At 38.0% G+C, this 72089-nt stretch overlaps 2 long non-coding RNA genes and 1 pseudogene across 2 annotated transcripts; 2 read left to right on the top strand and 1 right to left on the bottom strand.

Annotated features, from left to right (window-relative positions):
* The first annotated feature begins 43316 nt into the window (after positions 1-43316).
* On the top strand, positions 43317-44432 carry LOC149142001 (arabinogalactan O-methyltransferase 1 pseudogene; annotated as a pseudogene).
* Positions 44433-49332: 4900 nt separating this feature from the next.
* Positions 49333-50736, top strand: LOC149142000 (uncharacterized). Its single transcript, XR_016264840.1, has 3 exons — positions 49333-49394; positions 49495-49853; positions 50237-50736. It is a non-coding gene; the product is annotated as an uncharacterized LOC149142000 (long non-coding RNA).
* A 3715-nt stretch (positions 50737-54451) lies between these two features.
* On the bottom strand, positions 54452-65398 carry LOC149141999 (uncharacterized). Its single transcript, XR_016265089.1, has 4 exons — positions 65272-65398; positions 65082-65167; positions 54692-54764; positions 54452-54586 (listed from the first exon to the last, which is right to left on the bottom strand). It is a non-coding gene; the product is annotated as an uncharacterized LOC149141999 (long non-coding RNA).
* Positions 65399-72089: the final 6691 nt, after the last annotated feature.

Below are 72089 nucleotides of genomic sequence, written 5' to 3'. Positions count from 1 at the left end.
TCTGGGGGACACAAGGGAGGGGAATACCCAAAATCTGAGGAATTTGAGGAGGATTTGGAGGATTGACGGAATGTGAACACAAAAAATTACATAAATTAGGAATCAAAGAGGGTTCAAAGATCAGAATCTCATCAGTGCTCAACGAGGCCGATGCAGGCAAGTGAGAGTCCTATTTAAGAGGAAGTTGTTTGGCCCAGGAAACATCATGACCAAAAGATTCCACATCCAAACAGACTCCTAATTCCTCTAGAGAAGAGGGTAGAAATAAAGAAGAAGAAGGAAATTTTTCCGAATTAGCAACAAGCACATCAGAGTCATTAAAAAAATTGGGTGCATGTGAAATTTTTGAGAAACAAATTTCCTTCTCAAACAACACCCACAAAAAAAATTCCAATGCAAATATCTCACCAAAAAATGGCACTTGCGAGGGAAACGATCCATGAGATGACTAGTGTGATGACAAAGGAGGCACCTAGGAATGCCCCAAAAGTCCAGACGTTGTCAAATTTTTATCATCCCACACTCCAAATTAGTATTCTTAGGAAGGCCCCCGAAAAATTAAACTCAACCAAAATCCAAACGATCTACTTATCCCTAGCACCTAGACAGTTTTTTTCCATGTAAACAAAGCATCTTATGGAATCCCAAATCTCCATGAATACCTTCCAAGTCCAGAATTCCAACAAGAGACTAGGTAGCTTGACCCAAACATCTCTATTACTCAGAGTCTTAAATAGTGGATTGAAACCAACGTACCACCTGTGTAATTGCAGAAAACTATGACCTCGAACCCAGGGAGTCTTGAGAATACACTCCACATCATTTTGGTGGATAAAGTGTACCCCAAAACATCTATTCATCAACATACCAACCTTTGGGGCATACCTAAGAATGGGAGACCATTGCTCTTTTACCTAGTCCTGCATCTCGCTTCTAGGCATATCAGCAAACGCCCAACAACCCACCAACACATGTTTTTGCAAACTAACCACTCGGTCCCATAGAAAATCATGGATAAATATAATAAAATTCGTATCAGATGTAGAATTTACTATTATTTTATTCTGCTTACATCAACCTCTGGCATGAGCCTCCGGGATTATGCTACCCAATGTTCGTCCCTAGCAAGCAAAGAGATTCCAATAACCCAGTCCTACCTGGTTTATTTCCCTTATCACTTGCAAGATCCACCAAACTGCCATCTGTAAAATATTTGGCATACGCCTCCTCAACGGCCAATGTGGCCTTAGTGAGTGTTGATAAATGGCAACAAGAAATTCTAGTTTAAATTTTTCCTTGAATTTAAACTATGAATTAACATCAAATTCTATTCTCATATAAACTTGTAAATAGTTAATTAAGTTTAATTAACTTAATTAGCTTATGAATTTTGAGTTGGAAGTCTTTCTGAAGTCATGTATATGTTCTCCCTAAGTTTTAGGGGTCCAGGATGAGTTTAATTGTGAGTTGTAATTAGATAACTGAGTTTATTGAGTTATGTTCAGTTAAATTAGTTCCAAACTGTTTGTGGAACTAATAGAGAGTTAAAAAATAGTTGGTGCACTAGTGCATCCACGAGTGTAACTCTAGTTAATTGAATATTCCCTCATCAGAAACTCATGCATGTCGATTTTAAGAAAGATCCAATTGAGACTAGAGTGCAGGGACAATGTATTATTAGTTGTATGATTTACTGAGTTGCATAGATCATGCATGCAATCAGGAAGTCAACCTAGATTGGATTGTGCAATTTTGGAAGCATTGGATTCCCATTAATATGGGTCATTCACCCATACGAATTGCACAAGGAAATAGGGGCTTGGAGAGTTGCAGAATAGGCTAAGGATTTGGCTTGAGCTAGCTTGTGAGCTGAGAGATTGAGCATACTTGTGAGGAATTGTTCTAGTGAGAACAATATTTGTATCTTCACTCATATTTATGATTAATGCAATACAGGTAGGTGATGTTTTGAGCAGTGGATTTCCCCATATAAAATTATTGTGTTATGTGCCATTGATTTATCTTATTCATGTTCATATTGTTTTCATCGATTTATTGGCTTGTGCTGGTTCAAAGTAGAAGTAGATTCTTGTCCTGTGCTTTAGTAAATTACATGAGCTTGTGAATCTAAGGGAAATTATACATGGTATCAGAGTTGAAGACAATATACTAGAGGAGATCTCAAAGTTTTTATTTTTGGGTTGCAAGTGCAATTCAAATTTGCAATACATACTTCAGGATCGGCAGATGGTTTTCTACAGTTTGCGTCTCGAGTATGCCTTGGAAGGAAGCTCGAATTTTATAGCCTAGAGGGACAGAATGGAGGTTGTGTTGGAGGATAATGGCTTGATCAAGAAATTCCTAACTAACAACATCGAATACACATAATTTGGCCGAATGGAAGAAGTGTGTGGTGGAGGCAAGGAGGATAATCCTTGAGGGAGTTCGAGACCGCATTGTCTCAAGTCTCCATTGCAAGGAAACTCCTTATGCTATGTGGAAATAATTGATGAACTTGTATCAGAACAATAGTGACCAAAGGAAATTAGCACCGAAGGAAAAACTTCAAAAAATCAAAATGGAGAAAGGAAAGACTATTCCAAAATACTTGACCAAGTTCACTCAATGTCGTGATGAACTTGGAAGTTTTGGAATCATGGTTGTCGAGGATGATATGGTGAGTCTTGCATTTCTAGGAATCCCAAAGAGTTGGCATAGTTATCAGGACTCTGTCAATGGTTGCGAGAAGCTTCCAGATTGGGAACGACTGTGATCGGATTTGATGTTGGAGGAGATCAGGAGGAACACCAGGGATGGATCTTCATCAAATACTGATGATGAAGAGAACTATGCCTTAGCGATTAAGAAGAAGAAGGGGAAAGAGAAAGCTTCCCATTCCAAATTGGATTCTTATCATGGAGGTAAGAAGAAAGGCATGATGAAATTTAATTGCTTTCATTTTCACGAGCTGGGCCATTTTGATACAAATTGTCCACTCAAGAAGTCCAAGAAGAATTCCTCAAGAGGAGCGGCAGGTGAGGCTTTGGCCTCTCAATTCGAATTGGAATTTTCCCTCATTGCATGCATGGTGTCATCAATGATGGGAAGTGAATATTACTTAGACAATGGAGCTTCATTCCACATGACTGGCGACAAGGAGTTATTTAGTGACTTGGAGGAAAAATCTCTCCAAACACACATTGAGATGGGTGACAACGGGAAGTATAGTGCTACTATATTGGGCATGGTTACTTTTTAGAGGGAGCACGGGGCTCCACTCACCTTGAAGAATGTTATGTATGTGCTCGGGCTGAAGAAGAACTTGGTATCTGTTTCCACGCTTAAGGATAGAGGCTATGATGTGATATTCTCAAAAGGAAAGGTGTTCCTTCGACACATAGCCATGGGTAAAGTAAAAAAGATAGGGATTCGGGTGAAGAATATCTATAAGCGGGAGGTAGAGGAGTGTGATGTTTTGAGCATAAAAGCAGAAAGGGTGCAAATCCGAGATGTTGGTGAGTTGTGGAACAGGCGGTTGGACCACTTGCATCATGGGGCTTTCAAGATATTACAACATATTGTTACCAGTACTCCAAAATGTACGCTTGAGAAAGTTGATACATGTAAGGGGTGTACTTTGGGAAAATACACTAACTCTTCCTTTCACGACAAAGACAGTCGAGCAAAGGCTATTCTAGAGAAATTTCATTTAAATGTGTGTCGAACATTTTCGACAACATCCACCACCAAACACAGGTGTTATATTATATTTCCTGAAGACTTTTCTCGAAAATGTTGGATATTTTTCATGCAGAAAGAGGATAAAACCTTCACAAAGTTTTGTGAGTTTAAAGAATTGGTGAAGAAAGACTCAGGAAATAAGGTTAAAGCTCTACGGAGTGATAATGGTGGTGAGTATGTCTCAAACAAGTTTAATAACTTTTGTGTAGTAGAAGGGATTAAATGGGAGTTGACGACACCCCATAAACCTCAACAGAATGGGGTGGCCGAGAGGAAAAATATAAACATAGTAAGGTCAATGAGGGCGATGTTGCATGAATAGGTCCTACCACTACACTTCTGGGCTGAAACATGAAACACAATGGTTTATGTTCAAACTGTATCCCATATTGGGTACTTGGGATGAAAACACTAAAGGAGGCTTATTCTAGTAAGAGGCCAGATGTTGGTCACTTCAAGATTTTTGTGTCATCGGTCCATTGCCATGTGACCAAAGATTCATGGAAGAAGCTTGAGATGACAACAGAGTTGGGGGATATTTTTTGGGTACATTGATACACCTCACAACTTTTGGGTGTACTTGTCAACCAACAGGATGACAATGGTTCACAGGGAAGTCAGATTCGATGAGGAGAAGGCCATGCAAATTTCCCTTGAGAGGGAGCTTGAGCTACATGCGGTTGAGGAGATTTTCGCTCCTAAGGTTGAGGAGCCTCAGATTGATGTGGAGCAGTCACATGTAGAGGATCTGGGAGTGGAGACATCCACTCAGGCAGAGTCTCCAGAGATGGGAGAAATGCACCAGAGAGGAAGATAGATTGTTGCCAGATGTTAAAGAGAATGTGGGAGCACCCACCATTAAGGGAATTTTGAGGTCTAAAGTGGGCCTCCTAAGTAAATTATAAAATAATAGTGGAAATAATAAAATATGATTAGATTACATCATCAAATTTTAGAGGGAAAAAAGGAAAAACTATTTTTTAACTCGTAGTTTCAACTTATCTCCATATGGGTTTACTTAAATTTCGAGCGGCAACACTCGTTGGATGTAGAATTTGATTCATCATCCAAGGAGTACCCATTTTTCATACTTTCAATGGACCATGCTACACGAAAAATTAGAAATGCATGAAAAATGTAATTGCAATCACGTTTCATGTATTTCTAATTTTTCATGACCATTGAAAGTATGCGACATGGCTTCTCCTTGGATGAGGAATTAAATTTGAATCCAATGAGTAATCCCACTCAAAATTTGAGTAAAACCTTAGGGAGGTAAGTTGAAAATACAATTTGAAAAGTAGTTTTATTATTTTATTATTTTTTAATATTTTCACTTTTTTACTCCAAAAATCGTGAATCATCCCCCATGGTTGACATCATCATCTTAAATCTTATTGGTTATTATAAAGTTTATTTTGGTTGTACATTTTTCTTAGGAGGCCCATTTTAGACCTCAAAATTTCTCTAATTATCATAACGTAGGCAGAGGAGGTCACCTGAGAGGTACACTAGATACATGGTTCTTATGGTCGAATGTGTTGTGATAGAGCCATCTTCCTTTAAGGAAGGAGTGTAGCAGCTGATTTGGGTTGATGTTATGGTGGAGGAGTATGACTCCATAGGTCGTAACGTGTTTGGGATGTGGTCTCGAGACCATAGGATAAGTCTGTGGTGAGCTCCTGTAGGCTTTACAAGGTAAAGAAAGATGCAAATGGTAGTGTGGAGAAGCATAAGGCTACATTTGTGGCCCGAGGCTTTTCACAGGTAAAGGGGATTGAATATGATGAGACCTTTTCTCTTGTTGCAAGGTACTCATCGATCAGATCTATAATGGCACTATCATCACAGATGGTTGGAAGATACATTAGATGGATGTGAAGATAGCCTTGCTTAATGGCACGATTGAGGAAGAGGTGTACACAGAGCAACCTGAAGGTTTTGAAACCTTCGACCCTGAGTCACATGTGTGCCGAATCAAGAGAGCGTGGTATGGAATGAAGCAAGCACCTCATGCTTGGTACACCAGGATAAACAACTACTTCACCAGGTTGGGCTCCACAAAGAGTGAAGCGGATGCGAACCTGTACCACATAGTGGTGGAAGGTAAATTGTTGATCATTGTACTTTATGTTGATGATCTCATACTGATAGGTGATGATCAGCTAATCAAGTCTTGCAAGGAGGACCTTGCAAGAGATTTTGAGATGAAGGATATGGGGCTCATGCATTACTTTCTTGGCATGGAGGTATGGCAGGGAGATGGGGAGTTGTTTGTGTCTTAGGGAAAGTATGCCAATGAGATACTCAAGAGATTCTACATGGAGAGAAGCAAACCAAAGGAGACTCCTATAGAAGGTAACTGGAGGAAGGAGGATGATGCTTCAGGGGAAGTAGTGGAAGCTATTGTTTACAGACATCTTGTGGGTTCACTCATGTAATTGGTAAACACATGACTGAATATGTGCTACGAAATTAAATAGCTTAGTCAAGTGACGGTTAGGCCTACCAAGTTGTATTGAAAGACGACAAAGCATGTGTTGAGATACCTTAGGGGGAATTCCCAATATGGATTATGGTATAGACAAATAGAGGGAGTGAAGCTTCAAGGCTTCAACAATGCATATTGGGCAGGGAGTCCATCTGACTGGAAGAGCACATCACGAGGGATCTTCAGTATTGGGTCAATGATAGTTTCTTGGTACAATAGAAAACAGAGATCGGTTTCACTCAATTCGGCAGAGGAAAAGTACATAGATGCAAGTTAGACAACATGTGAGGCCATCTTGTGGCGAAGTAAAATTATGAGTGTGGACACAAATAATTCCTCTAGCCCAATAATGGGTCTAGCCACAACTGAAACATTCTATGGATGATTTACTTAGGTTAGAACCAATTAAGATGGCCCACCTGTTAGTACGCTTATCCCATTTGGTGGTGACCTTGCTTAATCACTCTAGCTATTTCCCGTTTCCTTCTTCGAACACCTGAAACAAGTAAACAACAACAATCATGATAATAGAAAAATTGTAAATCAACCTACTTAATAAGTCAAGGAACATTAAGCCATAGACATGTGAGATGACGTATTATGTAGGAAATCAATTGATAGTTGCATATATATTGAATCAAGAAGATATTACAACCATTGTCTTGACGTTGTTGTTCTCCTCTGACAAAACCAAGTTCCCACACACTTTCGTTAGCATTCCATGATGGTCTCAACAATTATAGTTTTAAGGCTCTTCCCTTTAGGCTTCACACTAAACCAAATCCACACTTCCCCCTCACACACAACTAGAGAGCTACAACTATGAATAGCTTGATGTTAACTCCAAACTTAATTAGCACTAGCACACCAACATTAACACTTCAACACTAGCTTGTGCTTGGGAAAAATGGAGGTTTATATAGCATGAATGGATGGGATATGGTTCCTCTTCTCATGGGAGAAGGTATTATCTCTTGAGGTAGTTCCATCCTTATGGGGGACATGATCCCAAACTGACATCCTCGACTTCATTCGGCTCAACCATTTACCATAATTGCGTTATGAAACTTCTAGAGTTGGAAGCTTCAGCTCCTTATCTAAAAAAATTTCCAAAAGAGGATCGACATGACTAAAACAAAGCTCAGTCACTCTAGTTGGTGCTAGGGATAGTGTTTATCCCTACATATCGGTGTGAGGAGGACAAAGGTCATTAGCCTCGGTCTTGCAAACTGGGAAAAACAAAAGATTTGTGGGAAATGGTGCCAAAGGGAATTGTTCTGCTCATGAAGAGGGACACAATGGGAGTTTCTTCATGAAGGGAAAGCATGTATGGTTCACTGTATAGGTCCTCCAAGATCGAGGAATGGGGAGTACAGGGACAGTGACAGAATTCTGTGTAACATATGCCCCTTAAAGCGTGAAGGTCGAACTTGAGTGAGAGATGAAATGCTTTATGAATCAGTGTGGGGAATCGGAGTGTGTCGTGGGAAAACCTGCAAGCAAGTACAAATACATATACATAACTGAAAAATCTATCAAATGATACATGAATTATGGCATGGACGCAGCCATCCAGAGAATGATCATGTAAATGGATCCAGGCATGGGCGCAACCATCCAATAAAGAGGATCATAAAGAAACTAAGGTATGGTCGCAACCATCCAATAATGAGAAGGATCACATATGATAACTCATGGTATGGTCGCAACCATCCATCTGAAAGAAATATGTATGTCAACATAATCATGTCACACCACTTCACAACTTGGACTTTTGTGATCTGAGCCCAGGGTCTTGCGCTCCAACATGACCCGATCAAAGTACAAATTCTAACATGTGAATAGATGCGTTGACGTCGAACATACTAGAAAATCGCTTGATTACCAGCCAATGATATAAATTGTTAACAAGTGCAAGAGAAACCACCAATAATGACAATGGTCCTCAAGGCACTATTAGCACAATTCACAGAATGTGAATAGAGGGGCTGTAGTTGAACACCCGTGAAATAATTCAATCGAAAGCCAATGATGTGAACTTTTCATTGAGTGCAAAGAACTTGCCATTAGGGCATGCAAGCTTTAAGGTAATAGAAGGGAATCTCTTGGTTAACTTCTCGGATAATGAGTTGAAGTCGCTAGGAAGCGACCATGTTGAAGGAGGGTCATAATGTATCCCACATCATCGACATGAGACAAAGGGATGAAAAATGATTTTGAATGATACAAAGAATCAAAGGTAAGTGTAACTGCACAAGGACAACCCTTGAACATATCAGAGACACTACTAGAAGTTTGGCAGCTTTTGGATCCATAAAATCGGTGGTCATGATGATGTGGAAGAGATCAAATGGAAGGAAAAAATGAGTGGCCCAACCTAGAAAGGTCAACGATACAAAGGAGGATATACCAACCCAACACGAAGCAGAAAGTGTCATGTTCAAGAGTGAGTTTCTAACACAAGTGATTAGATTTCCAAATTTCCCCCACCATTTCTAGCAAGTACCGCAATTATTTTTTAATCACAAGCTTGAAGGGGATATCATATGCTTTCACTGTAAGTTCATCCTTCGACGAATCCGACCTAGTAAGTTTAACGAGCCCTAGGAAGGAGAAGCTCATGTTCGTCATGGTGACGAATCCGATGTCGTTTAATATTTTAACGAGTCTGACAAAGGTGTAACTCGGTATCTTTTTCATGTTTAGAGAGTTTGAAAAAGACACGGAAAAGAAAACTCCACATGGTCCCTTTTTGTACATTTGTGTCTCTCGAGCTCGAAAAGGTAGAAAATGATACTTGAGAGAATCGCTTGACCATTTCAGTCAAGGAGTACCTTTTTCGTAAATAGTGCATCCCAACCCCAAAAATGGGTAAACTTATACTAGATGCATGATGTTTCGCATCCGTTAACAAGTTCGAAACAATAAGGGCTCGGCTATATTTTTACGTTTAAAGGGTCAGAAAAGAGCTTGAAGGAAGACCCCCCATTTTATTCTCTTTTATGAGTCAAAAGGGAAAAAATACTTGGAAATCTTTTCATATGAGTTTTACGAGTGGAGAAAAGAGCTGAAACATGACTCGGCATCATCGTTGAACATCCATCACCTGTAGCTGCGCAAAAAAAGCAAGAAGCATTATCTAATTCTTGAGGTAAATAGGTCAAAACATTTACAAAACCTAATATTTCATGAAAAACTGAATAAAGGGGAGGAAAAGTAAATATTTTTTACCATTTACTATTTTACCTTGCTATGAAAACTTTTCACCCACTTTTTCCCTAATTGTTCCAGAGTAGATTGCAGGAGATCCGGGAGGTTATTCCTCGAGCCGTCTGCTGCAGGTAAGAGCCAAAGACCTAAGCTCCATTTCCATACCATTTATTCCTGTTTTCATCCATTTTTTGGATTTTTGAGGGAGGTTTTGTCAAAAACATTTTTCCCTTAGTCAGTGCGAGTTCTAGGCACGGAATCACGCCGAACGAGGGTGATTAAAACGTCCTATTACGTCGTCGGCGCAACTGTTTTTAAAATAGGTTCACTGGCATTATGAACAAGGAAAAAAATCATTTTCCTCTCAAAACCATTGTTGGAATCCAAATTTTATTGGCCAAAAATGATTATTGACTTGAATATATGGTTTCTGCGGGAAATAATTGTCCAAAATGGTAGACTCGAAAGAACATGAGCACGAAGACATGGACACCCAGGCACTGAATGATCCAAATTTCCTAAACGCTTTGAGGAACTGTGGGCTCCTCAAGTTCTTTTTCACACAAGGTATGCATGCCCAAGCTGAGATGCTTTGGTACTTGATTAGTCTCTGGGACATAATTCAGGAAATATTCATCATTGGTGATCGGTAACTAGAGTTAGAAACTTCAGACATATATTTCATCATAGGACTATCCCAGAGAGGGGAACCAGTCAACGTATATGGGTCACGACCGATTGGGACAATCATATCGATATTGCTTGCTGAACATTGCCCTGAAACCCTCAAATCCAAGGGTGGCAAGATTGAGATTGCCACCATGTGAGATCTGAGATTGAGAGTGCTACTATTGACTATCAACAGAGTGGCAGGGTCCCAATCAGTGCACGAGACTAACAAGTTGAAATTTCTATATGCCATTGACTGTACAACACTGAAAATATTCAATTGGGTGGAAGCCATGAAGATCAACATAAAATGCCAGCTGACAAAAGCTAAGGCAGGGAATATGAAGTAATTTTGCTTCGGATCCATACTAGTGACCTTTTTCTTGGAATGGGTGTTGTTGTTCCAGTACCAGTTGGCTGATGTAGATCCTTCGATGCCATGAGATCCACAGATGGCTCGTTGGAGTCGTTTGATTCCTAGGATCACTAGGGGCCAACATATGTCTTACAGGCCTGCCTTCTTTTCATGTCTATGATGACAGCTGATTGTTGTGGAGGATTGGCCATACAGTGGAACCGACTTCCATGGAGATCCAGACATGCTGCTACCAGATGGAGAGGATTTCGACGGCGAAGGTAAAAAATCAAATTTTTAGTTTGTGATTTTTTTTTATATATATGTGTTTATAACATTTCGTTTTGTCCATGCAGATGTTGGACCAAAGCATCTGGCTAAGATGTCCCTGATAGCCAGGCACATCGCCTACCAGTTCGATATCACTCCTTATCAGGAGGGGAGTGACAACGAGGAGGAGATTGCGAGGAACATTGAGGGGTTGACTCGTGGTATCCTAGAGTATGCCCAGGTGGGAGACATTCCTCGCCAGTGCCAGAGACACATGGTGGGAGTATGGGACTAGATTCGCCGATTGCTGACTCATGTTGCACGAGCTGTTTCATGCTACCACGATGACCATGCTAATTAGTTCCTAGGTCCAACATTTTACATTTTTTAGGCCTATGTTCCATGAGTATATGAGGCCTACGAGCCGCTGATGTTATTTGAACACAAATATTATTTTTTGGGGTATTGATGTATCAACCATTATCGCCATATCTATATATATATATATATATATATATATATATATATATATATATATATATATGTATGTATGTATGTATATGTATGTATATATATATGCTATATTTTCTTGCTTACTATGGTACAAATAATTTGTTTTGTCTTTTCACATGTTTTGTAAATGTCTATCCAACACATAATTAGCTAATGCATCTGTCAATGTATTCATGCATCTAGGAATATGATGGTATGTAATTTAATCAAAATGCCTTTCCAGAAGACGAATATAGAGATTCATTCTCAATATATGAAGGTTTCTGACGGAATATTGCCCGTTGAGTTGAAACACAACAATTTGTGAATCCAGGTTGACAACCAACTCCCGAATGTCAAGAGAAATGGCTTCTGACAATAGTTCGATGACCGTGTTGTATTCATCAATGTTATTAGTTGTGCAACCTAAACAAATAAATTGAAGATCAGTCAACTCACCGTGAGGGTTGTAAAAAGCCCATGTTGCGGAGGATAGATTTTGTGTACTACGACAAGCACCATCAGGAAAACCAATGTGAGGAGTCACGAACATCTACAAAATAAGGAAAAACATAGTAAATAGGAAAGTTGTTTGAAAACTAACACACCAAACCACACTGCACAAGAAAGAATGACACACTAATGTACACAAGTAACCATGCAAGATGACCTAAGCATAGTACTTCTTGAGAGAGTCCATGCTCGGACTTGGGTAATCAATCAACACAGATGAACCCCGTAGTTTTACCATTGACATAACGAGTAAGAATCAACTTGGCCAAATAATAGAGTAGAACTCAGATAAGGAATTTCCCCCATGCCCCCTAGGCGAGGGAGGGTTACGAGTCAGATGGCAACCCCATTGTAGTAATGGTCAATTGGTAAAAACTCGGGGAGGGAGAAAAATCATAAATCCATGAAGGGATAAAGGTGCCCTTAGTTGAAAGAGTTTGAAAATGGTAGGCAAAACTGACATGTCAATAGGCAACACTAAAGAGAACTTCCCAAGACACATAGTCATGAGACTGGAATGAGGAATGATGATGAGTATCATTCCAAGGTGATTCCTCAAGAGACATTACTGCCATGATACTTTCGTCAGCAAGAAAAGTCTCAACTAAGGGATCAGGAGATTCTGAAGCACCAAGCCATGGGGTTACGAATACGTATTAAGAGAAGTCCTCGAAACAGGAGAATCAGAGGATACAAAACTTGAGGCCGAAACAATCTCCACATAACTGATTTCGGCATGGCTAAGTGGCATAACCTCACCCTAGGTATCAACAAGATCTAGTGGAGGTATGACCCAAGGATCAGATTTGACCGAGATCATGTTGACAGAGGTAACAGGAGGAGGTGGGAGCAGAAAAATTCCCATCAAGGCAGAATATTTGAAAATACCTACCCCCACACTCTCATAAGGAGCACCAGTTTGATTGACATACAGAACATTGCCATCCAAGGAGGAAGAGGAAAAGAAGGACAGCTAGTCGATAGTGACGATCTTCCCTTGATGTGGAAAATGAATCACGCAGAAGTTGGAGGAGGATACAACATGCATGGCATGGGTCCAACTCCATCTGAGTAGAAGATTATAATTGAGATTATCATCAACAATCTCTACCTCGACTTGTATTGTCTTGCCTTCCAAAGTAATGGCAAGGTTATGTAAGACACCGAAGGGTCGTGAATCGCGCTTATTGAAAGCTTCCAAAGTGTTCAGGGATTGGTTCAAAGTAGGGGAACCAATGGCCTTCTAGCAGGAGATTAACATGATGCAAGTAGAAGCATCTTCATCAATGACAGTCCTGTGAATAGTTTTCTCATTGATGATTACCTGAATGAGAAAGGCGATCTGATGAGGCAGGCGTGGAACATGGTTCTCTAGATCAAAACATATCAAACTAGAATCGGTTAGATTAATACCCCCAATATCTGATAACAAATATTTCTGCTGAGACAGATAGCTTTGGAGCACCTGAGCCAAATATTCAACAATATTATAGTGCCGAGCAGCTTGAGCATTAGGATTGTACGAGGATTTCCTGAGCACACCTTGAGAGGGTGACCAAATAGTGGAATCGCGTTCAGGTGCTCAATATAAAGAGGGCCAGAAATCAAGGCAGAAGAAGAAGGGGTGGCCTCTTTCTCTTTCCTGACTACCGGAGTAGGAGTTTGGTAATATTTTGATCTAGTAGCCACATTAATAGGCATACTCATCATGAACACTTGAGATCCTGAGGAAGCAAATGATTGAGGTTGGTCTACCATTTGAGTCTGCTGAGATGGAAACAACTCTTTCAGGACAGTTTGGGTCCCTTTGAGCAAATGACTAACCTCGGACGTCGGGGATAATCCTTGGTGTAATGCTCCTCCTCACAAATGAGGCACGGATACTTAGGCTTTCATTGTGAAGAATCACCAGTAGACGACCTAGGAGGACCTTGTTTTGGGACATCAGCTTTACCCTTGCCTTTGCCTTTCTTCTTACCTTTCGAGGATTTGTTCCCTGTGGTAGACTAGAAAGCGTGGACCTCTAAGGTTTTACCAGGGCCAGGTGGATTTAGGGAGGAACTATTGGAAGCACTGTTTGAGACCAAATTCTGTTTGGAAGAAGATTTAGCAGGGGTTTGGGACACTGAAAAGATTACTCCATCAACAAGAGGTGTAGCTTGTGACTTTGATGTTGTGGGATCGGATGATGGCCACGAAGCATCACGTAATAACTCATACAAAGTGCTAGAATGATAATAAAAAAGATCTAAGTATTGGGCACGAGCGATGGCTTGTTCTTTGGTAACACCTCCACCCATAGCTATATCACAAGAAATTGGAGCTACAAATGATATAGTAAACCATTCGGTGAGGAACTGATCAGAAATCTTGAATTTGATCAGGTGACATCTAAGTCTCCATTCATGGATGTGATCGGAGATGTGTGTCGCAGTATCTTGCTTAGGCGATGTGAGAAAATAGGTGCCAATTTCATAGCGAATCGACAACTGGAAATGCATGAGGAAAGCCGTGGCTAAAGATTTGAAGTCATGGTAAGTACTTTGTGGAAGCTCGATGTACCACTTCGCTGCAGCACTTGTGAGGGTTCATTGGAAAATATGGAGATGAATAGAATCATCAACATAAGAATTCGAAGAGCACCAGAGGTGATATGTCATCACATGGGCTTGAGGATATTCTTTTGCTTTCCCATTTAACTTAGGGAAATCGCTCAGGATCTTGGATGGAACTTGAGGCCAGTATGGCGAATGAAGAATTGGATCATTCGTAAGGTGAGACACATCTGGCAACTCTAGTGTGGCCAAGAATGACAATTGAGTATTAAAATGCATTGGAGGTCGATAAGCGGGCCCAACCTGAGGAGCCCATCCATGTTGGTAAGGATTTTGTCCATATGGCATTTGATTCTGCCGCCATTATCGGTTACCTTGGCCATAGGGAGGATTTTGACCTTGAACACCTTGGCACTGTCCGATCATAGGTTGATGATAAGAAACATAAGGGTTGAGAGGCTGTTGGGCCTATTGACCTTGGACATATGGATATTGTACCTATTATCCCTAAACATACAGGTTTCGAACATGCTACCCCTAAACAAGAGGATTTTGGACCTGTTGTCCTTGGACATAAGGATTGTACACTTGTTGCCCTTGGACATAGGGATTATGTACTTGCTGCCCTTGGGAAAAAGGATTTTGTACCTGTTGACCTAGGACATTAGGATTTTGAACCTGTTGCTGCAAGACTTGACCTTGGCCTTATCCTTGTAGGGGTTAACCCTGTTGATATGTATATATGGGTTTCTGCTGCCTGGGTTTGCTTGGCTGCTGCAAGGGTTGACCTTGCGGCTGCAAACGCTGCACTTGCGACTGTAAAGGTTGGCCTTGTGAAGACATAGACTGGGAGGTTTCCGAAGCATACTGCATGTGTTGTTGCATGGTTATCTGCAATGGTTGTGAGGGTTTCCCTTGCGGTCGTTGTAGTTGACCTTGCTGCGGTATCGTCTTTCCTTGTTGTTGCAAGGGTACTTGAACAGTGCCTGGAAAATTTCCAAACTGAATCTGGCCATAACCACCTTGGAAAGTGGATGATCCACGCTAAACGTACTACCCAGATTGAAGGACATAAGGCGGATTGTCCATTCCTTGGGAACCATATGGAACGTAAGGAGTTTGGTACTGAACCTGAGCCTCATAAGGCTCTTGATACTGGAAATTGCTTGACCCAAATGGACCAACAGGATTTTGAACCTGTTGGTACTAGACATTGCTTGATCTAGCAAGACCAACATGGTTTTGGATAACGCCAGAAGAAGGCTATTTCATGCCAACCATGTGAGCCTATGAGCTACTCACATTGGTGGTGCCTGACACCATAGAAACACTCAGATTTTTCCCCCTAGGCGGTGTCACAACTTGGCCACTTATTGGAGGGATCGAATAACTCACAGTAACATTCTTCGAGACCGCCAGTTGAACCGAACGGGTCACTAGGATAGACAATACAATAGGGTTCAGAATGATGGATTGCACCGGTACTGAGTTAACGACCTGTTGGGAGGTTAATTTCATAATGAACAGACCTATAGTAGGTGTTATCACTCTGATAATTCCTTTGAAGTAATAATAAGGAAAAACCAAAGGTAACCACAATCCACTTTTGGAGATTAGGACCTAGCCTTCCTGATGCTTAGAGAGGGCTCTCTCTTTAAAATTTAACTTTGTTTTAGTTAAGATTTTTTTAATCTAGCTATGATTGTTCAAGGGGTGTTTGATTTTTTTTGAGATTGGGTGGTGGGATCTCTTAGACGGATGGATAAATTGATGTCTTTTAGACTATTGGGCTATGGATTCAACTAATAAGGAAGCAAAACTAGATTAACTCAATAAAGGGCATGTTCCAAGGGCAAGATAGCAAAGTGTATTTCAGATATTTGAGATAGAGGGATGAAAGGATTTCACTCGAAGTGAGAGAGAAATTAAGGGTTCTCAGAACCGGATAATGAATGAGGAAGGAAGGGGTAATCAAAATCAAAGGGCAGTTAAGAATCCTTTAACCTGGATTATTCATGAAATGAATCTAAACCAAAGAGAAATTAAGAATTCTTTAATTTAAATATCAGAAGAAAACATTCAAATGCTTAACTGTTAAGGCAGAGTGTGATTAAACAAGTTCTGAAATATTGTTCCAGTTATAACATTTAGATTGAGAATACATTTAAGATTATGAATAACTTTGAGAAAAATGACAACAACACATGAAAATACTTGTTTGAAATTCGCTCAACTCATGAATCCCTGGAAAAGTCTGATCTTTATTTATCAATCCAGCTTGCTAGCTCATCAACTGATACAATAAACTTTTGGGTTTTCTTGATAAAAATGTCAATAGAAATGTCTAATAGAATCCACCCTACATACTTTGAATTTTGAAGTATTTATACAAAAGTTTATTACAAAATATTTCAAACTAATTTGAGATTTAATCTAGGAAAGAATAATATCTTCTTGCAAGAAGATAGAGACAGCTATTGAATCATTTCATGCTGTCACTTTTATTTTGGTACTGTTGGCTTTTATGCTTTGATTTTTAGCCATTTATGATGCTTTGTTGTTTGATCTTTCATGCTGGAAGCTTCATTTACTTTAGGATTTCATCTGATACACTTTTGACTCTGATACACTTTGATCCTGCTGATCTATCTTCATCCTTTTACCATGTTGTTTTACTTTTACTGTACATTAACATTTTTACTGCATATTTCTATAGCAAATCAGTTAATTTCTCCCATGTTTCAACATCAGGTAATTGGATTTTTAGCATGCTCTGATATATTTCATCTACCTCGGTGTATTTGGAAAAAGTAGGCTTATTGATAAACAAGTGTTTTACCTCATGCTAGAGTTAAAACAAGTTTTCAAATGTTTGGTAGAGTACTTTTCCTGTTGGCAATGCTTTAATTGATGATGTATTCACTTGATCCTTTGCTACCTCCTTGATTTTCCTATTGTAATCCTCCTGAGTCATGAGCTTGTCATTTATTACTAAGGGATTGGGTAATCCCTTCTCTCTCAAAATTTGGAACTTAGCCATAAATCTGTCGATGGCCATCTGCATATTCTCACACTTGTCCTCCAAGATTTGCATTAATTTCCTCTTTGAGAGGACCTTTTTGACCTCCAAAATTGTCTCTGTTCTGTCCTCTATTTCCAATTCCCGAAGCTCATACTTATTCTTGCTGTTAAGGATGTAGATAATTCTGGCAGCCTCTTCTAGCATTTCTCCCAATTCTTCTTTTACTCTTTGGATGGCCTCTGTAGCCATTTTATTCAAATATATCTGCTCAAAAGTCACTTGAATAGATGGCCAAATATGATTGACAGAGTCAATGATATTGGCCCATAGTAGTTCCTTAGCCTGCCCAAGGGGTTCCTTTAGTGTTAGGTCCGTTTCCATGGCTTTCAATCTCTCACTCATCTTGGCAGCTTTTTGCACTTCTACTTTGTGCATGATTTTGGAAATCTTGTAATAAGTTTCCAAGCTTGACACTTTCTCTTTGAGCTTATTCATCTATGTTGTCTGTATGGACATTTCTTCCATAGCTTTAACCAACTTTGCTGCTTCTTCACCTGTTGTACCTATTGCTGATGTAGATTTTCTAGAAACTATTTGTGTTGTGGCCATTGGAGCTATGGGAGCCAATGAAGTTGCCAATGTGGAAGGAACGACCATGGTAATTACTAGGATGACATTCACCGAGCTAGTTCCAATATCATTTTTCTTTAATTGGATTAGGCTATCCAATTCCTTTTCTGTCTCCCTCAACTGATCATTTAGTTTAAGGACTAAGTCTATTAACTCTTCATGTCTTGTTTGGATTTCCAAAACTTCTTGTGTCTATGGATGTTGTAGTTGAGGTATCTTCAACTGCTTCTTGAGTGCTGCAATGTCATCATTCTTCTTTTTGATCAGTTGTTCAGTAGCCTTTATGTCTTCGGGATCATGTCCCAATTCAATTATCAAGTCTTCCAAAGACTTGATTCTGGTGTCTTTGGCTTGTGAGGAGGCATTTTCCAACTGATACTGGGCTGAGATGTTGGTCAATGAATTCTGCAACTAATGGGCAAGTATGGATTTTCCTGTAAGGGTGGAGTAAATCATTTCTCCAGCCTATTTGTGAAATTCAATTTGGTCAATGGGATGAATATCCCTTGCCAATACCTCAAAATCAATCTTCTTGAAATCTGTTGATGTTCTTGGTTGTTGTACAGTTGGCTTTATGAAGGACATTTGCATCTTTCCTTCCTTGATGTCAAAAGCTGACATCAACCTAGTTTGATTGGTGGGTGTAAGTTTGAGATATTGTGCATAAGATTGTGCCTTCAATTTCTCATTTCTCATTTTGATTTCTTTGAACCTGTCCTTAATGTCCCTATCTCTATCAGCAGGTTTGTTAAATGAGGAGACTTCTACACTGAGCTACCTTTCTAAAATTTGAGTCTGTGATGTAGATGGCTCCTGTGTTTCTCCAGATGGAGTTGTGCCCTTGCTCATGTATAACTTAGTATTAGTTATTTCTACTGAGCCTTTTGTGTCTTCCTATTATGAAATAGGATTGACCCTTGGCCTTTTTCTCTGGCTAGCTTCATATTGTACATTGGATGTGTCTACTCCTGAACTGGAGGCTCCCTCTCTGTTCCTTTTGGGATTATTTTCCTCATTCTGAGAAGTCTACAAAATAGCAGGGGTACTCATGGTTCCTTCTTGCTCTGGTGCCTATAGGAATGAGCTTTCATCAAGTTGTCTTTCTAGATCAAACAAGGTATTTTCAACATCTACCTTTGTACTATCCCTGTCTATGAGAGTGTTTTCCAACCACTCAGATTGATTGGCATATTTATCTATTTCAGGTATGAGGTGATGAATGTAAGGTCCCAATTTGACCTTTTGTCTTAGATTGGTTATAAACCCTTGAGGGTCATACCTCCACATGAAACTATTTTAGAACTTCATTTGTTGCAGAATTTGATTTGCTTCCTGCCCTGCTTCTCTAGAATTGCAAATGAAAGGGCTTAACTGATTTTTGACCTTGAACTGAGTTATTTTCTTGGCTGAGAAAAATTTGACATCATCAGAGTTCATTATTTGCCTAAAATACTCTAGATAAAATAACCTCATGGGGAGGTATTTTTGCAGTTTGTATGGGGCAAGCTGGAAACAGTAGATTCTTATTTTAGTGTGATTTTGGTAAAGGTACCAATCTCCCACCTTACTTTTCTTTGACAATTGGAGCACTCTTTTGATTTCTTCGCTTATCCAGGGTGGAGGAGTTCCTGTCAGCATGGTCATGAATGGATTGACAAAAGAGTCAATGAAGTTTGTGTAGGTGTATGGTGATGAATATATGTGGAACAACAGTGTCCAAAATATAACAGACCTAGGTTGGCCTTTAGTATCCAACTTCTAAATGGTGAAGGGAAATCTCTTTCACTGATAATACAAAAGCATGTGGTATAGTACAAATGAGTACTCGAATACTCTTTCATTGTGCATTCCGATAAACTGTTCATGTATCCTTTTAGCTATGAATTGGGCAATAATTGTACAAAGTAGTAGGAGGCTTTCCTGGGGTGAAAATGGACATAAAGGCCAGGATGAGCTCATCAACAAATTAATCAGTGGTACAAGACAGAATACATGATATCATGGTTATAATTTGTTTGCCCCTTTCAGAGAAAATGGCAGAAACATATGGAAGGGCATATTTAGGAATGTGCTGCTCTTCTAGAATGAAAGTTTGGAATATTTGGGCCAGTTTTGATGGACTCAATTTTACTGTACAGGTCTAACAAATCCCCAATGGAGAGTGGGGTTAGGTTTGGACCTGGTTGGACTTGCAACATCTCATTGATTGACTCAGTTGTAATGGTAAACAAGACTTTTTGGTCAGCAGACATTATAGCTCTCTGGTTAGGAATGTAACAGGCATGGCACATATGGACAATCTCAGGAAAAATATGTACTTGTGGAAACTGGTATTTGGGAAAATTGGAGTCCCAAAGGCCAATGTCATCAGAATGGTTTAGATATATGTCCTTACTCAAACAATGAATTTTGAGCAAGAGTTGATAGGCACTTGTGTCTCTGATTTGAAAATCCTTGTCCGCCAGGGGGAGGTGGTCAAGGTCCAAATTGGGAGTTGTGACAGGTCTGACATCCATGGTGATAGGGGCAGCCATAAATGAGTTCTTGTGCATTTCAATTTGGCAATACAGGTTTATTCAAAGGTTTTGAAGGAAATTCGGAAGCTTTCAGAAGGGTTTGGGTATGCGCCTTAAATTTAAATTAATTTCAATTAATTTTACTTAATTAAAACACTTTAAAGACTGAACTTTTTCAAATTGATAGGGTGTCTAGTAATTTATTTTCAAATACCTGGAATTTGGGTGAATTAACTTCAAATTCGGTTTTCTCGGCAACTACAGAAGTTTGAATGGCTCTGGTATGGACTGAGGGGTTGATTGGGGTCTCTGCAACTAATTCAGGAGTGGAATTTGAATTCAATTAGCGATTTTAGCATTTGCAGGTGTTGTAAATTTTTGCAGAGGTTTACAAAGAAAATGAGTGAAAAAGGCGAAATAGGGCTTCTTGGCCTTTTTATTGAGCAATAGTCACTTTTTGGCAAGTAAATTACAAATGAATAGTGGGCGGTTTTTCGGGTTGGGCGGAGGTGGTTTCCTAAGTCATCGCACCGCTTTTATGGAGGAGGTGATATTTTGGCAAGGTCACCTGATCTATGTTAGCGCTTGACATGTAGCAGATGGGGGCCAGGGAAAAACCACTTTATCAGGTGGGTAAAGGTCGGTAATCGGGTGAACCCAATATGGTTGTGGACCATTGGATGTGGGCACTGATGATTGGATGACAGTTAGGTGGAAGATGTGCACGGATGAAATAGGAAGAGGTGTCCGGGGGGCTGAGACTTTAATCCATGGTGGTTTTGGATTATTTATGAATTAAATATGTGATTAAATGATCAGACGGGGTTTAATGATGGGATTACCTTAACTTTGTAGAAATTTTGAATAATCTAACACATATTCACAGAGATTATCTTGATCATACAATTATAAGCGGAACATGTATAATACATAATCTCCTCTACGTTGATCATCAATTAACAGAAGCAGAAACATTCACAGGCATACATAGAAGCATCAATCACACATATCGACACAGTATTTTCCCGGGGAAAGCATCTCGCTAAAAACCCCAATTATCTGTATATTATAGTGATTGAATCATGTAATAATACATAGTACAATACTCATCCCAAGTACTCAGTACTATCTCCTCATGCTACACACAATACAGCTCAGATCTGATCTCCAAATCTCCCCCGCTGCTTGCCTGCCTCTCCAGCTCAATACCTGCTCAAGAACTGATGAGAATGACTTCCCAAACTTGTATTTCACCTGCAAAATAGTCACTCACACTTTGTTGGACGTGAGCACAAGCTATAATGTGGGCAAATACGTGAGAAAACTCATTGGCATACTCAACCCCTTTATTATGCAAGATCTGGTGCACAACTATAGTCACAACTGATAGCAATCTGATCCTCTAACACCTGTCCCTGCTGAACTGAACATGCACTGACATGCAACTGAGTTAATTGATGTATTCTATAGTTGCATTATGAGTTAATAACTTGTGAATTAATTAATAACTAATTCACCCAACTCATCTCTAGTCTATTGATCAGTTAGACTAAATACAACCAGTTTAACAAAGCTAAACTGAACACAACTCCATCAACTGCACCTCCAGTCCACTAAACTCAACTCACTTGAGTTCTAACTGAAGTCCTGCATGCAAATATTATTCATCCCATAGGTAACCACGTATTTCCCTCTAGGATCTGCATGTACCACATCCATAGCTCATCCTGAAGTGCTCCAAGAGAATAAGATCAAGTTTATAGTCCAAATATTATTATGAGACAATAATATTTGACTTTACTATTTTTGACTTTGATCACTCACACTGTGATCACTCACACTTTCATCAAAAATAGAAGTCCATCTATTTTTTTCCCAACTTGATCAATCATCCATAAATAGCAACCTGCAATCCATAGACATGATCCATATGTCTAAAAATAGACATAGTCTAAAAATAGACTTGCGCCAAAAATAGCCTGCGGGCCCACTTAGTGAAGGCGACTCTTTTCACTAAGCTCCATCATCTTGTTGCACTCTCAACAAGCATTTCTTGTTGCACACTTTTCAACACTCCCTCTCAACAAGAAAGGCTTCCTCTCAAACCCGATCATGTAACTCTGGAATGTTCTCCATGCAACACATCTGGCCGGTCCACTTGCTCTGTCATCAAAGTCTCTGACTGCTATTGCCTCTGTCGACTGAAACTCTGCACCTCTGTGCTCTTCAGTATCTGACTGCTCTAGCCTCTATCACTTTGATCTCTGACTGCATCCGTGCTGCTGCTGGTTCTATCTCCCAGCATTGCATCCGCACTGCACCTCCCAACTGACCTCCCTGTTGGGATAGAAACACCCTCTGATGCTGAAGCTCTACCTGCTGCTGACAAGTGCTCCCTCTCTGACATCTGCGCTACTGCAACATCTCCATGCATCTCGCACCATTGCACACCTCTCTGTGCCACCTAGCACTGTGCAAAACACTTGTGCCTCTCGCATTGCTACAACCTGCTAGCTACGCACTGTCCTGGGATTCCCTGCACTGTCGCTCTCTATGCCGCTCCATCCGCATCTGTCTCTACCCAATCAGTCAGTTCCTGCTACTACACATCGGGGCTCCCGTAGCAAGGTCTCATCCAAGAGGTTGGGTACCTCAAGGATCCTACCCCTCCTCCTTGGGACGATCAATCCACATCACCCCACCTCCTACCTGGAGGTATGCCTGCATGCGATCCTTCAGCCCATCTGGCTCGAAGTTTCCCCCTACTAGAGGTCTCTGGATGAGTAGATGTCTCTACTCTATCTCCTCTCAGCTTCCCCTGTTGTGGCTCCTCCAAAACCTCCTGAAGCTGCTGCACCAATCGTGGCTCCTCCACAATTGTCTGAGACTTCTTCTGGCTCTACATGTTGAGAGGTAATATACGCTCCCTCTCAACCACCAAGTCTCCATCAGTTGCCTCGCTGCTCAAGGCTTTGCATGCATCTTGAACCTCAAGAGCATACAGGTTCTTGACCCGTGAACCAATCTGCTTCACCTGTCTAGTGATGATGTGTCTAAGGAAAACCTTTCCTTTACTAAAGACCACATCATAGCCTCTGTCTTCCAACATCACAATCGACACCAAGTTTCTCTTCAGTCCTGGTACATACTTGACATCGGTCAAGGTAAGGCAAGCTCCATGCTCCCTCTGAAAAATAACCGTGCCTACACCTGAGACACTATACTTCTCATCATTACCCATCCCTATGAGTATCTGGAGATCTTTCTCCTCAAAAGTACTGAAGAAACTCTTGTCACCGATCATGTGGAAAGAAGCTCCACTTTCAAGAAACCAACCACTTCCCACCATGGATGAAACCATGCATGCGAAGAGTGTGAAATCCAACTCAAACTGTGAAGCAAGTGCCTCACCTTCATATCCTTCCCCGGATCCCTTCTTGGACTTCTTCTTTGGGCAATTAGTAGCATAATGACCCAACTCATGACAACGAAAGCATCTCACCTTCGCCTTGTCAAACTTTTTGACATCACTGGAAGAACAAGATTCGAAAAGAGAAACCTTCTCCTTCCCCTTCTTCGCCTTACTCGCTAAGGCACAGTTCTCCTCATCCTGCATGGATGAAGAACTGTCTCTGGTGCTCCGTCTAATCTCCTCCTGCATCAAATCCGACCATGGTCATTCCCAATTTAGCAGTTTCTCCCTTCCATTCACCGAGTCCTGGTAGCTATGCCAACTCTTAGGAAGGTCAAGGAGTGCTAGACTCACCATCCTCATCCGACAGTCACCCCCACACTTCCCAGCTCATCCCGACATTGGGTGAACTTCGTGAGATGCTGGGGCATACTGTCTCCATTCTCACGCTGAATGTTTCTGAGTTTTATCTCTTGCTTTGGAATTAAATTTGAATTCCACCAGCACAAAACTCAACCGCTTCCGATCTAGAATTCGTGAGAACAAAGTATTTCTTGTACAGAGATTGACTGTCTGGGCATTCACCGGATATCTCACCTTCCAAAAGAAGGATGAATCCAGAGGCTACCTGGCCCAATTACAGACTCTGCCTGAAGAAATAAAATGTAAACACTTCCTGAATAATAGATCTGATGATCAATCCTTGCTTGATATCCTGTAAAAATCTCTTCTACAAATCAAGCAGCTCTGATACCATGTAGAAATTTTGAATAATCTAACACATATTCACAGAGATTATCTTGATCATACAATTATAAGCGGAACATGTATAATACATAATATCCTCTACGTTGATCATCAATTAACAGAAGTAGAAACATTCACAGGCATACATAGAAGCATCAATCACACATATCAACACAGTATTTTCCCGGGGAAAGCATCTCGCTAAAAACCCCAATTATATGTATATTATAGTGATTGAATCATGTAATCATACATAGTACAATACTCATCCCAAGTACTCAGTACTATCTCCTCATGCTACACACAATACAGCTCAGATCTGATCTCCAAATCTCTCCCGCTGCTTGCCTGCCTCTCCAGCTCAATACCTGCTCAAGAACTGATGAGAATGACTTCCCAAACTCGTATTTCACTTGCAAAATAGTCACTCACACTTTGTTGGACGTGAGCACAAGCTATAATGTGGGCAAATACGTGAGAAAACTCATTGGCATACTCAATCCCTTTATTGTGCAAGATCTGGTGCACAACTATAGTCACAACTGATAGCAATCTGATCCTCTAACACCTGTCCCTACTGAACTGAACATGCACTGACATGCAACTGAGTTAACTGATGTATTCTATAGTTGCATTATGAGTTAATAACTTGTGAATTATTTAATAACTAATTCACCCAACTCATCTCTAGTCTATTGATCAGTTAGACTAAATACAACCAGTTTAACAAAGCTAAACTGAACACAACTCCATCAACTGCACCTCCAGTCCACTAAACTCAACTCACTTGAGTTCTAACTGAAGTCCTGCATGCAAATATTAGTCATCCCATAGGTAACCACGTATTTCCCTCTGGGATCTGCATGTACCACATCCGTAGCTCATCCTGAAGTGCTCCAAGAGAATAAGATCAAGTTTATAGTCCAAATATTATTATGAGACAATAATATTTGACTTTTCTATTTTTGACTTTGATCACTCACACTGTGATCACTCACACTTTCATCAAAAATAGAAGTCCATCTATTTTTTTCCCAACTTGATCAATCATCCATAAATAGCAACCTGCAATCCATAGACATGATCCATATGTCTAAAAATAGACATAGTCTAAAAATAGACTTGCGCCAAAAATAGCCTGCGGGCCCACTTAGTGAAGGTGACTCTTTTCACTAAGCTCCATCATCTTGTTGCACTCTCAACAAGCATTTCTTGTTGCACACTTTTCAACAAACTTTACCAGAAAGGGGTGAAATAAGTGGGTTTTATCGGGGGTATGGGATAAAAGTATAGTTTATAGCTAAACTAAGGGTTGCGGTATTATTTACGGGATTTATTTATATACGAGAAAAAAGTATATCGGGAACTATAGTATTATGTTAAAAAATAATATGAAATGAAATGAGCGGAGTGAACATACCCCTAAGCATAATGTAACATTTTCACATTTTCTTCACATACACTTTATACTTAGGATAAAATATTTTTGTGGGTATTTTGAATGAAATGGAATTTAACATGGGGTTGTCTACTTGTCATAGGAAAATGAAGTTTAACCTTAGGAAAAGGGGTTTTATTAGGGTAATGAAGGGAAATTAATTTTATGAAGGGAATTCTAACACGTGATGTCCATAAGTCATTAAGTCTTGGGTCCGATCCCACCAAAAGTCAGTGAAATGCTCTGACTCTTTAAGACTTGAAAGATTTTTAGTACTAGAACATACTTGTAGATGGGGGAAATTAGTAAGTATAGGGATGAAAATGAATGAGGGGAAGTTAATTAAATCAACTTGTAAACCATTTTTTTTGCTTTCTTAACTGCTTATGCACATTTAAAGACATGATTAATTATGGTAAATGTGATTTTATCCAATCAACTTTATACTGCAGCAACCTTTCTTCTACTTACCCATTACTTACCCTAACAATTTTTTCTTCATTTATTTGGGTGCATTTAGGCTAGCAAACCCTTATCATTAATTTTTCTTTTGAAAATTAAACTATCTAATTCTAACTTTATATCTTCCAAGGGCTCAGATTAAACTGATGAGCTCTTTTTATTTTCTCTACCTATCTAATGATCTGCCAAGATTACACTGTTTGGTCAAATTTTATTCTCTAACTATAAACATAAAATTCAAAGCATGAAATAGTAAAGATTAAGCAGTTTGACTACCATGGGTTGTGGCATGTATGACAAGATGCACACAACCATTATTTAAGACACTAAAGTAGTAAAATAGTAGTGGCATTTAGACTTCCACACTTTCATGATCTGTTTTTGCTTTTGGGGTTCATATATTTTCATTTTTTGATCTTTTCTTATTCTTTTTGTCCTTTGATATTTCTCTTAGGACATACCCTCTTTACATTTTTAAATTTTTAATATGGAAACCATTTGCAGAAAGCAAAGGTATGTACAATATTACAAGGCTTAACCTTAACCAATTCAAAATTATGAATCCTATCACTATAGGACTCTAACAATGGCTCCACATGGGGATCACACTTCTTAATGAAATGTCAAGAACTCTAAAGATTGGTAGCCTTTGAATTGTGGTTGAAGTTACCTTGAAAAGTGTCCTTCTGTGAATTTGCATTATTGATACTTATGCCAGTAAATCTTTCAAAGCTTAGGGCCTTCTCTCCGGGCTTCAACTTCAAAGGATTACCATCCAATCCAATCTACACTCTGCAGTGTTATGTACAATAATGTAAAGTAAAGTGAACTATTGTAAGTCAGTGGAAAAGTAATGCTTCAACATCCTACCATTAACAGGTCCTCCTGGTAGATCTGATCCATCTATGTTTTTCAAGAAAAAGGCATTGTTGCCTCTGTAGCCAAAAATGACATAAGGCCCCTACCACAGAAAATCAAATTTTCCATGCTTTCTTTTATCTTCTCTCCTTGAATCCCACTTAAGGACTTTGTCTCCTATGTCAAAATCATCTGCTTTAGTCTTTTTATCAAATAATTTATTGATTTTTTCCCGGATTACTTGTGATTTCATATATACTTCTTCCCTGGTCTATTGTAGGTGTATAATTTGGTTTATTCTTCTCTGAATATCATTTGGTTCCACCTATAATTACTGGAGGATATTCATGATTGGCACTCCCAAGGATGATGGGAAAACTACATCAATCCCATAAACCTTCTTAGTAGTTAGTCTATCTGCCCATAAGGCATTGACTAACTTCTTATTCCATGTCTTTTTATTATCCTCCAGTAACTTTTTGATAATATTGACCAGACTTTTGTTGGATGACTCTACCAGTCCATTACCTTAAGGGTAATAAGTTGTGGAATGGGCAAGGATGATATGGTATTTATTACAGAAATATATCATTTTTTTGGACTTAAAGGCCGTTGCATTATCAGTAATGAGCTTTTGGGGACATCCAAATCTTGAAAGGATATTACTTTCTAGGAAGGTGATTATGACAGTGTCTATGGCTTGCCTAGAAGGTATGGCCTCTATCCATTTGGTAAAATAGTCTGTGGCTGTCAGTATCCACTTGTGTTGAGCTAAGGATGGGTGGTGTATTTCTCTAGTGAAGTCTAACCCCCATTGTTGAAATGGAATCTCAGTGGAAATTGGTTTAAGAGGCAAGGGTAACAATTTCTTCTTTCCCTCAAAAATATGGCATTTATGACAGGAGGTCACATTTTTTTTGACATCTGCAAACAAAGTAAGCCAGTAGAAAGCAGCCCTCAGAATCTTGTCAGCAATACTCTTCTAGTACAAGTGTCCTCCACAGTCCCCTGCATGACACTCTTGCAAAATCCTGTTAGCTTCATCTTTTAATAAACATCTTAATAGAATACCACTACTATCCTTCCAAAATAGTGCATTATCTACAACACAATATCTCAATGACTTCATTTTTAAGAATCTAGCTTTAGTTCTTGTCAATCTAGGAGGTTCTTGTAAGTTTAATAATACAAATGTAATATCTGCATACCATGGTGAATCAGTAAAAGGTTCACTGATATGTGGAGTTGCCATCTCCTCATGATCATCAAGGGAACTAATCAAGTTGAGATCAAGGACCTGACAGTTGGATTCAGCCATGAGTTTGGCTAAACCTTCGCCTTTGATGAGCTTGGGGGGTTTTATCTCTATGTCATATTCCAATATTGTGGAAATCCATTTGCCTCTTTTTCCTTCAGGCCCATTTTGAGTCAAAATGTCCTTAACTACAGAGTTAGGGACATAAGCAATAATGTGAGAGTATAAAATGTATACTCTAAAATCTTTGATAGATTTAACCAAAGCTAATGCTTGTTTTTCCATGATATTGTATTTGAGTGTGGCATCTCTTAAGGATTTACTAAAAAATGCTATTGGCTGTTCATATCCTTGATTGTTCTTTTGTAGCAAGACAACTACAATGGTGTGTTCTGAAGCAAAAGAAAAAATAATAAAATCGTTGTTAAAGTCAGGACTAATCAGGACTGGAGTCTTGGTTAATGCTTCCTTAATAGCTTCAAAGGATTGTTTGGCCTCCAATGTCCATTTGATTAATGAGTCCTTTCTTAGCATGTTATTTAATTCCCTAATTAATTCTGCTAGATTTGAGATGAGTCTCCTAAGAAAATTAATCTTACCTAGAAATGATTGTAGCTCTTTTACATTCTAGGGATCAGAAATGGTCAAAATGGCTTCTATTCTAGCAGGTTCTATCCTAATCTCATCTTTAGATATGATGTGTCCTAACAGCTTTCCCTCTTCTAGACCGAAAAGTGTCTTTTTAGGATTTAAAGAAATCCAAAATTTCGTGCATTTGATAAATATTATTCTAAGGTGGTCTAAGTGTTCATTGTCTGATTTAGAGAAAACTTTGATGTCATCCTAGTATACTACTAAGAAATCATGGATTTCCTTGGCAAAATCTATATCCATAGCTCTTTGAAATGTGGCACCTGCATTCATTAATCCAAAGGGCATCTTCAAATACATGAAGGTACCCTAAGGAGTAGTAAATGCAGTTTTGGCTTGGTCGTCAGGTTGGACTAATATCTTGTTATACCCAGAGAATCCACATAATAGTGAAATCCTACAGAAGAGTACTTGAATACTCTTTCATTGTGCATTTTGGTAAACTGTTCTTACATCCTTTCAGCTATGAATTGGGCATAATTGTACAAAGTAGTAAGAGCTTTTCCTGGGGTGAAAATGGACATGAAGTCCAAGATGAACTCATCAACAAATTCATCAGTGGTACATGTCAGAATACATGATATCATGGTTATAATTTGCTTGCCCCTTTCAGAGAAAATGGGAAAAACATATGGAGGGGCATCTTTAGGAATGTGTTGCTCATTTATAATGAAAGTTTGAAATATTTGGGCCAGTTTTGATGGACTTAATTTGGTGTACAGGTCTAAAAAATCGCCAATGGAGAGTGGGGTCAGGTTTGGACCTAGTTGGACTTGCAACATCTCATTGATTGACTTAGCTATAATGGTAAACAAGACTTTTTGGTCAGGGTACATTATAGCTCTCTGGCTGGGAATGTAATAGGCATGGCACATATGGACAATCTCAGGAAAAATATTTACTTGTGGAAACTAGTATTTGGGCAAATTGGAGTCCCAAAGGCCAATGCCATCATAATGGTTTAGATATCTATCCTTACTCAAACAATGAATTTTGAGCAGGAGTTGATAAGCACTTGTGTCTCTTATTTGAAAATCCCTATTTGGTAGGGGGAGGTGGTCAAGGTCCAAATGGGGAGTTGTGACAAGGCTGAAATCCATGGTGACAGGGGTAGCCATAATTCAGTTCTTGTGGATTTGAATTTGGTAATACAGGTTTATTCAGAGGTTTTGAAGGAAATTCAGAAGCTTTTAGAAGGGTTTGGGTATGCACCTTAAATTTAAAGTAATTTCAATTAATTTTACTTAATTAAAACACTTTAAAGACTAAACATTTTCAAATTGAAAGGGTGTCTGGTAATTTATTTTGAAATACCTGGAATTTGGGTGAATTAACTTCAAATTCGGTTTTCTCGACAACTGTAGAAGTTTGAATGGCTCTGGTACTGACTAAGGGGTTGATTGGGGTCTCTACAACTTCTTCAAGAGTGGAATTTGAGGTCAATTGGTGATTTTAGCATTTGCAGGTGTCGCAGTGGTTTGCAGAGGTTTATAAAGAAAATGAGCGAAAAAGGAAAAATAGGGCTTCTCGGTCTTTTTATTGAGCAACGGTCACTCTTTGGTGGGTAAATTACAAATGAACATTGGGTGGCTTTTCGGGTTAGGCAGGGAGGTGGTTTCCCAAGTCATCGCATCGCTTTTATGGAGGAGGCGGTATTTTGGCGAGGTCACCCGATCTATGTTAGCACTTGAAACGTAGCAGATGGGGGCTTGGGAAAAACCACTTTATTGGGCGGGTAAAGGTCGGTCATTGGGTGAATCGGATATGGATGTGGACCATTGGATCTGGGCGCTGATGATCAGACAACAGTCGGGTGGCAGATGTGCATGGATGATATAGGCAGAGGTGTCAGGGGGGCCTGAGACTTTAACCCATGGTAGTTTTGGATTATTTATGAATTAAATATGGGATTAAATGATCGGACGAGGTTTAATGACGGGATTATCTTAACTTTACCGAAAAGTGGTGAATTAAGTCGGTTTTTTCGGGGGTATGGGATAAAAGTATAGTTTATAGCTAAAGTCACGGTTAGGGTATTATTTATGGGATTTATTTATATGTGGGAAAGGTATATCGGGAACTAAAGTATTATGTTAAAAGTTAATATGAAATGAAGTGAGCGACGTGAACATACCCCTGAGCATAATGTAACATTTCCGCATTTTCTTCACATACACTTTATACTTAGGATAAAATATTTTTGTGGGTAGTTTGAATGAAATGGAATTTAACATGGGGTTGTTTACTTTTCATATGCAAATGAAGTTTAGCCTTATGAAAAGAGGTTTTTCTTAGGGTAATGAAGGGAAATGAATTTTATGAAGGGAATTCTAACACTTGATGTCCATAAGTCATTAAGCCGAGGGTCCTGTCCCACCAAAAGTCAGAGAAATGCTCTAAGCCTTTATGACTTGAAGGATTTTTAGTACTAGAACATACTTGTAGATGGGGGGAATTAGTAAGTATAGGGATGAAAATGAATGAGGGGGAGTTAATTAAATCAACTTGTAAACCATTGTTTTTTCTTTCTTAACTACTTATGCACATTGAAAGATATGATTAAGCATGATAAATGTGCATTTATCCAATCAACTTTATACTTCAACAACCTTTCTTCTACTTACCCATTACTTATCCTAACATTTTTTCTTCATTTATTTGGGTGCATTTAGGCTAGCAGACCCTTATCATTCATTTTTCTTTTGAAAATTAAACTATCTAATTATAACTTTATATCTTCGAAGGGCTCAGATTAAACTGATGAGCTCCTTTCATTTTCTCTACCTATCTAATGATCTGCCAAGATTACACTGTTTGGTCAGATTTTATTCTCTAACTATAAACATAAAATTCAAAGAATGAAATAGTCAAGATTAAGTAGTTTGACTACCATGGGTTGTGGCATGTATGACAAGATGCACACAACCATTATTTAAGACACTAAAGTAGTAAAATAGTAGTGGCATTTAGACTTGCACACTTTCATGATCTTTTTTGTTTTTGGGGATTATATGTTTTCATTTTTTGATCTTTTCTTATTCTTTTTATCCTTTGATATTTCTTTTAGGACATACCCTCTTTACATTTTTTACTTTTTTTATGGAAAACATTTGCCGAAAGCAAAGGTATGTACAATATTACAAGGCTTAACCTTAGCCAATTTAAAATTATGAATCCTATCACTATAGGACTCTAACAGTGGGCATGGCGCCAGATGCCCAAACAGGGTTATGGTAAAGTAATGAGGCACCAGGTGTACCTGAAACCAATTGTGCCAAAGTCACACAATTAGGCGGAAATTCCCGATACACACTAATGGGAATGCTCCCTGTATAAGGAAAACTTTCAGGAGGAAATTGATATTATTCCTCATTGACAGTGTGTGGAGTAGAAACTTTTGACTCATCTGGAGAGGTAACTGGAGCATCGCCTTCAGGTTCCATAGCTAGAATCAAACGACGACGAATGACTGAAGAGGTACGAGGGGATAATTCCAAAGGAACACTTGCTTGATCGTACGGACTGTATGGACGCTGCGATGATATCACTACAGGGTCAAACAAAGGATTTAGAGGATATATAACCAATCCAAGCTGACTGTCAGTAGTCGACGAACTCTCAGTAGTTTGGACGGGATTGTTTGGAGATTCCGGGCCAATATCAGCAGGTGACCCACTACCTGAAGTAGGCGGAAGATGAGATGACAAAGGTTGAATGATCAGAATGATAATGAGTTCAACACCTTGGTCCTCGAGTGAATCTTGTAATTCAGGAAAAGGCTCCGCAGATAATATTTCAGACAGAGGAGAGGAAAAGGAACTAGGTGAACCAGATGGTTCAACCATGATGACCTTGTCTTAGTTAACAGGAAAAAAGAGAGATAAACTTCAAGGCTTTAAAATGTTCTTTAGGGAAAACTCATGATTTGGTCTAGAAAAGACTAACATGATGTTATAAGATCATGGGCAATCAATTTTTTAAGATGCATAAATAGACTGATGCTCTTTCATATTTTAAGAGTCGAGAATGAAACAAAGATGACTCTATCACTTTCGATTGGAAATGAGATCGAAAGGAAAAGTGCTCAAATGATCTTTTAAGTTTAATGAATCAAAAAGATCAAATCACTGCTCTGGACGATCTAGGTAAAGAGGATTATCAGGCAACTGTGAACTACAGAATACCTCCTGGCAAACTGAGAAGTACGAGCAGGCGATCTCCCCGAATGATGTGTTTGGTTTATCACGTTTGCAAGGCAACCGACTCGGCTTCCTATGGATAAAGGATTGCAACCTAGAGGGGTCTCTCGTTATATATTCAATGGTACGAGGAGCACAAATCCGTACTAGCGTTGTCTAGTGTCGAAGCTAATGACTACTGCTAGGTTTAAAGCCAGCATAACCCGTCTCTAGCCTAGACCTTCTAGATGTGATCGTTAGGTTTCAAATGTGCCTTAGGTTAATTGAGTTCATTTTAAAGTTTATCTTGAGTTATGTCTCAGTTTTCAAGCCTTAGCGATGTGAATTGAAAAACCCTAAATGCAGTTAAATGAGACAATACCCTTTCAATTCGATGAATTGTCTACACTAGAGAGGTTAGGAAACACACAATCAAATGCAAATAGCCAAGCAACTAAAAGAAAAATGATTTTTCACTACTTCACTTTTTGAGAAAATAAGCTAATGAAAAATACATTCCAATTCATAATTTTCTAACAAGTACATTCTAACAGTCCTTTCAAAATCAAAGATAATTCTTTTTCTTTTTAAATGCCAATGCAATCGTAGCCTTTAATGATGCTAATTGTTGTAACATTTTTATACTTTTCATGGAATGACGAAATGAATCTCTCATAAAACACTTCAATGAAAAATTTTCGAGACGATTAATTCTCAAGAAAATGAAAAACATGAAAAGATAATCTCTTTCAAACTAATGAAACAAAGACTTTACCAAAAACAAGACAAGCAATGTGATCAATGCCGGAAAAGAAACGTTTAGAGATGCAAATGAAAACTTTTCAAACTTGTGTAATGGAGGTCAAATCCATAGAAGGACCATAAACAAAATGCAAGGAGTAAATGCACCAACAACTTGACTCACTGAGTTCACAATCAACTAAATGGATGACAATCTAGATGCCCTAGAGCCACTAACCATCCAATGACCCAAGAAATCAAGCAAAAACATGACAAATCAACAAGCAAACAAACCGAATGAAAAGCAACTTTCTAGTCAGGGAGAAGACTATCTAAAAAGCTTACAGGGTAGAAATCATGAGAGCAAAACACACTGGCCAAGATTTGGCGCAAACCCTAATCTTCACTTACAGGCATCGGCATGACTGACTAACTAACAACAAGTGCCAGAAGGGGGTCTGCGTGATTGTTTCTCAACATATCGCATTGATCAGCGCAACTGTTAGCAAATTAAGTGCATTGAGCAAGGATGCTAAGGAAAAAAAAAAGTTGGGACTAGACTTGCTACTATGAATTTCAAACCCAGAGAAGTAAGCAGAGTAAAACAAAAATAACTAAAGGGAAATGGAAAAACTAGAAAAGTTCACACAAAATCATGAAATTCAAAGAAAACAAATAGAAGAATTGGATCTCCAGCAGAGTCGCCAATTTGTGGTGAAGTAAAATTATGAGTGCGGACACAAACAATTCCTCTGGCCTGATAATGGGTCTAGCCACAACTGATACATTCTATGGAATATTTACTTAGGTTATAACCTGTTAGCCCTACTATGTAGCACTGACTTTCTAATGTAAGAGAGAAGCATGGTCTGTTGGGTTGTGTCCAAAAGAGGGCTCACTTTTTGTCATTCTTCCTTTCTTCCTACCCCGCTTACTCTCCTCCACCTCTGTTCCCCTATTTGTATCCTAAACCCAATAGAGTAACCCTCTTTGGCCTCAACCCCAAGTGAAAAACCCCAAACCAACCATAAAACCCTACCATATGTCTTCGCGCGTTCATAACTCGTCGCGCCGCATCCCCACCGTTGATCACCCCACCTATCCAACGGCTCTCATCGCACTCGATAAATGCGACCCACTCTACCACTCTCCGCTGTCAGATCATCTCCGCCAAGATCTGACAGTCTTCGCTTTCATCGCGTCGGCAACTTAATCGAGCGATAGCGCATGATGAGAGCGATTTTTCTCTCTCATCCGCTGCTACGTGTCAATCATTGAATGGAATCGCTTGACCCCGGGATTTTACCATTTTACACCTGAAAGCAGTGCGATGAAAACCATTACCGCCCGACCAATCCACCCCGCCCATTAAACGTCCGTGTATCTCCATAGCCCGATGACCACCCGATCTATCCGCTGAAGATCTAATGGCCCTAACACACCTCGCTCCCACCTCGGCCGATAGCCTTAGCCGTCCATTTCCCTGATCCGACGGTCATTCTTCTCGCTCACACAAATCGTCCACCTGCCCACGCACTCCATGTCTTCTCACCATTCCATTGCCCAAAGAAGGATATGACCAGCTCGTCCATCATCAGTTACAGTCAGATCCCCAACAACCATATTTAATAGAAAGCATGGCCAAGGGAGAAAAGGACATAGCATGACTCTATAACTGAATTTATCAGTCATGGACTCCACTGGTACGAGCACTCCAACTGCCTAAAGGACAACACAGCACCTGAACAGATCAAATTCACCCACTGAATCAAGTAACCTTGTCCAGAGACTCCATTAGGCGGTTAAATGCAGTTGGTGGTCAATTATGACCCCTCCATACCTGAAAGGCCAAGTGCCGTAGTATTGTAAATTTATAAATATCCAGAAGCAAGATGTAATCAAGGTTGGCATTTGATGTAAGGTTCAACTTCTGGAGACTGTAGACATTTTGTCACTTGTAGCATCTCATCTTCATTTTCAGCAAATACAAGCTTATTTTTCTATTAACTGCTCACTGTCCATTTCCTTTGTTCTAAGCTTGTACCTAATATTTTTTATTCTTAATCTTTTGATGTTTAGCACTGGATAACTATCATCTTATCTCTATGTTAAAATATTGGATGCAACACTAAATAGGTTACCCAGGTTTCTTTCTATCTAATGCAAGAGAGTTGTCATCTTTTCTTTGCATTAATAGATTAGATTTACAGGTTTCTATACTAGTTTCAACTAGCCATCATATGGTCTTGTGTATCTGCTGGTGTGGTTAGTACTCTCCATATTCACCTAATATCTAAAACTGTGAGCATTGGTGGTCTAAAGCCTTGTAGTCTGAGGTTGTTCATGCATGTCTGGAGTGAAACAAAGTAGAAGTGGTTATCTAGCTTGAACCAAACCATCATTCCTTCCATTAAACCTTACAACAATAGTTGAATTTATATGTTGCAGGCATCTCCGAGCTACAACCTAGGAGAGTTTCTTGGAATCCTAACATAACCAGTTAAGAGGGCCTACCTCTTAGTACGCTTATCCTGTTTGGTGGTGACCTTGCTTGCTCACTCCATTTATTTCTCGTTTCCTTCTTCGAAAACCTGAACCAAGTAAACAATAGCAAACAACAATTGTGCTAATAGACAAATTGTAATTCAACCTGCTTAATAAGTCAAGAAACATTAAGCCATGAACATGTGAGATGACACATTATGTAGGAAATCAATCGATAGTTGCATATATATTGAATCAAGAAGAGATTACAACCATTGCCTTAACGTTGTTGTTCTCCTCTGACAAAACCAGGTTCCCACACACTTCTGTTAGCATTCCATGATGGCCTAAACAATGATAGTTTTAAGGTTCTTCCATTTAGGCTTCACACTAAACCAAATCCACACTTCTCCCTCACACACAATTAGAGAGCTACAACTATGAATAGCTTGTTGTTTACTCCAAACTTAATTAGCACTAGCACACCAACATTAACATTAGCTTATGCTTGGAAAAAATGGAGGTTTATATAATATGAATGGATGGGAGATGGTTCATATTCTCATGGGAGAAAGTCTTATATTTTGAGGTAGTTCCATCCTTATAGGGGAAAGGAGCCCAAACTAACATCCTTGACTCCATCCAGCTCAACCATTTACCAGACTTCCGTTACGAAGCTTCTAGAGATTGAAACTTTGGCTCCTTATTTAAAAAAATTTCCAAAAGAGGATCAATGCGACTGAAACAAATCTCAGTCACTTTAGTCGGCACTAGGAGGACAAAGGTAATTAGCGCCAGTCTTGTAAATTGGGAAAAGCAAAAGATTTGTGGGAAATGGTGCATAAGGGAATTGTTTTGCTCATGAAGAGGGACACAATGGGAGTTTCTTCGTGAAGGGAAAGCATGTAGGGTTCACTGTAGAGGTCCTCCAGGATCGAGGAACGGGGAGTACAGGGACAACGACAAAATGTTGTGTAACACATATGAATGAGGAAGATCCTGGTTGGTCTGTTCGGTAAACATATGGATCTGATAGTGTTTATTGCGATAATCAGAGTTGTATCAAACTCTCTGAAAATCGAGTTTTTCATGATAGATACAAGCACATTGATATCCGATATCATCAACTCAGAGATTGTGTATAGAAACGGATTATGTTGTTAGAGTACATTCCCATGGAGGAGAAAGATGTTGACATTTTGACAAAGGCATTGTCAAGATGTAGATTCGAGTTTCATAGAGGCAGGATCAGGGTAGCTGATGATCCCTTTCTTATTGAGAGGGAGTGTTGAGAAATGGCAACGAGAAATTCCATTTTAAATTTGTCCTTGAATTTAAACTGTGAATTAAAATCGAATTCTATTCTCATATCAACTTGTAAATAGCTAATTAAGTTTAATTAACTTAATTAGCTTAGGCATTTCAATCTGGAAGTCTTTCTGAAATCATGTATATGTTCTCCCTAAGTTTAATTGTGATTTGTAATTAGATAACTCATTTTACTGAGTTATGTTCAGTTAAATTAGTTCCAAATTATTTGTGGAACTAATAGACAGTTAACAGTTAGTTGGTGCACTAGTGCATCCAAAAGTGTCACTCTAGTTAACTGAAGATTCCCTTATCAAAAACTCATGCATGTCGATTATGAGAAAGAATGACCCAATTGAGACTAGAGTGTGGGGATAGTGTACTATCAGTGGTATGATTTACTGAGTTGTATAGATCACGCATGCAATCAAGAAGAATTGTGCAGTTTTGGAAGCATTGGATTCCCATTAATATGGGTTATTTAGCCATAGGAATTGGACAAGGAAATAGGGGCTTGGAGAGCTACAGAATAGGCTAAGGATTTGGCTTGAGCTAGCTTGTGAGTTGAGAGATTGAGCATACTTGTGCAGAATTGTTCTAGTGAGAACAAGCTTTGTATCTTCAGTCATATTCTGATTAATGCAATACAGATCGCGAATTTTTGAGCAATGGATTTCCCCAGATAAACTCATTGTATTATGTGCCATTGATTTATCTTCTTCTTGTTCATATTGTTTTCATCGATTTATTGGCTTCCACTGGTTGAAAGTAGAAGTAGATTCTTGTCTTGTGCTTTAAGAAATTGCATGAGCTTGTGAATCTACAAGAAATTCTATAGTGAGATCTTATGGCTCAATTGAGTCAGCACATGACCATGACATATTTACCAAAGATGTGGGCCACCAAAGAAGGCAGTCAAATGCACAAGAATCAAGAAGAAAATATTAATCAATTCTGACACTGATCTGAAATAAATGACCAATGTTCATGGCCAACCTACCTATGGCAAGGTAGAATGGATGATACCAAAGCACCACCGCATAAGGAATGCTAGTACAAAGGAGTAAATACCATGCTACATCGAACCTCGAGAGATAAGTTTCTAAGAGCAAAAAACATTCAAATTGTATCTCTCCACAGAAATTCAATAACCCGAGAATGATTACAATCGCTAAGAACCTCCTAGGGAACATAGAGCATTACATCCAAATCCAGAATGTAATCAAAGGTACACTACAAGTCGATCAGTGATACATATTTTCATAAATGCAATCACCAAAATGAGGAGGGAAAAATACGATTGAAACAGAGCCTCAACCACCCAAACATGGAATACCGCGAAGATTCCAAGTGAAAATTGAAATCAAAGAAACCAAAAACCTAGATTACTCCCTATTGCTGGAAAATCAAACTGCAACATCCCACTAGACCAAAGAAAATCCAAAGTCTTAGAATTACCAAAGGACGAACCAATAAATTCAAAAACCCTGAGGCCAAAAGGATGAGATGAGAGGACTAACAACACCAATAGCACCAACAACAAGGGAAACTCCACCAATATTGACCATAACGCCAATGAAGCACCTTAAAGAGTTTAGTGAACACGAGATATTTAAAGCGAAACTTCTTTCTTTTAGCCACCTCCAGACATTCTATATCCACATCCATGTTGACACTCACATGAATAGGAGAAGACATATAAAACACCAGAAAGAAGCCAAAACTATGTAACCCCCACACCACCAAATCTCAAGAACCCCCTTAAAAGATAACCTTATTTAATTCATGAGCTCAAGCGTCTTTTGCCAACTTTTTGAGCATCAATGATTGTGAGAACAATGAGGAGCACCGCAGACATAACCAAAACAGATAACTGGAAAAAAATCGAACACGACATCAACATCTTCAAACTGTCCTCCTCCAATACCTTAAGCAAGCAGTACCCATAACTACCCCCATGGTGCAACTTTAGATCCAATTACTTATACTTAAATCCACATAATATTTAATGTCATGTAAAACAAATTCTTGTGCAAACAAAATTTTCGATATAATTTTCGTATAATGTCGTTTTTCTCATTGAATTAAATTTTAATAACTCAAAACTCAACGTATGATCAAAGTTTCACAACTTTATTATAATTTAATGGACAAGTTTAAATGTCAACATGATTAATGATTAAAACACCATTATATATATATATATATATATATATATATATATATATATATATAACATCTTTTTAATAAGAGAGTGTATATTTCCACAATTATTCATATTGAGAGAAATTTTGTAGGTGAAATTGTGTGAATGATTTTTAATCTTGTCCAATGTTTCGAGTGGACACTCCACCCATTGTCAAGGACCTGAGAATTGAATGATCACAAACAAGTGCTGTGAATTATTTTATATAAGAAAGTTTCGAATTAGTTGTTAACGATTAATATTAAAATAATAGAATAGTTGTTAGAGTAACAACAACATATTAATATATTTGTTAAAGAATAAGTTATTGAAATTAAATTCGAATGAAAAAATTTAGTTGTTAAATGAAAGTGTCAAGTAAACTTATTTACATAAATAAGTAAATAGTTAATGGTGTAGTCTAACTTATAGACGAAAATTAAAAATACATAATTAAAAAGAAATGAGGACTATGTTGGGACAATATAATTACGAAGGGCATAGTTAAATAGATGTTTACTTAATTAAAGGGGAAGATGAGATTCAGAAGAAAATTTAGAATTCCCCGATCGGGGTGCGTGCCAGTACACTGTCCCACTTAGGACTCTAATTAACAGTGACTAGATGAGTATATTGCAATACAGTGGAGGTTGACTGAAATTGTTAGGCCATCCCTGGGCATAGACTCATCAAGCACTGGGAATTGAGGGAGAAGCCGAAAGAATGGGTCCTAGGGTGGACGAGGAGCCTCCTCATTGCAACCACCAAGGAGGAGCGGATGAAAATTGGATGTTCAACATATTAGCACTTTGACTTATGCATATACAATAGGCACTCTTGAGCAGGTGAGGCAGATGATTGCGGGTTGGGAGACCGACCTTAATGAACGGGCTGAGAAGGAGATACAAATGGAGGAATGGCATTTGTTGGTCCCCGATCCAGGCCACACTCGTGGCAGGCTCACTCAGTACAAGCAAACAATCCATCTCTATTGGATGATGAAGAGCACAGTAGTCATAGCTAATATGAACGCCACTGGTTCCATTAAATATGATCCTAGGTTTCATGAAATTCAGAGGGAATTCCAACTTGTTCAATTTCAAATTCAGTAGTTGAATGTCCATCTAGGGCGTATTGAGAAGCACATTCCGTTCCTCCTTCAATCAGAATTATCAGGTTCCAGTGCAGAGTACCCAACCTCGGTGGAGTCCTCAGATGAATAGTATTTAATAGTTTATTTTTTATTAAATTTTGATGATGTATATGTCGAGTACTTATGTTAGCATGTTAAGGGTGAATTGGTTTCTAGACATTCAGGCCTATAAGGATGAGTATGAAAGACTTAAGAACCTTAGATTTTGGATGGCTTATAATGTGTTCCGATGGCCAACATACATGATTTCCCAATGGGTAGGTTGAGGCCACAAAATGTCTTTTATGGATGTAACCTACTTTGAAAATGAATGAATGAAAGGTCCTACTAAGCTTACAAAAATATAAAATAGAATAATAATAATGATTAGGAAAATGAGAGAGAATGAAATAAAAAATGAAAAGAAATAAGCGAAAAAGGAAAAAAATATGAAATTGATAAAAAAAAAGGTTGTTTTTTATGAATTATAAGCAACAAAGAAAATTAAATATATTATAACTTTAACTAAAGAAAATTGAACTAATGAGTGAGAAAATATATGATAACTTTAACTAAAGAAAATTGAACTAATGAGGGAGATAGTGGATAACTGATTGCCAAGCATTGCTTAATTTATAGCCATCTTCTCAATTAAAGTTTTCCGAGTGCTTCTGAATTTCAAGTGTGACTCTAATGGTTATGGAGTTGTAAAATGGAACAGAGGTGAGAATTTTGGTTTGATTGAAGTAGACCAGATGTTTTGAATTGAAAAGAGTGCTAAGCTATGACAGATTTGGAGAGTCGAAGATGATTGGTGTCGAGAATATGTTCATTAATTCAAGCTTTGAAGGGTCGCCTTGTCTGGCCAATGTATAATTTTCCACATGAACAGGGAATCTGATAACCCCCAAATTCAACATGGGGTCAAACTTATCTTTGGCTGATTGGAACATATGCTTCAAGGTTTTATGAGGTTTAAAAATGGTTTTAATGTTTTTTTCACAGGTTTAATGCTATAATGTCAATATTGCCTTTTATGTAAGGGAGAGAGATTTGACCTTGAGGAGGAGAAGAATGAGGGTTAATGGATTTGGCATTAGAGACTCTCTTGAAAGCTTGATTGATTTGAGAAGAGGAATAACCCTTACCTTTGAAGACTTTAACACCTTTAAAAATCCTTAAATTATGTAACTCCAACCACTAAAATTTACAATTCCATATTTTCATGAGAGTTATTTATAAGTGAGACTTTTTGGAGTTTCTGGTGGATTTGTGGCCAAAATAGGGCAAAAAATATTGTGCTCAAATTTGTGTTGTTTAAATAGGGTTTTTCACTGCATATGTGGATTCAACACCTTAAAAAATCCCTAGGGTACTTCGATTGTGAAGAGTTCACCGGTCAAACTTGTGATTTCAATGAATCTTTACTAGATTCTAGACAAAATAAATTAGAAATTCAGCACCCTAAAAAATCCCTAGGGTACTTCAATTGTGAAGAGTTCACCAGTGAAACTTGTAATTTCAATGGATCTCTGCCACATTCTAGAGAAAATAGATTAAAAAATAACGCTGAAAACTTTTCAAAAAGTGTCACTTATAGACAATTGGATTTCATCTGCATTTTGGACAGAACTAGTAAAAGAAAAATATAATTTGCCTTGGATAACAAAATTCTGGCTAGTGAATTTTTTTATTTTTTTTTAAATCCAATTTTGGAAATGTTTGAATATTTTTTTATGGTAAAAATGTATTCAGCACAGTGAGAACTTCCCAAATACCCAAAATCTTGAAACTTGATAACTATAATCAAAATTTCAAAAAAAAAAAAAAATATTAAGAGATTTTCTCAAATTCCCGAAATTGTAACTTCGTTATACTCCGTCACGTCTAAACACCATGCAGATTGGTAATTAGCTGCAACGTTGACCGTGTACAATAACAGAAACCATCCTCACTGGCACGTCACTCTCGCCTTAAACTCACCATTAAATAAGCGCATTTCGAAGTATCTTTTCTGGTCAACCAAAAGTTTCTTAAAAACACTCTCACAACGCACAACCCAGGTTGATATTAAAACAGATTTCGTTGGCTTTCCGAGAGTGAGCCAGCCCAGCCCATTGGAACCGATCCAATCCAATGAAGAATAACAAGAGGCTTCCATTGTCCAAAATTCCGTGGCTTGTAAGGAGTTTGGTGGCACTAATATTAGTAACAGCTGTATTCACCTCGTTGCCGCAGATCAGGCAGGACGGGAAGGATGCCTCCGGCGTCAAGGATTACCTGTTACCTGCCTGCAACTCGTCTTTTTCGCCTTCAGCGGGTGGAATTGAGCACGATCAGCGGGGCATTCCGGGCGAGGTTGCGAGGGCGCTTGTTCATTACAGAGGTGAAATCGAGCTGACCCTGAAAGTTCTCTCCATGAGAAGCCCCTGCAATTTCCTAGTTTTTGGCCTCGGCCACGACAGCGCCCTCTGGAATGCCCTCAATGCCCACGGCAACACCGTTTTCCTGGAGGAGGACTCCAATTGGCTACGACAAATTCGGAAAAGCCAACCGGGAATGAATGCCCATCACGTCCAATACCAAACGAGGATGTCCAACGCTGACGCTCTGCTGCGCAACTACAGAAGAAGTCGATCCTCCTGCAGCCCCATCCGGCCCTTGAGATCCTCCAAGTGCGAGCTCGCTCTCACCAATTTGCCTTCGCTCGTGTACGATACCGAGTGGGACGTCATCATGATTGACGGTCCTCGCGGTTTCTTCGACGCAGCACCGGGGAGAATGTCCGCCATTTTCACGGCAGCAGTGATGGCCAGGAACAGGAAGAAGGAAGGATCCACAGATATTTTCCTTCATGATGTTGACAGGAGAGTGGAGCAAATGTATGGCCGGGAGTTCCTGTGCAGCAGCAATCTGGTGGGATCTTCGGGGAGGCTTTGGCATTTCAGGGTTCCCCGATCATCCAGAGTGAATCCCACCGCCGGTGGAGCTAGCAATGGCAGTGCCGGCTTATTCTGTATGTGATCCGTACTTTTACCCTGCCTCATGACCAACAATGATGGTTTCCATGTTTAAGCACCAGTGTATTTCGCACAGATTATGGAAATAATAAGCTTTCAGCTCGTTTTTCGAACAGTATGCATCGACATCTGTTTTTTTGGCTCAATTCTGTCCTTTCTAGACAGCATGCATCCACACTTGTTTTTTGTTTTTATCTACAGCATGCATCCCACTTGTTTTTGTTTTTATCTGCTTAGGTTGTTTTTTTTCACATTTATTTAATTTAAAACGATTTTTACGATTATTCTTTTTTATTTTCCTTACAGTTTGCATTTTAATTCATGTTGTTTTATCTTAATATGTAATGCAATTCAATGTCACAATAACATACTAATATCAATAAAACTTGTTCATTTTGAAATGTGTTATCACAAAACAATAAAATATCAATAAAACTTGTTATTTTGAAATGTGTTATCACAAAACAATAAAATCACTAAAATATTTTGCTGATCAGGGTATATATGTGAACTTTGAATGGAAGAGAGTTTGGGAGTTTGTTGAACTTTGTTCTTTTGTTTGAGTGTTTAATTTACAGTTGTAAAAAGGGGAAAACTAAGGAGGAGACATCTAACAAGATTGACTTGAAAGTGTTCTACAATAAAATCACTGTATATATGTGAACTTTGAATGGAAGGGAGTTTGGGAGTTTGTTGAACTTTGTTTTTTTGTTTGAGTGTTTAATTTACGGTTGTAAAAAGGGAAAACAAAGGAGCAGACACCTAACAAGATTGACTTGAAAGTGTTGTTTGCAGTGTTAATGTGTCTTAAAAGTTAATTGATGAATTTTATTTATTATTATAGGTTATGGTGTTAACATGTTGTAAAAGGTAATTGATGAATTTTCTTTATTATTATATGTGATGTTGAAACGAATGATTTAATAATTAAGGGTGATGCATTTAATAAAATATGATAGATTAATGAATCTTCATTTAATTTGACTTAGAAATGAAACACGAACATGAAACATGATAGATTGATCATCAAAGTTATTAAAACTTAAAAAAATTGTCTTATAGTTACAAAGTTTTTGAAAGTTGAAAAAATTGTCTTATAGTCACAAAGTAAAATAATATCATATAGTTACAAAGTAAAATAATATCATAGATGAATTTTTATTTAGTGAGGAAGCATGATGCATTTAATAAATTAATTTAATAAGTTAGAAAAAATAATAACATACATCACAATTTCCCATATTACAATAGTCCATAAATTTTATTAGAATTTACCATAATCCCAATAACACATAAATTTCACTCTTATAAATTATAACCATCCGAGAATTGAAAATTAAATGTTAATTTAGAATAAATATGATTATGAACAAAAAACTTCTTTTTAGATATTTTGATTTGTTTAGAGATGAGTCATTAGTAACTAATTAGGCCGATAGGCCTTCCTTTGAGTGAGACTTTCGTCGTCCTTTTCTTTCTAAGGTTGACACCTGGCGTCCACATTCGGCGGGCATACAACGGGCAAATTGTTCATATGTGTCGGGCAATTTCTGTTTATTCTCAGCGATTTCCAAGAACTTCCTGCTTTCTTCCACCATATCCGTCCGTTTGGTAGCATTATTGCTGGGTGGCATTATTGCTCAACTCTCTCCAAAACCCAGTTATGCGGTGCACGATCAACAAATTCATGCTTTGAAAACCCTGTTTTGCGGTGCACACACATTCGTGGCTTGAAACCCCTGTTCTGTGATGCACGATCAACAAATTTGTGCTTTGGAAACCCTGTTCTGCGGTTGACGACCAATTAAGATGTGCTTATTCCGTGCTTCCATGACCTTACCGACAGCCTTCTTGGATCAAACTTCATCAACAAACAGACAACCCTGTTTGACAATCTCACAAAGTATAGCAGTGTTCAAACAGACAGAGGAGCTTGGTTTGACAATCTCACAAAGTATAGCAGTGTTCAAACTGACAGAGGAGCTTGGTTTGACAATCTCATGAACGGAGCTGGAAATCGTGAGTCGGAACTGTGTTTAGAATACATCTGCACAACATCATTTCTTCCAGGTCAGCTCCTTCTTCAACTACTTTGTTTCCCTTTCCTTGCCATATCATCTCTCTCAATCCTGTTTTGCTTCCTAGGGATTTGCTGGACTTCATTAATGATAGGCTTATGAATTTTTATTACATGGTTGTCCTCTACTTTCTCCTTTTCCTTCATTCGGCATGATTATCCTTCAAAAAAAATCAATTTTGATAAGAGGACATCTCTAAATTATACTGCCAAATATGGCTTCTTCGTGATAGATGCCTCACAAAACCAAGTTATGAAATAGTTTGCGGGAAGCAGGTTGTTCCATTGCTGGCACACAATTCGATATACACAAATTGCATAGGAAGCCAATAGAATATATCCATATGAAGATCCTGCGGCAATTCGTTCCACCCTGTGAAAATACAAGAGTCGTTGATTCAATTTCCATATTTCTTAACTCAACCGGTTCAACAAGGAGACAATAACAATTCGTGACAGTATAATCTGAATCCCGTGACAGTATAATCTGAATCCTTCCTGCTGTCATTTTCCATAGATCCCCTTTTAGTGTTCGTCACTGAACTGTATTCTCCTTCTCCAATTCCTATGTGGAAGTCCATTTTCTCTTTTTCTAACTCATATAATATTCTCTTGCTGGCATCATTTCCACCCTTTATTTTAACTTCCTTTGATTTCCGGTTGGATCCTTTCTCAACCAAAGAATTTGGTTTGGATATTTTAATAAGACTCTAGGTGAACGCTTTCGGTACTGAGCATGGATAGTGTAATTTTGAAAAGGATGCATCCCCTCAAACAACTGCAATGTTTCTCTGAATTCTTTGATATGGCTATGTATATCTTCAGGATTGTTGGCATTTTTACATGTCTGAAAATTTAGGGACAATGCTGAAATTTTAGGCACAGGTTTGATCTAAGTCACAGGTCTGAGAATCTTTGCACAGATATGAACTATGTCTTCTAAAAAATAAGTAGGTCTAAACTGTTGTCCGCATATTGTTTTAAACTTGTCTTTTCACAGGCCCAAGATTGTTGTACCTCCTTTGCCAGAGGTCAAAAATCTATGAAAAAGTACTTAATGTCACAAAGATATGTGACAATTCAAAAACTCTTGCTTCAGTTACAAGTCTTCATTGTACATAGGTCTGAGATACTGTCATAACTTCGAGCTACTAGGCATTTTTGCACACAAGACATATGCCTCATGTCCAAGAGTTTACAAGTCACAAATTCTCTTCCACAAGTCGGAGCACAACAAATGTTACATGTCTGAAAATTTAGGCACAATTATGAAATTTTAGGCACAGGTTTGATTTAAGTCACAGGTCTGAGAATCTCTGCAGAGATATGAACTATGTCTTCTAAAAAATAAGTAGGTCTAAACTGCTGTCCACATACTGTTTTAAACTTGTCTTCTCACAGGCCCGAGATTGTTGTAGATCCTTTGCCATAGGTCAAAAATCTATGCAAAAGTACTTAATGTCACAAAGATATGTGACAGTTCAAAAACTCTTGCTTCAGTTACAAGTCTTCATTGTACATAGGTCTGAGATACTGTCAGAAGTTTGAGCTACTAGGCATTTTTGCACACAAGACATATGCCTCATGTCCAAGAGTTTACAGGTCACAAATCCTCTTCCACAAGTTCAAGCACAACAAATGTTACATGTCTGAAAATTTAGGCACAATTATGAAATTTTAGGCACAGGTTTGATCTAAGTTTAGTATTGTATACCTTCAGTTTTTCCATATTCTTGCAAATCCATCCCATAACAAAGGAAAGATGAACTATTGCATCTACTACATCAGTTGAATTATCCATGACAATAACAATAGTTGATCCAAGACCTTCTGTGGTCTTGTGTCAACCACTTGACTACCCCTCCTCTACAGAATGCAAAAAGCTGATAAAGAGGACAATGACCCAGCTCTCTCAAAAATGTTTATACCCCTCGACAACTCTTAAGATCCAAAGCATTAGTAGCAGTATGCCACTCCAACAAATATTTAAAACAATATTTGTCATAGTAATGTTTTCATAAAATGATTTGAGAATTCCATGACCTCAAGCCGAGTCGATTAACAATGCATACATGGAGTTGCTAAAATGCAATCGAAGCAGATGCTTGCTTAAATTTTCATGAGAGATGTGCTCCATGGAACTCTTGATTTTATCTTTAAGATGGAATGTGTACAGACTAGAGAGGTGCTTGTTATGATTAGTCTCTTAATTTCTTGATTAGAAAAGGCCTGGTTTTCTGTCAACCACTTGGCTACCCTTCTTTTACAGTGTGCACTAAGCTGAGTAAAAGGACAATAACTTAGCTTCCTCAAAATGTTTATACCCCTAAATGACCCTTTAAATCCAAAACATTAATGGGATTAGGTCACTCCAACATGACTTCAACTTTTCCTACGTCAATTTGCACCCCTCAAAATCAAAGCATATCCAAAATAGAAAATAAATTATTGCCTAAAACATCATTTGAGTTTGGATTTTTTATCACTTGAAATTGCCCTTTATCGCCTGGTTTGACCTTTCTGATTAGTGGGATCCTTGACAGGTTTTTTTTTTCTCAAGTTATGACTATCAATTCACTGTTCTATTGTTTTTAAATCCTCATTTTCAAATTCCCAAAGTTTAGAAAGATTTTTAATATCTGTCTTGAGATTATGAATTTTCATGTTAATGCACAGCTTAGAGATGGAGGAGGCAGAAGATCTGATTAAGAGTCACGGAGGGCACGTCACTGGATCTATCAGCAAGAAAACGGTTGCTATAGATTTCCTAAAATTGCACTTTTTTTTCATTTTTGTATTTTCCCTGATTTATGTCATAAGTGATTAACAATTAATTTCTTTATAGTTCCCTATCTAATTGGATATTTTTTTTAGCAGCAACGTTTTGAAACTTTTCTGTTTTCATATATGCCCTATCCATAGCTATTTGTTGGTTGATGAAGATTTTGGGGGTCGCAAATCTCAGAAAGCAAAAGAACTGGGGTTTGTAATCAATTAGATTTTTTACTATTCTTCTATGGATACCACTTGTGATGCATTTCCATTTAGGTATTTGGTTTCTCATTGGTCTGATCTGTTGCAGGATAACTTTTCTTTCTGAAAATGCTTTGTTTGACACGATCCGTAAGTCAAGGATTGCTTGGCACTCTTGTTGAAGGATGTGCCTGAAGTAGGAAGCTCAACTGAGCCAGCTGTTGTTATTATTAAAGAGTTGGAATGCCCTGAATGTAGAAGGTCGTTTTGTGCTCAATGTGGTGTCCCATGGCATGTGGGTTTGGATTGCTCTGACCTGGAGAAACTGTCCTTTTCTGAGAGGGACAAAGAGGATTTGTTGCTCTTAAAGCTCACCAAAAAAAAAACTTGGCGACTGTGTGGAAAATGTGGACAAATTGTTGAAGAAACGTCTGAATGCTGTAACATGATTTGCAGGATAGTGAACTGGTAAAATACATTTTTGTTGACTATTTTTTTTTAATACCCTATTTGTCTTTGATAAAGATAATTGGTTCCAATCTGAAAATTAGATTTTCTAATCCTAGCTGTAGGTTATGATATCTTTACTGTGTGCACATGGATGCCCAAGTATTTCCAATTGAAAAGCAAAGCTACATACTAATTGTCAATGGCTTAACAAAGATGTTTCTTCAAATGTATCTAGCTTAGGCAAACCTGGTATTTGAAAACTACTTATCTAATATCTTTCACTCGCCTTTGGTGAATCTGTCATTGAAATTTGCTGTTCAATATTGGAAAACTAAGAGCCATTGCTTGGTTATTTAAACCACAAGGTGAACTGAAACATATGGTGGTTGGTGTTGTTTCAGATGTGGTTGTGAGTTTTTTTATAAATGCGGATCAAAGTGGAAGAATGATACAGTGCCTTGCAAATGCTCTGGGTGGGAAGAATGATAAAAGGAGCTGAGATTTTCTTGGATTTGGGACCTGGGAGACAACAAAGTTGTGAAAAATACATATGGCTATAAATATTGTTTACCAAATTCCATTGTGGTTTCTCTTTAAGTTGATCTTTGCAATGTAGTCCTCATTCTCTTACACAGGGGAATTATATCAGTTCTTCTTCATCATGAATAACTTGATTTGTTTCAAAGCGCATGCCATGAAGATTTCATTCAAGAGATACATGCTTGACCAAAAACAAACTTAAAATTTAGTAAGTTCAACCCCATACCTGTTGTGGATCTTTGATAGTCCGGGTTCTTGCGAAGTTTCATGAGTCAAGAGAAAGCCTCAAAGGACCTTGTGAAGTCTCTTTATTGAAATATTTTTGAAGACTTACCTTCACAGGTTTTGGATAATGTGTTCAGGGGTGTTCTGAAGCACATATCATATTTCATTGTAGCCACATTTCTCAGTGATAACGTTAAGCGGTTCAATACAAATGTTGTTATGGGAATTGAGGTTGATTTGAAACTACTAGAATCTTTTGCAGATACTCAATTTCATGACAGTGGCTTGGATGAGCTTCAAGGTGCAACAGATCCAAAAAAGTCTTTGTTAGAGGCAAGGCAATTGGTTAGTCTTTTATTAAACAACGATCCAGAGCAATGGAATCTTAGTTAATGGACATTTATAACAGATTCTTGTGAGGCTAGTCTTTTATTAAACAACCATCCAGAGCAATGGAATCTTAGTTAATGGACATTTATATCAAATTCTTGTGAAGTGTTGAGGATAGAGAACATTGTAAATCAAGATGGGGCTCCATTCATGTATTATCACACTTGCAATGTAAGCCTTCCAGGCCAATGTATTCATGATTTTTCCTTTTTATTGTAGAAAATATATCTAAAAAAGCTAGGACAGCATTTGAAATTCACAAGTTCTCTTCCTTTTTTGGTTCAAGCATGTCAGCATTTTTAAATACATGTGAATGAATCTGGACCCCAAGAAATACATGTTGAATCAGAAATTCTTGTGGTTTTCTTTATGTTCTTCTACATTTACATGCTGCTCTTTTCTTTTTTTTTCTTCCAGTATAAAGGACTCACATTCCCAATCTGTTTTGTCTCCTATATCTTTTACTCTATTTCAGATTTAATAAGCTGTACAATATCAATAGCAGCTCAGAAGGTGGGCCAGCAGAGGTTCTATCAACCTATATTGTGAGCTATCTAGTGCATTATACCTGTCTACTATCAGAAAACAGTAGTTGGATTCCTATTATGTAACATGGAGCTGGCATTATGTATATGTGATAGTTCTCGTTTCAGAAACTTTGTATGCCTATTGTACCACCCATTTCATGAGAGCGTTACATTCAGTGATATCTATTGTGTTATTCTTTTATTCAATTTGATTCACATCAAGTATATTCTCTTTTTACTCATCCAGAGGTGATGATTTTGATTGAAGGCTAAAGATCTAAAAATCATTGTCTATAATTATAGTTTTAATTATGATAATTTTAAGATTTTGTCTCAACCTTTTTTAAATTGTTTTTTCAGTAGTTGTACATTTGAAAGAAAACAACATGTTTTCCAGTTTTATTTTGCATTGCCCAAATTGAATTTGAAGTTTGCTTGGAAGTGGTTTATCAATGTAAGGAAAAATGTTGTGGCTGTGATCAACTATTCAGTACTTGTGGCCTGTGACTTCGCTGAACAGAAAGACAAACAATTATATGGAATGTGAAGAGATAGAAAGCACAATAGCAATTTGGTGAGATACATGAAACCCATGACATTGGCTACATTAGTTATTTAATTACTACATGTTCGAGATAGCTATATATACAATATACAATTATTTTCACAAATAAAAATTTGTGTTGGTTTACATTTCTGGTAAGTCGATAAAAAGCTGTGAACATGGTTGTCCATAACTTGCAGGGGGTTGTTTGGTTTGTGAAGAAGGTGAACAGGGTCATAATCAATAAATTTTCAGTGCAAGAATGTTTGTGAATTTATAGATATATAATTTTAGATCTAAGTATCAAGCAAAATACACACTTTTAAGGCATACATGGTAGGTTTTGCAAAATGTGTAGATATCTTCTTCCCAATATAAATATATAAAAGGGGAAAACTTTTGTCCATCAAATGTGGATTGTAGCCTATTTTTGCGCTATGGTTGCTGGAAGTGTTATTCCTAGTGTTTTCCTATTGCTCTTGATTTGCTTTGCTTTTATTATTTTCACCAACTAATCATGCAACTACTCTTCAAGTAATCCTGCAGCTGGTTGCAACTTCATTATACTTGCTACTTGCATTTGACTGTCTCTTGCTATTGTCTTTGTCACTAACAAGCTTCGTAGATGCTTGGCCATCTATAGAGGTTTCTTGATTTTGGGTATTTAACTTACTCTAAAATCAAAGAAGACATTCAATGTGTTTCGTGTAATATAGATATAAACAAAACATCTAAAGAAAAGTAATTGTGCAATGACCCAGTCCAAGAAAACAAGGTTTTCCACAAGGCTTGAACCAACATCTCTTCTAGAGAAATTCAACAATTCCAATTTATTAATCCTATCGGGCTCTCTTTGTACCTTTTGGGACAATTGCTAGTTGTATGGAAAAACTAATTATAAATTCACCACTAATGCATCATAATTAGATAATAATCCACTCATCCACGTTCCTTGACTGAGATAACTACTTGTAGAAGTCATTAGTGATTACTGTTTCTAGAATGCCGGCACTCGCACGTGTTAATAGTGGTGGATGCAAAAACGAGTGGTGTGGGGGTGGATTTTAAAACGGGTGCCATGGTGGTGGATGCTAAGACGGCTTGCATGCTTGTGGAATTTCATATTTATGAAAGCTTGACATGTCATATTGTTGTTTCTTGGATTTTGGTGCTGCAATAAAATTGCGTGGGTGGGGTGTGGTTCATAACCTTAGCGTTGTAGAGGAATAATAGGGTGGTCATCTCTCGTGAAACGAGTAAGACAACTTGACGACATTTTGCATTGAAAGTTTGAATTGCGATGTAAAGTTTTAATTAGTATGCAAAGTTTTAATTAAACCTGTAACACGAGCTGGTGAACTATAGACGCTTAGATCCATAAACAGTTGAATAATTAAATTTTATGGAAGTATTTATAATTTAAAGTGTAAGCAAATGCTTAGAAAATTTCTTGTTTTTTCTTCTAAAAATATAGAATATGTGAACTACGGTATTCTGTCATTAAGAAGTAGGGAACATTTTGGATGGAGACGGTCAGTCTCGGGTTAGGGTCGGGGTGGGCTGGTCTACATGCGTACAGAAAGTAGAGAGAGAATACTTACGTGCTGGGATGGGAGTAAGTTATGTGGAAGATAGTCAGCCTCTAGCTAGGTCCGGGCTAGGCCAAACTGCATGCATGTGCTTAAAGTAAAGAGAGAATTGTTATGTGGTGGGATGGACAGTAAGTTAGTGAGGAAGAGAAAGACTTCATAATGAAACTGTAGGCGAACTGTGAGAATTGTTATGTGGTGGGATGGACAGTAAGTTAGTGAGGAAGAGAAAGACTTCATAATGAAACTGTAGGCGAAGAACTGTGTTATAATTTCATGAGGGAAAATTCAAAAAATTGTCCAAAAATAGTTTGAGTTCAATTATGAAGAGGTAGCTAGCGCCACATTGGCAGAGAGAAACCCCAGAGACATAAAGTCGCTACCCTGTTGGGCAGTTGAACAAATTTTAATATTTAAAACAAGATGTAGAGAGAGTGACATGTATAATATATGCATTTATCAAAAGAACACTCTTTTAAATCAAATTTGAGGAGAAAAATTACATTACAAAAACCCAAATGCGCCACCCACTAACGACAAAAGCCGAATTTCATAAAATAATCAAATTTGAGGAGAAAAATTACATTACAAAAACCCAAATGCGCCACCCACTAACGACAAAAGCCGAATTTCATAAAATAACCATTGTAGGAAGCCCACAAAATTAGGAAGAAAATATGAGACTTGGAAGGAGTTGAGCAAACTCCCACATCCATTAATAATGTTATGAAAACTACGACATATATTGTAACGCTCACAGAGCGTATGAAGAAATCATGTTCTTTTTTAAAGGAAGAGTCTCTATGCTGAACGCTTAAGAGCTCTCACATATTCAGTCGTTGGTGGAAGAATGAGAGATTTAAAAACCCGGTATGCCTGAGATTGAGCCGGTTCACCAAGCTTGTCAAGTCGACCAGAGGGACTAAAAGCCCCTACCTGTAACCCACAACTTTCAGAGTAGTTATCTTCGAAATAATCGTTAAGAAAAAAAATAAGAAAAGTTATACAGTGTAAATACTAAGAGGGAACCCCAAGCCTTACCTCTAAAGTCCATGCAAGCCCGTCAACCAAAGGCTTAAGTCGCTCTATTTGCACTTTGCGAGAATTTGAAACTCTGTCAAAATAAAGTAAGGTGGTTCAGCGATCAACTCAGGTAAATGTATTAATATCGTAATAAGATTTCGCCCAATTTAATCGTAAATATTATGTATTCATTTCATAATTATATCTTATGCTTAATCGAATATTTATAAACCGTTTTGAAAGGGAAAAATCCCTACTTCTAATGGTTAGATATCTAAAATTTGAAAAGGAAAATTTCATGAACGAGTGAATAATGCCTTAAGAAATTATGAACCAGTTTTTGAACCCCAATTTCGGCAATTTGATGAATAAAATAGAAAACTTTACAAAAGTAAACCGTTCAAGTAGTAGGTCAACCTGTAAATGAACCAAGTAAACCCATTAAAGCAATGTAAGAAACCATTTATTGTTATCACATATTTATTATTTAAGTTGTCTTTAGTGAGATTTTTTGGAAGTTTTTTTGGTGGTTTTTTCCGATTTAATTTCTCTAAAACATGGCAGGTATCGATTGAAATCACAATCCAAGTGCCCTATGATTTTTCAGGGTGTGAATCCATATATATAATAAAAAGACTAGTTTAAATAATACAAATCAAGATGTCACCTCTACCAGATTCCAACACTAGAAAATCCAAAAAACCGCACTAAAAACAATTCTTTTATTATTTACCAATTTAGTAAACCTATTAAACCAATGTATGAAATCATTTATTGTTATCACATATTTATTATTTTTAAAAATAATTTAAACATCGAAAACCAACTATCATTATCACATTTATTAAAGTTGTTTGAACCATCTATTATTATGACATAAGTAGCCTAAAGAATATGGCATATTTATTATTACTAAATATTCATGATATTTAATAATCTAGTAATTTACTGATTTATTAATTTAAAATAGTTTTCAAAACGAGTCAAAAGAAGCCATCTAAAAATCGGTTGAAGCAAAAACATTTGAGGGAGATGATAAATCACTTAAAGCAGTTTACAAAACCAGTTAAAACAAGCGTTTGTAAAACTGCTTAAACCAGTTTTTAGACCCCCAATTTCGACAATCCGGTGAAAAAAAAGGGAAGCTTTACCCCAAAAAAAAAAATGGACACCAAAAATAAAAAATAGTTTAAAATAGGCATTTGAGGTAGCAGTTATACCGATAAATGAACTAGTTTAGTAAACCCATTAAACCAGTGCAACAAACCAGTAAATATGTCATTTAATAAAGCGGTTAATAAAGCACTTAATAAGTGAATTGACAACCACAAAATCGATGAAGCTTTCCTACCTGTGCCAGATTTTTGTGTGTCTTCTTCTCCTTCTCGAGAATGACAACGAAATTTTCCATAAATATACAGGTTAAGAGAGATGCAAAAGCTTAAAACAGTTCCAGAAAGAGGTTCATGCCAAGCAAAGTCTTGGAGAAGAAAGGGCAACCAGGAAATGGCGTCATAGATTGGTTTCCTGTTGCCGAGGGTTTTGTGCGACCTCTCCGTGCGGGTGGCAGGGAGCGGCTAGTAAAGAACAGAAAAATCACAGACATGAAGTTTAACACAGAGCAAATGGGTGGGATAAGCTACCTGCTGGTGGGGGGTGATGTGTGAAAATCCCTACACTCAAGGAACCTCTATTGCAACAAAACTGAATTTACTTTTCCTACTTGATTTTAATACATTATCAAGTCATTTTCTAAATAACACTGAAGTAAATTACTTCTGCAACCTACACCAATTTAATTTGATTACAAGAAACAAGAAACTTAGCAAAGAACAAAATACATAGGACACAGTTATTTTTGGAAAAAATAGTCCCCGAAAAACCCAATGCGAGAAAACCGGTGCAACATCTCTGAGGGTTTTATATTATTAAGTAGTTATGAATACAATGTTGGTTGCCCTCCCGACAATCCAGTGACAGAGAAAAAATATAATGGTAGAAAACTGAGTGAGATTACCTCACTTCACCATGTAGATTCTGGTTGATCCAGCAGTGGAACTGGCTAACCCTGATTATCTCTGTGCAAGCCCTACGTAGGCCTTGTGTCAGCCTTATCGGCTCTGAGTCAGCTCTGCGCTGTCTCTTCTGCCTCTTGGAGCTTCTACGTCAACCTCTTTTGGTTGTTCTGACAACTCCTCGACTGTTTCAAATTTCTGCGTGAGGGCAACTTCTCCTCTACGTTAGGCCTTCTGGCTTTGCATCAGGCCTGCGTGGGCCTAGACTGGCCCAGTGTCAGTCTCCATAGATGATGTGCTTCCTCCACTAGTGACTCTCCGCTTTTCTCCCAGTATTTGCAAACTATCCTTTCTCCTCTGTTGCAGAATGATCACTTAGTTCGAATTTCTCAGCTTCTTAGCTCCATAAATCGAACTCCAGATCAATTCATTCTCTCCATGTGTGTTCTAAATGAACCCCAAGCCTCCTTCTTATACTTTTCTCAATGAGACTTCAACGACTGAGATTAAGTCTTTAATCAATGACTAAGATTAAAAATTGACTTGATCCACTTTCTAGAACATTCTCACCCATATTTTCATTAATATCTATTAATAATTTAATTTTCCTAAGTTTAGACTTAAAACCCTATTAAAAATATTAATTATTTTAATAAAATACAATCCGGGTGGAATTCCAGCAAATGATTTCTGGGTTCTTTCATGGTTAGAGCAGATCTGATGCTACCAAAAACTAACGCTCCCTCTTAGCTAGAAATGTGCTTTAGCAACAATGTCCAACTGCATCCTGCTTTGTTTATGAAGCATATCCTTTCTGCATTGTGCTACCAGCAACATTGTGCTGCTACCGCTATTGTACTGCTGCCCATGACAATGCCACTATGATTGTTGCATCTGTACTACTACTCCCTCCCAAATGCTGCATCTATTATGCTGCTAGCACTGCCATTGCTAACATTGCATTCGTACTGTAGAAATTTTGAATAATATGACACTTATTCACAAAGATTATCCCGATTATACACTAATGTAAAATACATGCATAATACATAACCTCCTCTACGTTGATTATCAATTTTGCGGAATTAAAAACAATGAAACATCAATCGCATGCGCACATTAACACAGTATGTAACCCGGGGAAAGCATACAGCTGAAAAACCCACACTATCTGTATATTATAATGATTGAGAACATGTAGCAATACATAGTACAATACTCCTCACAAGCACTCAGTACTATCTCCACCTATTACACACAAACTAGCTCAGATCTGATGCCTCAAATCTCCTCCACTGTTTGCCTGCCTCCACTGCGCAATCCTGCAAGAGAATAATGATGAATGGTTGAAGCAAACTCGTATTTCCTTGGCTGAACCACGCAATCCTCATTGGCATTATTCAATCCCATTGATTGTGCAAGATCTCATGCACAACTATAGTCACAACTGATAGCAATCTCAACCTCTAACCCCTGTCTCCACTGAACTGTCCATGCACTGAGTTAACTGATGTATTCTTTAGTTGCTTTATGAATTAATAATTAGTGAATTAATTAACAATTAATTCACATCACCCATCACTAGTGTATTCTGCAGTTAGACTAAATACAACTAGTTTAACCAAGTCAAACTGAACACAACTCCATCAACTTCACAATCAACTCCACCAAACTCAACCACATGAGTTCTAACTGAAGTCCATCATGCAATAGCTCAAATGACCCATAAGAAAAGCGTATTTCCTTCTGACAGCTGCATGTGCCACATCCGTAGCTCGAACTGAAGTGCTCCAAGAGGATAAGATCATGTTTATAGTCCAAATATTATTATGAGCTAATAATATTCGACTATTCTATTTTTAGCCTCACAGTCTAAAAATAGAAACTGCCCATATGTCTAAAAACAGAAGTCCATCTATTTTTACCAACATGATCAATCATCCACAAATAGCATTCTGTAACTCATAGACCATGATCCATATGTCTAAAAATAGACATAATCTAAAAATAGACTTTGCGCCAAAAATAGCCTGCGGGCCCACTTAGTGAAGGCGACTCCTTTCCACTAAGCTCCATCATCTTGTTGCATTTTCGACACTCCCTCTCAACAAGATATGGATTATCTGCAACCCCTATCCTGCAACTCTGGAATGCTCTGCAAGCAACACATTTGCTCGGTCCACTTGCTCCAACAACACTTGGAACAAAAACACTCCCAACTGATCACTCTATTGGGATAGGAACATACTCTGATGCTGAAGCTCTACCTGTTGCTGACAAGTGCTCCCTCTCTGACATCTGTGATACTACAACATCTCCATGCATCTCGCACCATTGCACACTTCTCTGTGCCACCTAGCACTGTGCAAAACACTTGTGCCTCTCGCATTGCTGCAGCCTGCTAGCTATGCGCTGTCTTGGGATTCCCTACACTGTCGCTCTCTCTGCCGCTCCATCCGCATCTATCTCTACCCAATTAGTCAATCCCTGCTACTCCACATCGGGGCTCCCGTAGCAAGGTCTCATCCAAGAGGTTGGGTACCTCAAAGATCCTGCCCCTCCTCCTTGGGACAATCAATCCACATCATCCCACCTCCTACCTGGAGGTATGGTTGCATGTGATCCCTCAGCCCACCTGGCTCGAAGTTTCCCCCTACTAGAAGTCTCTGCATGAGTAGATGTCTCTACTCGATCTCCTCTCAGCTTCCCTTGTTGTGGCTACTCCACAACCTCCTGAAGCTGCTGCACCAATCTTCGCTCCTCCAGAATCGTCTGAGACTTCTTCTGGCTCTACATGTTGAGAGGTAATATATGCTCCCTCTCAACCACCAAGTCTCCATCAGTTGCCTCGCTGCTCAAGGCTTTGCATGCATCTTGAACCTTAAGAGCATATAGGTTTTTGACCCGTGAACCAATCTGCTTCACCTGTCTAGTGATGATGTGTCTAAGGAAAACCTTTCCCTTACTGAAGACTACATCATAGCCTTCGTCTTCCAGCATCGCGATTGACACCAAGTTTCTCTTCAGTCCTGGTACATACGTGACATCGGTCAAGGTAAGGCGAGCTCCATGCTCCCTCTAAAAATTAACAGTGCCTACACCTGAGACACTATACTTCTCATCATTACCCATTGCTATGAGTATCTGGAGATCTTTCTCCTCCAAAGTACTGAACAACCTCTTGTCACGGTCATGTGGAAAGAAGCTCCACTTTCAAGAAACCAACCACTTCCCACCATGGATAAAACCATGTATGCGAAGAGTGTGAAATCCAACTCAAACTGTGAAGCAAGTGCCTCACCTTCAGATCCTTCCCCGGATCCCTTCTTGGTTTCTTCTTTGGGCAATTAGTAGCATAATGGCCCAACTCATGATAACGAAAGCATCTCACCTTCGACTTGTCAACCTTTTTCCCATCATTGGAAGAACTGTATTCGGAAAGAGAACCCTTCTCCTTTCCCTTATTCACCTTACTCGCTAAGGCACAGTTCTCCTCATCATGCAAGGATGAAGAACTTTCTCTGGTGCTTCGTCTGATCTCCTCTTGCACTAGATCCGACCAAAGTCTCTCCCATCCTGGCAATTTCTCTCGACCATTGACAGAGTCCTGATAGGAATGCCAACTCTTCGGAAGACCAAAGAGAGCCAAGCTCACCAAGTCCTCATCATCAACAGTCACCCCCACACTTCCCAGCTCATCCCGGCACTGGGTGAACTTCGTGAGATACCTGGGCATACTGTCTCCATTTTCACACTTGATGTTTCTGAGTTTATCTTTGAGTGCCAACTTCCTCTGGTCGCTCTTGCTTTGGAATAAGTATGTCAACGCTTTCCACATCAAATATGGAGAAGCCTTTCCATGCAGGTTGGATACAATGTGATCCTTCACGCCCTCCAACAAAATCCTTCGACACTTTGCTGTCTTCTTTTGCCAAGCCACAGCTTCAGCAGCATCAGTAGGCTTTGGGATCTCAGCCTTTATGAACTCCTTCAGCCCATTATCATCTAACACCGCCTCCATCCTGTCTTTCCATGCAATATAGTTCGAGTTGCCTTCAAGAGCATACTCCAATCACAATCCGTTGAAAGACATTTCAATTTTGACACCAAGAAAACACTGTTGCAAATTCGAATTCCACCAGCTCAAAACTCAACCGCTTCTGATCTAAAATTCGTGAGAACAAAGTATTTCTCGTACAGAGATTGACTGTATGGGCTTTTACCAGATATCTCACCTTCCAAAGGAAGGATGAATCCAGAGGCTACCTGGCCCGATTACAGACTCTGCCTGAAGAAATAAAATGTAAACACTTTCTGAATAATAGATCTGATGATCAACTCTGCTCTGATACCATGTAGAAATTTTGAATAATATGACATTTATTCACAGAGATTATCCCGATTATACACTAATGTGGAATACGTGCATAATACATAACCTCCTCTACGTTGATCATCAATTTTGTGGAATTAAAAACAATGAAACATCAATCGCATGCGCACATTAACACAGTATGTAACCCGGGGAAAGCATACAACGGGAAACCCCACACTATCTGTATATTATAATGATTGAGAACATGTAGCAATACATAGTACAATACTCCTCACAAGTACTCAGTACTATCTCCACCTGTTACACACAAACTAGCTCAGATCTGATGCCTCAAATCTCCTCCACTGTTTGCCTGTCTCCACTGCGCAATCCTGCAAGAGAATAATGATGAATGGCTGAAGAAAACTCGTATTTCCTTGGTTGAACCACAAAATCCTCATTGGCATTACTCAATCCCATTGATTGTGCAAGATCTCATGCACAACTATAGTCACAATTGATATCAATCTCAACCTCTAACACCTGTCTCCACTGAACTGTCTATGCACTAAGTTAACTGATGTATTCTTTAGTTGCTTTATGAGTTAATAATTAGTGAATTAATTAACAATTAATTCACATCACTCATCACTAGTGTATTCTGCAGTTAGACTAAATACAACTAGTTTAACCAAGTCAAACTGAACACAACTCCATCAACTCCACAATCAACTCCACCAAACTCAACCACATGAGTTCTAACTGAAGTCCATCATGCAATAGCTCAACTGACCCATAAGAAAAGCTTCTGACAGCTGCATGTGCCACATCCGTAGCTCGAATTGAAGTGCTCCAAGAGGATAAGATAATTTTTATAGTCCAAATATTATTATGAGCTAATAATATTCGACTGTTCTATTTTTACCCTGACAGTCTAAAAATAGAAACCGCCCATATGTCTAAAAATAGAAGTCCATCTATTTTTACCAACATGACCAATCATCCACAAATAGCATCCTGCAACTCATAGACCATGATCCATATGTCTAAAAATAGACATAGTCTAGAGATAGACTTTGCGCCAAAAATAGCCTGCGGGCCCACTTAGTGAAGGCGACTCCTTTCCACTAAGCTCCATCATTTTGTTGCATTTTCAACACGTACTGCAACTCAGTTTCTGGGAAAAGCAACGGAAAAAAATCCAAAATTACTGAACTAAATGTGTTCAACATAATACCATGTGAATGTTAGAATTTGACTGCTACTAGTGTCTGACCCTCTGAATCTTCCATGCTGTTGCTGACTAATGCATTGTGCCATCTGCAATGCTGCCAACTTTGCTATGTGCTAATCTGTCTCTGGTCTCAGGATACTGTATCTGTTTCTCCAATCAACCCACTGTATCATTTGACACTAAGTCCATCTCGTTACTGTTGAATCTTGGGCTCCCATAGCAAGGAATTGATCCAAGAGGTGGGTTCCTCAAAGATCTTGCCCACATGTAGTCCTCCTGACTACAGAATATCACCCCATTTCCCTCTTGGAGATGTGTGGGCACTCATGGAAAACTCATCTTCTTCTATTTTTGCTGGAGCAGCCTTAGAATCATGTTTCTCATCATTATCCTTTTGCTTTAAAGGACATTGGGATGCAAAGTGGCCCATCTCCACATCTGAAACATTTCACCTTTGAAATGTCCTTCTTCCGCTTCTAATTTTGTTGTCCCTTTCATGCTAGAGCTGCGTTCTCCTCCTCCTCCTTGGTCTTTGTGCCACTCCCACTGTTGTCATTGAGGTTGAACTTAACTAGATCCCTCCTTAATTCTTCATGTTGAAGGGTTTCCCACATCTCCTCCCATGAAGATAGTCTTTCCCTGCCTAATATACTTTGCACGAAGACTTGCCATTCATGCGAGACTCCATTCAGGGTCGTTCTTACCATTGCAGTAGACTGAGGAGTAGACCCCATTGCAGCAAACTGGTCTCTGGTGTCCTGAAGACATTGAAGATAGGAGTTAACTCCTTCTCCCTTCTGCATCAATGTCCGTTGCAACTTTTGTTCTAATTACATCTTCTATTGTTTGGAAGAACCTTCATATAGTGAAGACAAAGCTTCCCACATTTCTTGGGATGTATCTTAGCCCTGAAAGTCTGAGACCACATGATCTCGAACTCCATCGAGTATGAACCTTTTCACCTTTCCCTAGTCGGCTTTTTACTTCTTCTTTTGATCATTGTCCACGGGAACAACCACACCACTCTTGAGGTAAGCTTCAAGATCATACTTCTCCAGAACAACTAAGATTCTGATCTTCCATATGACATAGTTGGAAGCTCCTTCCAACCTATCTTGATCTCTGAGCCCATGTGATGCCATCTCAGCGAAACTATTGAATTGAATCCTTTAGTCACTTCACAACACTGGTCTACTGCTCGGTAAGTGAAAATTTCAAACTTTTCGCTAGAAAAGTCATATGAGGAGAAAATTCCCCTTCTATTTGTCTTAGCTCTTTTCCGATTGATTTCTACGCCGATAGAAACTCCGCCCTTCAAGCACTGCGCTGAGGCTTTGTGTCACTCCCTCTACCTCTGCAAACTCTCGAATCGGAAATCGTACCTCTCTGTTGACTCTCTTAGAGGGAGATTTCCTTGGAATCTCTCCTTTCCCAACAAACATTGCGCAATCCCTTCAAGGGGATTCGAATTGCTATCAAATGCAATTATTGTCCTCTTTGGTCAGCACTGGATCTGCGTTTCCTGTTTAAAAATCAATGCTCTGATACCATGTGAAAATTCCTACACTCAAGGAGCCCCTACTGCAACAAAACTGAATTTACTTTTCCTACTTGATTTTAATATACATTATCAAGTTATTTTCTAAATAATATTGAAGTGAATTACTTCTGCATCCTACACCAATTTAATTTGATTACATGAAACAAGACACTGAACAAATAACAAGATACATAGGACAAAGTTATTTTTGGACAAAATAGTCCCCAGAAAAACCTAATGGAGGAAAATTGGTGCAGCAACTTTGAGGGTTTTATAACCTAATGGAGGAAAATTGGTGCAACAGCTTTGAGGGTTTTATATTATTAAGCAACAATTCTGAATACAATGTTGGTTGCCCTACCAACAATCCAGTGACAGAGAAAAATATAATGGCGGAAAACTGAGTGAGATTACCTCACTTCACATGGTAGATTTCGACTGATCCGACGGCAGAACTGACTAACCCCGACTATCTCTGTGCTGGCCATACGTAGTCCCTCTGTCAACCTTATAGGTTATGCATCAGCTATGCACTATCTCTTCTGCCTCTTGGAGTTTCCATGTCAACCTCTCCCGATTGTTCTGGAAGCTCGCCGACAATTTCAGATTTCTGTGTGAGGGCATCTTCTCCTATGCGTTGGCCCTTCTGGCTATGTGTCAGGTCTGCATGGGCCCAGACTAGGCTAAGACCATCTCTCTAGATGTTGTGATACCTCCACTAGTGGATCTCCGCCTCTCTCGCTAGTATTCCCGAACTATCCCTACCCTTCTGTCACAGAATGATCGCTTAGTTCAAATTTCTCAGCGTCCTAGCCCCATAAATCAAACTCTAGATCAATTCGTTCTCTCTGTGTGCGTTCTAAATGAACCCCAAGCCTCCTTCTTATACTTTTCTCGTTGACCTCTTGGTGTGGGTGGTAGGGAGCGACCACTAAGGGAAAAAAACCACTAGCACGGACCACGAAAAATCACGGACATGAAGTTTAACACAGAGCACCTGGGTGGAATAACCTACGTACTAACGGGGTGATGGTGGATTGGGGTTTCAAATGGTTGCAGACCCCATTTGCTGGAAACCAGAGAAAGAGAAATGACAAAACAGGAAAATGACAATAGCCAAATGGTGAAATGGTAACCCTAATTAAAGAACTTATAGCATCATGAAGAGGGTTTTGATCCTTTTCTGCAAAGAGGGGACAACTTGTACAAGAAAAAAACAGAGAAGAGCATAAAGAAGTAGGAAACAACCAAACTATTGCTGCATGAAGGTAAGAAAAATAGGCAAAACAAAAAAATTCAGTTACCTGTTGATTGACGGAAGGGTGGGCCTCGTAGAAGACGAACTTCGTAGGAGTGCCATGTGATAATCAAGGAGAAAACCACCTGAAACCTGTAGTAAATGATAAACCTTGAATTCAGGGAAAAAAAAAGCGCAAAGAAAACATTAGGAAGGGTAAAATAGAAACATATAACTAGCCTCCTCATTGTTATTACCATGGGAACATCTGCTGAAACGCCCTCGGAGAAGCCCAAAGTAGACAAAGAAGTTGAACCAATTAGATTTGTGTGCAGTATGAAACCCTAGGCATGCTAAAGCGGAGCTCCCAAAACAACATCGAATACCGAAGGAGATGACTCCCTCTCAAGTGACCCTTACATTGGAAAGGTCTGGAAATTCTCCGACCGTCAGATCGTAAATGCTACAGATGTAGCATGGAGATGAGGGGATCCATAACATCGATATGAATGTGATAGCTAACACCCTCGATCACAGTGAGCACAGGTAGGGCATCTAGAGATTTCCGAGGAAAATAATTTGTATAAAAAACCATAGGGTGTATGATATGTCATACGTTAAGCACTTCAACATTATGGTTAGATGAACATTTTCGATGGAAGAAAGACCACGTAGGTTTATGAGGCGAATGTTATTCCACTTAAAGCTTTGGAGCAAAACAAAACGTATGAGATATATGCCAAGAATATCTTCTGTAGGAAGATAACAAAATGCAACATTTCGTAGCAAGAAAAACGAATAGGTATAATCTATGGTATAGTGAGCTGGAAAGAATTGTAACATGTGGAGTGAAGTATAACCATAGTGAACTCATCCAAAATAGTGTGTGTAACATTATGGAGTTGTCTATAATGCGACTTTTTGGAGATTTCGGTGACGGAATCCGGCGGAAGAAATTGAGGTTAAATCTTGATTTGTTGCAGTTAAAATGGTTTTTTAACAATATATTTGAATTTAGCACCCTGAAAAACCCCTTGGAGGCTTTGATTGTGCAGAAACTAGCTATCAAACTTGTGATTCCAATAAATTGCTGCCGGATTTTGACAGGAAAATCCCACCGGAAAAGCTTCCTAAAAGTCTCATTATAGACAACTGCTAACATTATAATAGCATTGCCTATGACCTTGACAAGAAGTATATTTTAGAACTTCATCCTATATTAGAGATCCGAAGTAAAATGTAGAGGAAGTAAAGAAATGATGTTCCAAAGGGTACAAGAAGTACAAGATGCTTATAACTTAGAAACCCGACCCTTTCTACTCCAACGGTATTTAAGATCTCAAGGCTATTAAAAAATTAATTATAATATTATTTTTTCACAATTATATTATTAAAAAAATATGGAGTCAATGTTGGAAACATAGTATTTTAACCTTATACAAATTATTTAAAAAAGGTTAATACACTAAGGGAAAAACCCTTGCCAGAGATAATAAGAGCAAGTAAGCAACATGTCAAGTTGCTTTTCAAGAATCTAAAAGATACTTACACTACAGAGTTAATGCTAGTGAGGCCTTTTCCCTAATATTTAATCAAGGAACGAATGGAAACTTAAAAGAAGAGATCAAAATGGAAGAGTTAAAAGTTGCGTTAAATTTTTTGAAAAGGGGAAATCCGTACTCAAATTTTAGATGGTGAAATTTTATATGACTTTATGATTTTCTTTGGGAGAACAACTTGTTAAAATGGTTGATGAATTTGAGAAAATTGTACCTGTGTTTTTATGTTTTTTTTTCAAGGAAAAGTTTGTTGAAGTGATTAATGATTTAAGAAATTATGAAAGAGTCATAGTATCATTAACTAGATTATGAGTGCTCTTTAAGTCAATCTCCTTTGACTATAAAACAGGATAAAGTTGAGTATGTAATTTATTAAAAAAAAATATTTAAAGGCGTTTATTGTTGTTTTTTTTACTATTGACTAAGTGCATATTACATAATATTATTATAGAAATTTTAAATTTTAGAATGGATGTTTTATAAATATTTTTTTTAAAATTTTTTTAAAATTATAATTTTTTTTTTCTCTAATTTTATATTATTTGTGGAATATATGAATAGTTTAGAGCTTGATTGTGAGAAGAATTTAAAATTTTATCATTTTTCAATTTGAAGTTTTATGAATTTTAAATTTGAGTGCCTAATTTTGTTAAAATTTTAAATGTTAAATTTTAGTGGTTGTTAAATGAATTTGAAATTTTTAGTAGAATGTGTTTTTTTTGAATTATGAAGTTTTAAGTTGCATTATTTAATTTATTTAGTCTAATATTGAAGTGTATAGGAACCAAGTAATGATGAAAATGGATTGTTTTCCTAATCAATTTTCACATTAAAATAATGAATTAATGTTGTTGCTATTGTGATTGATACATTTTTCCTTTTTTCTTTGTGTAAAAGGAAGTTTTCCTATGTTTCCAGCAAAGGTTGTTGCTTTTGGTATGGATCCTGCTATTTGGAAATTTCTCCCCTTTGAGATTATTGAGCTTTTGTTTCATTGGCTTCATTTGTCGGTCTTGATGAAATTTAAGTTGGTTTGTAGACAATGGTGTATTGTTTTGGAAAACCCGCTTTTCCTTGTGACTTGTGATCGATGTCGTGAGAAAGAGTTAGGATTTATTTCTCTCACCACTTGTTTCCAAATCATTTCCTCCTAGCATCATACCTTAACAATAGTGGTCGCTTGTCTACTATGGTGTTTCATTTTCTTCATTCTGCATATAGAATTGAATGTACATTGGGATCAATGATTTTGTTCAGCACACCTAGAAGTTATTTGCATACAAAAAATTATTTCATTATCAACCACTCTTTTACAAAGATGTTTAGAAATGTTGGAGTTCTTAGTGTTGAGGAGCAATGATTCTTCTCTTTATTACAAAAATGCAGTCTAGGAAATTATGAATGGGTGTTTTTGAAACATGTTTCTAAGAACATTGATTCACATTTTCTAATTTGTAGTAGCATTGTCAATGTTTAGAAGAGGACGAAGCTTCCATACGATGGTGTAACACCACCAAAGGAGAATATCTTCTTTAAAGAAAAGTTTTATTGGGTATATCTATACAAAGATTATGAAGATTACCGTACTTCTGGTTACTACTAGTGGAAATTGAACAAAAATAATTGGGGTTATTCATTTGTTCCTGTTGTTGACATACAATGTACGTCATTAGGATTAGACATGAATCAACTTGTTTGTGTTGTTAATAATGGTTGCACGTCTATTTGATCACTTGAAGAGATAAAGAATTTTCAATTTGGTCGACCATCGAAAGAGAAAAGTTTGGAATATTTTGAAGATGATTGGAGACACAGATGGTCATTTCTTGAATATGTCTATGTGGATACAAATAGTTGGAGAAAAAGTCCTTATACTGGGTTGGTTTGGAGTGTAGTTAAAGTTGTATGATTTACAAAGTGGATTGTGCAAACCAACAATTATTGATGGATTATCTATGCTTGAAGCATCATGCTTCTATCTACAAAAGGTTGAAGTTTTTGATGATGTGATTGAAAATGGAAATGTTTTTTCACTTATTCCTCTATTATTGAGATACCTCCACTACCTATGGATGTATTTAATTAGCGTTTGAGGCATGAAAATGTTTTTTTTTTTGTATATTGCTGAAGATCGTATGTATGCTTAATGTTTTTAAATATTTTTTTAAACATGATTGTAATTCACAGTTTGAAGTTATATTAAGGACATAGCCTCATGCTTCTATCTAAAAACAGTTGAGGAGTTTGATGATGTCATTCAAAATGGAAATGTATTTTCGGTTATTATAAATACAAATTGTATACTTCACATAACTGCACTATGTGTGGATGTATTGAATTAGCGTTTGAGGCTTGAACATGATTTTTTTTCGATAATGCTGAAGACCCTGTGTATGTTTTTAAATAGTGTTTTAAAATCATTGTAATTCAAATTTTGAAGTTATATTGACGACATACGTATGGTAAATTTGGAATGTGGTTCATATTTCTTTGTTTTTAATTTGTGGAATTTGTTGTTGTATGGATTATGTGTAAGGGGAACATTTTTCCATGTGTTCCAAGTTTTTCATGGGAAACATAATTTCTCAAATATTTCTTCTATGCACTTTTGTTAGTTTTTATTTTTTTCAAGATTGAAGAGTACATATTAGCATCAAAGGGAATTGTGAAACGACTTTTGAACTAAATTTAACTTTATCATAGAAATGTTGTGTGAAATAAGAAGCAAGATTGGTGCGAAAAGACCTCGCTCTGCTGGTACACAACAACGATCAAATGAGTCCCAATGACAATGGTATCAACAAAATAAGGAAGTCATTAAAGCACAAAGGAGAACTATGTATCAATGAAAGGAAAGAGCTTTAGCAAATGATGAAGAATGAGGAGTTGTAAATTGTAAGTATGAAAAGAGGAGTGGTTTATGTAGTGAAGATTTTGTTTTGATAGTTGTTTCGTTGGATGTTTATGATCTAAAAGAACTTATATTTTTTGAAGGTTTAATAACTTTTGTCTTTTTTTTTTTCGTAACATTGCGTTTGGAAAGAGAGTGTTCATATGAACAACGATAGTATTTTCTATGAAAGAAATGAAAGAAATGCAATTTTGGGAGTTGATCAAAACTGTAGGAATGGAAAATTTCCTGAAATGGTTGAAAATTTTGGAGACTTTGTTGGCGAAGAGAGTCATGCATTTCTTGGTAGCAACTATATTGTTAATATAGTTACCCTTGCCGAATCTATATGTAATGTGTTTGTTGTAACAATGTAGGGAGTTCAAGTTCTTTTTTCTTTTGCATTTTTTTCTTGTTCATCTAAAGTTTTTAATGTTGTGTTTTTTTCCTGCATTATTTTTTCACAATAGTGTCCAAATGATTACTAACCACCAAATAAATAACCGCCAAATGATTATTTCTCCCTGAATGAGAGGGTCGAGACCAAATTTTTGAACTTCATGTTGACTAATCGTAAGTTTAGAAACTTCTGTCTTTATGTAGGAGACCATTTTGTTTGCATGTTTTTTTGCTTTGTTGTTGATTTTATGTAAATCTCGCTGCAATTCCATATATCGTCTGAGATGTTGTATGTTTTGGAACATTGTGTTTACATAGGGACCCTTGATAAAGATAAGAACCTCGGTGGATGTGGAAATGGTGCAAGAGATGTTATAATGGAATATAGGGAATCTGATTCCAGGGAATAAATTGTTGTGTATGATTTTTTCGGTGATAGTAAGATTCTTGCTAGAATGGTTGATAATTTTGGTCTGTCCGTTGGAAATGTTGGAACCAATATTTGTCGACATAGATCTACAGAGAATATTTTTGAAGCCAAAGAATGTTAGGACGATTTTCATGTTGGCAGAGCACAGGTGCTTAATGCATATTTATTTTGAAAGGTTTAGTGGTTGTCAATGTTAAATTTATATTGTTTTACACATTTCTTTCTTCATATTTTTTGGAAGAATACTTCTCAAGTGAATAGTTGTCAAGAAACAAATTTGCAAGAAACACAAGCAATATCAGTTCCATGAATTGCACATGGACGATGCAACAATGAAGAAAATGTAAATTGTTTTTGTTTCATTAACAAATTTGATTTGTTTTGTAGATATTTCGTTCTTACAAAGGTTATTTTCTTTCTTCCAAGCAAAATTTGGTCAGGTGTAATGAATGTAGAAGAATGATTTCCCATTCTGTTATGGAAAGAAATGATAAAACCAATACTCCAGTTCCACGAGTTGTTTCACATCATCACCAAGCTAGAATGGTGTCTCGTAGAGAAAATGAAAGTGTTCCCTATCATTTTAGTGAACAAATGGTTGATGTGCATAAACACTTTCGGTCGAGGATTGATAGTTTGTTTGCTGTGCATATGTGCCATGTATGCAATGAATGTTATCCTGGTATACAAGTTGTGAGATTGCACGAGGGGCCCATTTGTAAAATATGTAAGTGTGAGAAAGGTGTTCATCGATTTTCTCACTTTGACAACATGGATCCAGGGGATCAACCTGAGATTCTAAGAGTTTTGAAACAAGTTTAAGAGCAGATAATAATGTGGGTAAATCCAATATTGCAAGTGACGCATGCTTGTGGTGGTCAATATAAATATAGCAGCTACATGATATGTTTTCTACAATATATTTATTCAATTGCGAAGAAGCTTCCATGAAGTATTGAAGAAATAGAGTTTTGGATTGTAAGAAGGCGTGGTGTTCAATTTGAATACTATGAATGCTATGTGAAGAGATAACGTGTGACAGATGCATTGCATTATAAAATTGAAATGGAGAAGTACTACAGGGATGTGGAAATTGACATGGATTCAGTTGCTTCTCTCCCAGAAAGACCTACTGATGTTTCTAGTAGGTTACAATAAGTTCATAGTCATGTTGATGATATACCTAGGATGGATGCAGATATTGAAATAGATGGGCCTAATTGTTTGAAATTTCACCCATCATCCTTTGTTTCTTACTTCACTAATGAATCCAGGGAAGTTGATCGAATCAAAATATTTATTGAGAATACAAATAGCACATCTGTTGAACCAATAGATTGGCCAGATATTGATACATATCCCATTAATGAATGTAATATTGAAGGACTGCTAGATATGCCATTCCCCACTTTATTCCCTATAGTTGACACTGATTGGTTGCATCCTCACATTTGCAATATTTAGATGCATGAATATGGTTTGTATCTATTGAAATTTTATGATTAAATATTTGGAATCCATCCTCAGTATCTATATTTATTATTGAATATTATTATGTGGCATCGTAGTCAGGGAATTTTTTTTTTGAAGAAAAATATTCATGAAAATGCAGCTGCAACTGTTCGGGAGTTGCATTAATAGCTTTTTGATTTTCGAAGTAATAATTTGGATGAGAAATTAATGCATTTTGGATCTCGTCATGGGGGTACAAGTGCTTATTGGATAAAGAGTCATTTTGAATTAACTGATATGAGCAAGGAGTTGGGTTGCACTACTTTGTTTTTAACATTGAGTGCG

Source organism: Pinus tabuliformis, chromosome X (assembly GCF_031772625.1).
Source record: "Pinus tabuliformis cultivar Carrire ecotype Pingquan chromosome X, CPIR1, whole genome shotgun sequence".
Taxonomy (NCBI): domain Eukaryota; kingdom Viridiplantae; phylum Streptophyta; class Pinopsida; order Pinales; family Pinaceae; genus Pinus; species Pinus tabuliformis.
The sequence above is the reverse complement of the archived record's forward strand: the minus strand, read 5'-3'. Positions and strand labels throughout refer to the sequence as shown.